Source organism: Notamacropus eugenii, chromosome 3 (genome assembly GCF_028372415.1).
Source record: "Notamacropus eugenii isolate mMacEug1 chromosome 3, mMacEug1.pri_v2, whole genome shotgun sequence".
In the NCBI taxonomy this organism is placed as follows: Eukaryota; Metazoa; Chordata; class Mammalia; order Diprotodontia; family Macropodidae; genus Notamacropus; species Notamacropus eugenii.
The window spans coordinates 6,683,778-6,755,866 of record NC_092874.1 but is presented as its reverse complement, the minus strand read 5'-3'; the positions used below and the strand labels follow the sequence as shown (position 1 = coordinate 6,755,866).

General features: G+C 39.0%; 1 long non-coding RNA gene across 1 annotated transcript; it reads right to left on the bottom strand.

Annotated features, from left to right (window-relative positions):
* Positions 1 to 54,671: 54,671 nt before the first annotated feature.
* On the bottom strand, positions 54,672 to 58,531 carry LOC140532387 (uncharacterized). Its single transcript, XR_011976491.1, has 2 exons — positions 58,335 to 58,531; positions 54,672 to 55,398 (listed from the first exon to the last, which is right to left on the bottom strand). It is a non-coding gene; the product is annotated as an uncharacterized lncRNA (long non-coding RNA).
* Between the last annotated feature and the right edge of the window lie 13,558 nt (positions 58,532 to 72,089).

Genomic DNA, 72,089 nt, shown 5'->3' with positions numbered 1-72,089 from the left:
TTATGGAGTATAAGCAAAGAACTGCACTCAAGGTCTGAACCTCCTGCTACGTGACAAAATGGCGCCCCCAGGGAGGCTGTCAGTGTTTTTCTCTGTTTCATTGCTGCACCTGGAGAATAAGGTGCAGATCACAGCTGACCTCTCACATATAATTGGATTGTTCAGTTATATATAGAGTCAAGACGGGGCTAAAGAACATCAGGATGGCTGGACAGAACGCTGAAACTGAACTTCATGTGAATGAGAAGGATATGGTACAGGGTGGATAGGGAGAAGGGAGAGGGAATATGAGTCCTAATGACCAGGAAAGGGAAATGTTAGTACTTAAGATATCCAGAAGCAACGTTAATGGGATCAAGTGACAAAATACTAACAGTGAACTATAACAATGCATATGCTTAGCAAAGGTACAAACCAAACAAGCCTTATATTAATAAACACACATAAATGGCAAATATGCAAACTCGTGCTTGACAAATCAATGTATTTGAGATTTGGAAGATATAAAAATACGGAAAGACAGAAACTAGTGCATTGTTTTCTACAAAATGAGTTCAATTCAATTCAGCAGAAAAAAAAAATGTTAAATGCCTACTATGCACCAAGCATTGTTGACTTAGTTGAATAAACTTCTCTGTTCATCATCTTTTTGTATTTTTGTTTTTTGGCTGCTTTGTACGTAGAAAGGTCAATTTGCATTGAACTAACCTTTTAGTTTTGTACTATCCTTAGCGAACCTCAGATTTTGGGGTTTAATATTCATCACTTATGATTCTCTTGCTGTAATCATGATGTCTATCAAAGAGGAGAAAGGAAAAGCAAAGCCAGTGTCTTTTGGCTTCTGAATCTAACGTTCATTCAGCCCTTGTCATCTTCTTTGTACTATGATCTAGCCTAACTCAACACTTGCTTATATTGAAGGTTTCATGATTTTTTATAAAACATAACAAAATCACATTTAGATGGTGAACCTTTGTGACCCCTTAGCATTTACCTGGCATCACTGGCCCTATCCTTGAACACATTGAAGTTAGGCACTTGCTATATGACCTCAATTCAATTTAATTCAATAAACATTTACTAAACACCTTCTATGTGGCAGAGACTGTGCTAAGTGTGGGGGATACAGAAAAAGAATAATAACAAAAATAAATATTCAAAAGAGGGAAGACACTAGAAGGAAGAAGGACTGGGGAAAGTTTCCTGTAGAAGGTGGGATTTTAGTTGGATGTTAAAGGAAGCCAGAGAGGTAATAGTCAAAGCAGATGAAGGGGAGCATTACAGGCATGGAAGACAGAAAATGCCCAGAACCAAGGTAGAGGGTCATGTTCATGGTACCACCAAGAGGCCAGTGACATTGGATTGAAGAGTACATGGAGGACAGTAAGATGTAAGAATATTGGAAAGGTAGTAGGAGGCCAGGTTTTGTATTTGGTCCTACAGGCAGTAGGGAGCCACTGAAATTTATTAAATAGGAGGAGTGACCAGATTTTAGAAAGGAAAAGCGAGTCAGGTGTCTTTCGTCTTCTGAATCTATTGTTCATCCAACCCTTGTAGTCTTCCAAAGATCTTTCTTCCAACTATGACATAGCCTAACTCAACACCTTCTACTTATATTGAAGGCTTCATGAATTGTTAGATCAGATGTGAATTTTAGGGGAGAATGCTTTAGTGGTTGAAAGGGGAAAGATTGGAGGGGAGAGGGATTGGAGGCAGACAGAATCGTCACCAACTGGCTATTGCAACAATCAAGACATGAGATGATGAGGGCCTGTACCAGGGTGGGAGAAGTGTCAAAGGAAAAAGGGGGTGTATTCAGGAGATATGGCAAAGGTGAAATCTATGGGCCTTGACAAAAGCTTGGAATTGGGGGAAGAGAGATAGTGAGGAATCCAGAATGACTCAGAGCCTGAGGGATGAGAGGATGGTGTTGCCCTCTACAGTAATATAGAAAGCAGGAGAGGTGATGGTTTAGGGGGACATAAAATGAGTTCTGTTTTGAGTTTAAGATGTCTACTGGACATCCAGTTTGAGATGCCTGCAAGACACCTGGAGATGCAAGTTTGAAGATGTGAAGGAGAGATTGGGACAAAAAAGGTAGATTTGAGAATCATCAGTGTAGAGGTAGTAATCTAATCCACACGAGCTGATGAGATAGCCCAGTGACGTAGCACAGAGGGAGAAGAGAATGGAAAGTTAGAGAATCCTTTCTCTTTCCTAGACCTCAGTTTCCTGTTTTGTAAAATAAGGGGTTAAAGTAGATGATGTCTAACATGCCCAATATTTCTGTGATGTTCAAAGTAATTCATGTCATGGAAGGAGCATGTCTCTGATCTCTGAGCATCCCAGAGATGCTACTTACTACCCATGGGATCTTGGGACATTCTCTTCTCCCTTGTGGACCACATTTTCCTCATTTATAAAGCTAAGGGGCCAAGAATATAGAGTCTCCATGAATCCTTCCAACTCTAAATCCTGTGGTCCTAAAGTTCATTAAAGGTCAGAAAGCAAGTTCAGTTTGTTATTCAGTCCTGGGGAGCAGATAGGTTCGTACTACTGTAAACTAGCATGCTCCCTCTGGCCTGGAATATTGAATTTGATTTCTCTAACCTCTTTAGCCCCTGGATGGTGGCAGAGACCCCAGACAGAACAAGTTTGCAAATATCATTAGCGGTCAGGCTGTTGGCATTGTGTCCAACCCTGAGGTTAATAAAACATGTGCATTTAGAGAAGTGTAGATTAAGTGGATGGGAACCAACCTTTATTCCCAGTAGAAGGGCCAGCAGGGACATGACGGCCCAAAGATTGGCTGGTTGAACTTGAATGCTCCCTGTGAAAATATTGACTAATATGTGGACTGACTGCTTCAGTCTACCAGTGGCTAAAAGCCCAAAGCTCTTCTTAGATGGCTCTGGTTTTATTGAATGTCTTCTTTGTGTTATTTCCATTGTTAACAGATTCTTAATGTGTCTATTAAAATCAGAATACTGTTTTTAGGGCAAGCTCTCATCTAATTCCATCCAGTAGCACATAGTAAGTGCTTGCTGTATGCCCAGCCTCACTCCAGAGCTTTTTAAGGTTTAGAGAGTGCTTCCTGAAGGACAGAGAATTTCCTGAGAACATCTGTAGAGCAGGGAGGGAGTTCATTGGTGACTGGGAGACAGAACAAGGAAATCCATCGGGAAAGAAAGGTTGGCAAGACAACTTTCTCTGCTCCTCGCTGCTCCCATTGTGGAATGGAAGGAGTGTGATAGCTTTTCCTGCCTTCACCCATGATGTGCAGATCTAGCTGAAATGCACTAAGATAAGCCCAGAGGATCATTGATCTCCAGTGCCATGTTAGCAAGGGCAGCTTAAAGGGAAGTTATGAGGAAGTCAGAAAGTGAAGTGAAGGAAGCACCAGGCCTGGGGTCATGAAGATCCATCTTCATGAGTTCAAATCTGACCTCAGATACTTACTATACCTGTATGGCCCTGGAGAGTCACTTACCCCTATTTGTCTCAGTTTTCTCATCTGTAAATTGAACTAGAAAAGGGAATGCCAAAGCACTCCAGAACCTTTGTCAAGAAAATCTCAAATGGGGTCAAGAAGAGTCAGAAGTGACTGAAATGACTGAATGTTAACAAGCCTCCAGGCGTGATTCTTTTTGACACTAGAGAGTGACTATGGGCTGCTGAAGAGTGGGTTCAGGAGGAAGTCTGAACAGCCAGACTCTTGCCCCTCCCAGAGTTCCATTTTTGTTGATTCGATTAATCAAAATCCTTCTGGCCTTCAAGGCCCTCCACAATGTGACTATAATCAGATAATCAACAAGCATTTATTCAATGTCTATTATAAAGAATAAAAGTAATCCCTACTGCCTAGTAGCTCACAACATTTCAGGGTCCTTCCCCAATAGTCCCCATGGCACATGCTAACTTTTATTATTTCAATTTCAGCAATACTTATTAAGTTCTTGGATACTTAGAGAGCTAAGGATGCCCATTTTAAGAAACCACAGTCCTTGGAATGCCAAGGAGTGAAAAATGAACATTTTTGTTAAACAATAGGGAGCCATTACAGAATTCTGTACATAGGAGAAGCTCCAGTAGACCCATGAATGAGGGATGATTAATCAGTCTGATAACTACTGAGAAACTAAAAGCAAAGAAGAACATTCAAAAGAAAAGGTCTTTTCAAGTACCATTGAAATGGATAGTTTCTTGGCTTAAAATGAGGGCCATCCAGGAGGCTGCAGTCCTTACTCAGTGAATTCAGTTTGACACACAAATCAATTCCTCCAATTACTCAAGCCCTGAGCTCAGCTCTTAGGGAAAGACAGCAGTGATCAAGAAACACCAATTTGTTTCAAGAGTTTGCTTTCCAAGTGGCAATTACAGGTTTTCACAAGTCAATTCTGTCACTTCTCTTTCCCATGTTGCTACTGAACTTGATGTGAGTTTTTAATGTTCTTTTTCCCCCAAATGACCAAAGCTTCAGGGCTGGACCTCAAGGGTCAGGGGGTCAGTCCTTTAGGTGAAGTCTCATTGTATTAGAGATGAATTCCTTTGGCTTAAGGTTTTGTCTCCTGGCAAAACCAAAGCAATCCTGGAAAAAGTAACAAATATGGATGGCAGGAGAGGAAAGCAGAGAAAAAGGAAGAAGGAAAGGGAGAAGGAGAGGGAGAGTTTTACTTAGGGTCCTTACTCCTAACATGCAATACCTTTCACATAATTAGTGCTTAATAAATACTTCCTAATTTTAATGCCAATCTAACATTCCCCCTACTTCCTATGATATTCATTTTTCCCATTTAAATATGTATCATGTCTCATCATACCTCATATCTTCCTAATATCGAAGGAATGATGAATGACAACTTTTTGTTACATTAGACATCCATGAGTAATTTATTTGTTTGGAAGCTGGAGGTTGAGAAGTGACTGGTAGCTTGATATTTGAAGCTCAGAGAAATAAAATTCCCCTTGGGTTCGAGAGTGATTTGAGACCTTTTAGATGAGACATGGACTTGAGTCACCCTCAGGAGGTTTTTAAATGAGAACACACTTCTTTTACCTAAAAATTTCCTGTATCTTGATTTTGCCTCAAAAAGAAAGGGGTCAAGGATTAGCTAGAAATATCCAAAACTTTGTCAGGACAAAAAAATCTCACTTCTAGACATTAATAATTTTCCTATCTAGGGGGCTCTGAGACATTATGAATGTACCATTAATGCTATTTAAATACTAGCTATTATTATTTCTAATTAATTTTCTGAATGCTATAAATGCCATAAAGCAGTAGCAAAAGGCCACATGGACTTGAAGGCCACTAGACTATAATATATTCTGCTCATTTATTTCACCCAAGTATGTCTGGCATGCTGATTTTGTCTCAAAAAGAAAGAGGCCAGGCATCAGAAATATGCAAAACTTTAAGGTAGAACAAAGAGACTAACTTCTATCTAGACATCAACCATTTTTCTATCTGGGGGCTCTGAGCTATTGTGAATGTCACACTAAAATATTCGCTGTTATTACTTTAAAATTAATTTTCAGAATATTATAAATGACATAAAATAGTAGCAGAAGAACTCATACGGGGCCATGGGCCATTAGATTTTCCATAGGCTGAGAGTGAGTTAGCTGTTGTAACAGGTTGTCAGACAAATTAAAATCTCTGGCTTCTGATGTGAGAAAGGAAGGCTCAGTGGAAACTGCTATGATGGAGGTTAGGTCTCACATTGTGTGAGGTCCATTCTTGTCCCTTCTAAAAGGCACTTGGGAAGAGAAGAGATTGAAAATCTTTCACAGTCACAACATTACTCCCCAATGTTTCATTCATATCATAGGAGCCATAAATTTAGAGCTGAGCCAGGACTTTACAAATCCAATTCATTCATTCTCTAGGTGAGATTCTTAGCACATTATGTCACTTTCCCTGCTACTTTGTCAGTGACCACATAGTTCTGAGAGTGATTTAAATGATTCTTTTACCTGTAGGATTAACCAGAAAAATGTCATTGCTAGATGTCCAGCCCACTGATGGTGACCCTCTCTGTGATTTGCTGGGTCAGTTAGACCTCAAAGACTTGGCCTGCTTCTAGGGCCTACTTGAAGTCTTTCCAGCATGGGTAGAACTGGCCAGAACTATTCTCCACTGGCATAGCTTTTGAGAACCTAGCATCATCTGCATGTCATGATGAGACCAGTTTCTACACAGTGTCTTTGAGGATCTCTGAAGAAAAACATGGATAAAGGATGTCATCAAAGAATCTGATGAGAGAAAGGGAAGGTGTGCTGGTCATGTAAGAGAACCAAGGATAGCAGATCAACAGTCAGAATGTTCTCTTGATTCTCTCAAGATGTTAGGAAAAATTGAGGAAGCACTCTGGGTGGACCCTCTGGGGTCATGTGTTGAAGGACACAGATACTGCTCACTATATGGGTAGGGAGTTGTGGTCGTTCTTATTGGGTAGAACTACTAAATGGACAAGAACGAAGAATGTTTGAATAAGTGTGGACATTTACATATACCTTTTTATAAAATTTTAAACTGCTCCTGTGATTTCATGGATATAGAGGTTCTCAGTGAGGAAACCTTAGAAATAATTCCCTCAGGCATAGAGAGGTTAAACCAGTTTCCCAGGGTCATATATCCAATATGAATCAGTGGCAGGACTGGACCTCAGATACTCACGATTCCCAAGACCAGTCCTCTAACCACTAAACCACACTCCCTCTCCCTTAAGGGACTTCAAGGTTGATAAAGAACTGTGTATACATCATCTTTTTTGATCCCCAGGGGAATTATGGGGATCATTCCCTCCATTTCACAAGCAAGGAACATGTACCCCAAGATATGAAAAAAACTGACCTGTGCTCACCCACATGGCAAATAGTGGAGGCTGTATTAAAAAAAAAAGCTCTAGATATGGAGTTGGAGTACTTTTAGGGCTAACCCTAATACTAAATGCTGAGAATTGTTATTGCATATAACTGGGAAATAAGAAATACAGGTAATGGGGTACAGATATTTATCTTGCCCTACAAGAAAAGAGAGAAGATGGGGGTAAGGGAAGGGTGGGCTATGATAGAAGGGAGGGGACATTGAGGGAAGGGGTAATCAGAATGCAAAGTGTTATAGGGTTGGGGGAGGTGAGAGATGGGGAGAAAAGTTGGAACTCAAAATTTTGTGGAAATGAATGCTGAAATCTAAAAATAAACAAATAAAACTATTAAAAATAAAAAAAATAAATAATTCATTATATGGGATCATAATCTAAAAGTTTATATCCTGAAGAGAAGGTGACACTTTTGTCCAATAAAAAATTAGTGAATAAAAAAGATCTTGATAATTTCTGTGAAAATGTTTCAATGCCACATTCTGATATTATCCTGAGTCAGAAAATCTCTATGATTGCCCTGGAGTTATACATTGTGGGCATGCACAACATAAAGAATCCCTCCCCCTCAACATATAGAGCATGAGAGCTTGACAACCACAAATTCAGTTACAGTCTGGTACAAGTAGATTCATATAAGACAGAGGAGTCCTTAAGGTTTTACATCACATGAAATGTACAAGAATATTAGAAGGTGAGTTCTTTGAAGAATAAGATTACCCTGGCATTTGCAAACTTTGCCCAGTGTCTGGAGCATAGTGAGTACCTCATAAATGATTGACATATAGTCAATATATAGTCAATGTAGTCAACAGATTACATATTGTTTCCATTGCAAGGTCAGCTATTCATCTGACAAAGCTACTTTGAAATATTTCATTTGCATAATTAATCATAAATATTATGAAAAAGAGAAACTAGAACTCCAAATTTTAGTGCTATCTATGGCTTCTAGTATACTCATCGTATCTCCCACTGCTCTCAGAGAGTCCATGTTAACATTGCAATTGATGAACACATTGACTGCCCATTACAGTTTGGAAATCACACATCTTACAGTGTCATCAGGCAAAATTTGTTTTTAGTAGTCAATTAAAAAAAAGATGACTCAGAAATCACAGTATTAGAGCTGGAAGGGAATAGGAGATCATTTAGGCCAACTCCCTCATTTTATGAATGAGAAAATCCCTACATGACTTGGCCAGTATTCCTTGGACTGAGTAAGTAGCAGGGCTACATCTTGCTCAGGGAATCTCCCTGCAGACCAGCACATGATCCACTGGATCATCAAAATGGCTACTTTGACCCAATCAGAGAATGACATCTAAACATTTTCTCATAAATCATGATGCTTTCCTCTATTAATTAATGTAACATTAGAGAACGTATAAGCTCCTCCCTAGTCACCAACAATCAGGAGATGTTGTTCCTCAGCAAACACAATCACACTGCCTTTTCCCTCTTGTTTTGCTGACCTAAATAAACCTCCTCTCCACTTCTTTAAGGGCCTCAGAGCATGAGAAGAGGATTTACTAACTACAAAGAGCTAAGAACTTCCTAACGAGATCTTGGAAACAGAGCTTCACTCCCAACGGTGACAATTAACTCACCACTATCTCATTATAGCCTCCCTCTGTCAATTAATTTACCAAATTAATTTATTTTGTAAAGCTCTTCCTATGTATATTTTATTGAATGCCATTATATCACATTTGGCATCATTATTATGGGATAAGAAAGCATGTGAAACTCAGGGGACAATTCCTCCCCCTGGCCTTTTTGACAGGCAGGAGTCTCATTCTACAGGCTCTTCCCAATAACAAGAAATAAATAGGGTGATAATTGAATGATTGGAATATTTACTCATAGTGCTCCAAAGCAGTCCTTTGCTCCCCAGGCTAGGGGCATGGGACAATGCATAGACTGCAGCCTATAAGACTGCACAAGTGTGAAAAGGGGGAACTATTGATAATGGTGTTTAGATTTTGTCAGGTTGTTAAATATTACACTACTCTATACTATACCAGACATTCCTCGATATTTGATCTTTAGTTATATCTTATCTAGTGGCCCTCTTTATCAATGCTGTCCAGTTCCAGGATGGAGTTACTACCAAACCTATGACTGACATTCCATCTTTATTAGTATTCAACGTTTTATCTGTCCACTTGACTCCCAGGTATAGCAACCATGGGATGGCCTCTCCCTATAAGCTTTCATTCTGAGCTTTAGCATAGCACTATTTGGAATGATTTGCATCAGATATGACTGTTTTTAAATGATTTTTAATTTTTTAGTTTTAAATCATTTTAGATTTTTAAAATCACTTTAATTACACAAATGTGAATGGTTACTGCATCATTTGAATTTTGCCAAACTAAACGCTAGACATTAAAGAAAGATGTAAAAATGTTTTATTGATGCTTGAGTGTTCGTGTATTTAACCATAGTTACTTTCCAATATTACTCCTGTAGAATCCTGACATAAAAATGAGAAACAATTTAGCAAAACTGACAAAGTGATCATCTCTGACAGTGTATGTAACATTCAGTACCCATAGTCCTCCACTATTATACTGAGAAGAATTAACTGTGCTTTAGCATTTTCCCATTAGAAACAAGTTTGGCCATTGCATCCAGTGGGAATTAAAAATCAAGGATACCTTCATAAAGGCATACCTGGGGATCTAATTAGTGTTCTACTTTTCTTGTTATGTCTATATAATTTTCCATTTAGAATAAAGTCTAAAATCTTCAGTCTTTTGATTTATTGTTTCTACAGCATTTATGTATCTTACAATGTGCTGTATTCCCTGGATCACAAGCCTTTGCTTATTATTCCTTATGGCTGAGTGGTGACCTCAGTACTCACAGAAGAGGGAAAGGGGGACCGTATGCTTTGACAGAGATGAAAAGGCATGAAACATATTTCTAGTGGTAGGATATGAGTTTGTCATCTGAGGACCAGGCCAGCTAAATTCAGATCACTTCCACATTAGGCTGGGCACCCATGAATTGCTGATTCATCCACTGCTACTCTCAAAGACCTTCCAAATTAAGGAAGGGTCTATGCTCTGCCTCAGTGGAAGGAACACCCATAAAAGTCATGGTGCAGATTCTTAAAATGTTAAAGCTTTCTATGTTATAGGATGAGAAACATGGTAGAATAGTGGGTCGAAAGATGGTCTCGGAGGAAGAGCTGCGTTCAAGGTCTGCCTCTAATAGATGTTGCATGATCCTGGGCAAATCATTCACATAGACAGGGTTCTGAACTACCCTCTTAAACAAAACCTTATGGAGAAGGCAGCCACCTGCATTGGCAGAGCAAGTTTCCTAATACTGGAATTCTTTACACCAATGGAACCATAGGTCAAAGTCAAGTCAAGTCAACAACATTTGTTGAGCATTGTCTATGTTTCAGTCCCTGTGCTGAGCACTGAAAATACAAAGAGAAATGGAGAGAAAATCAGTTGCTTCCCTTGGAGAGCTTATATTCTGATGGGGGAAACACAACCCATCAAAGGGAGGTGAGAGTGGGATAGAAAACCACACGAAGTCTCAGAAGCATTGTCAAAAAAGTCTGGGAAAACCAGAACAGCCTGTAAAGGAATGAGTCCATGACTAGCCATATGGTCCTCTTTAAAATGGTTGGAACAAGACAAAAGGAGGAAAAATCACAGGAGCAGAAGGTTTAAATCCTCCTATATCATGCTACAGGACATAGGCCATTGATATACGGCACAGATAATTTCTATTAGCGATCAGATCCAGAATGCATGAAGCCACTGCTACCAATTATAATTTCAACGAGGACTTCTGTTTTTAATTGTGGCAGATAGTTCTGTTGCCAGTTATTCAATCAATCAGTCAACAAAGATTTATTTAACACCTGCCAAATGCTTAGGTCTTGTTAGGTGTTGAAAATGAAAAGACAAATAAGTAAATAGTCCTCGTCCTCTGTAAGCTTGCATTCTATCGTGGAGAAAACATGTACAAATACAAATTTATATAGACAATAAATGCAAAAAAAAAATAGCCCAAGGCACCTTTCTCTTCATAAATCCTAAATCATCTGTGAAGATAAGACTAAGCAGTGAATAGTTTAATTATTCTAAGTAAATAAGTATTAGCTTGCTAGGATAGCATAGCTTAAGAGAAGGCAGAAGTTAGCAATTCAATGTCCCATTTGGTTGAGGAAAAAATAGAACGAGGCATCCATTTGTTGATCATTGGTGGATACTTTGAATTATTTGAACGATTTTGAACCTTGGTTGTATCACACACACCATGCATTCATGTACATATGCATGATACTAAGATAGGTGAAAATGCATATAAATATTTTAAATCTACCACACAAGTTTACAAAGCACTTACTATCTGGTAGATATTAGGGAAACAAATAAAATGAATGAAAGCCATTAAACTCAAAGAGCTTATATTCAAATAAAGACACTTGAAGGGGAAAGAAGAAAGAATATATCTCCTTTTATGATTCTGTTTTATTAATTCATTTTGCCTTTTATACCACAATCATTTTATGATATATTACCACCCCCAACGACTCCTGCAAAATCCAACAAAACCAACTGGCAAAACGACCATGTTGGATAATATTAGTCAGTCAGTCAACTGTCATTTATTAGGCACTTACTATGTGAGACACTGTGCTAAGGTCTAGAGATAGAGAGAAAGGCAAAAAATATATTCAAGATTGTGTACCTTTTATCTCAAACCCCTAATCCCAAGAGGAGAGAGGTATGGTGTAATATTTATAATTTGAAACTGAGATTGAGAACTGTTATTAATATCATATTAGATGCCTTTCAGTGTCATTTTATCTGTATTACTAGAGTTAACAAATTTGGGGCTTCTACTCATTTCACTCTGCATCAATAGATACAAGTTTTCCAATGCTTCTCTGTAGTCTTCAAATTTGCCTTTTCTGAGAAAATAGCAACAATATTCTCATACATTCGTTTGTCACATATTGTTCAACAATTCCAAAGGCAAAGGGCACCAACATTGGTACCACAATGTGTCATGCTATGAATTCTTTGACATATATACGACCTTCTTTTCTGTTCTTAATCGTATTGGGCTACATGTCCCTTATCAAAATGATTCAGTGATGTTTTAACCATAATTCCCAATTGTCTTCCAGAATGATTGGATCAAGTCTCAGCTCCACCAACAGTCAAGTGGTTTGCAAATTTTTTACTTAAAGGACAGATATGAGTGTAGGTATATGCATTTATGTATATGTGCATGCAAAAAATACATACATATATGCATATTGGGTAAGAGGCATACATGTGTATATATGCACACACACACACACACACACACACACACACACACACACACATATATATATATATATATATATACATATATATATATATATATATATATATATCCCATGCTTCCATAAATTGACTGAACTGCCACATATTCTGGATGACAGCTGAAAATGAAGTCATATTTTCCTAACAAGAGATCCCACTTAAGTAAGTCAAATCACTGCCACCATTTATTAAATATTTGGAAAGTCAAATTGTGTTGGACACGTGTGCAAAGTGTGACTAGAATGCAGTCTGAGAAGGAAACATTTCCTAATTGCAAGTCACCAGCATCTCCAGGGCACATGTTCATGCAAGAACTGAGGCCCTAGTATGTGGACACAATGATTTCTTGTTGCAGAGAATTATGGCAGAGCTTTCATCTTTATGCTTAGTTATCATTCCCACCTAATTACATTTTTAGCAGAAGTGGATTTTAAGCATAAAGAAAAATTGCTTAGAAGAAACTGAAGTGGCTGTCTTTTCTTTTCAGGTAGACAGCACTTTATGACAGGAAACAAAGATAGGATATTGTAAACAACTTGTTTTGCCGACCTCTGAGTTTCAATAGTTCGATAAAACCACATTTCTCAAAAGAGTCATATTCTGTTATTGAAAGGTAATGGTGGGAACCAACTGAAGAACATGTAAAATGCAAGATTTTTTAATCAATGAGAAGCTATTAATTTAACCAACCCTTCCTGCAATAATATTGAGACAGACTGTCTGCCTGTTTCTACATTATAGCTAACTTTGCAATCCACATGGAACTTAATGAGGTGTGTAATTTTGGTGAACTCAGTGAGAATTAAATACTATTCCACTTTAGCATTTTAATCTTTTTTTTTTAATTTCAGGCATTTTTGTTGAATTCATCTTATATGTAGTAGGTATTTACTACTTGCAAGGAACAGTATGGTGTAGTAGAGAAAATCTCGGATATAGAGTGGAAGACCCTGGGGTTGACTCTCACTACTGACCCATATGGCTTTGTGACCCTGAGAAAGTCAGTTCATTTTTGTGAGCCTTGGCTTCATCTGTAAAATAGGCTCTCTCACAGGATTGGTAAGCGAAATGGGGCAATCTTGGCTTAAACTTGATGCTTCATGGGTATAAATTTGGAGGGAAGAAAATGACTTAAGTTATGATGAATAAGTGATAACTTAAAACCAGTTTTCATGTTCCCTGGTCATTATTTTCACACCCTATTCTATATTGATAGAATATGTATTGGTAGTTTTCTAATATTACTTTTCTGTACAGTCAAGTTCATTTTTATATATCTTAAGTCACCATTCGTTCTGTACCTAATGATAAACTTGGATATCTACAGACAGTCCTAGAAGCAGTTTCTGAAGGTGATTCTTTGGCAGGAATCAGAAAATTAACTGTAGGTCAAATATCATAAATATATCTACATATAAAATATATGAATACATAAATATTATTTAACCACATATTCTTTAAGTATATATCTCTACATATAATACAAGAATACAAATAACTTAAGAATACATTATATACTGTTGTATATATGATGTATATACAAGAATATGTTTTTATATATTACATACCTATAAAAGAATGTATGTGCGTATATCTCTCTATATATATGGATATACACACGAGTTAATAAATATTGATGATTGATGATGTTAGCATATTTTTTCCTGAAGGCTAACAGATCTAATCAAATAGATTCTCAATGGAAAATTCCCAGGAATAGCCTAACCAAAAGAAAAAGAAAAAAAAGGCAAGGAGCCAGAAAGAAAGTACTAGTACCAAGGAGCCATACATGACCTGACAGCTACCACTTTAAAGGAGAATGGAGCTTAGAATATTTCATTTCAAAAAGCAGGAGAAAATGGTCAACATCCAAGAATAACTCACTTGGCACAACTGAATATAATCTTATGGGAGTAGGAAGACAAATAGACCATTAATGAAATAGAAGAGTTTCAAGCAGTCCTCATAAAAAGACAAGAACTGAATAGGAACTTTAACATGCAAACATGGGTTTGTCTAAACCCAGTAGACAAAAGGAACATGTAATGGCAAATATATTGGAGCAATTTGATGAGACTGTGCATGTGTGAAATATGCATTTTTGAGAATGATGGAAGAAAAAAAAGTGTTCCCTTAAACATTAATGTCTCTAAGGGTCAATCAAGGGAATAAATGAGAGAGGTTGGGAACAGTTTTTCTTATATACTATCTCTCTTAAATGAAGTGTGCAAGTAGAAAATACAAACATAAAGGGAGGGATAGAGGGACCAGGCTACATATGAAGATGAGGAAATAACCAAGAAGAGAAATAATGCAGCTGGCAGCCTCAAAAATGTATAGAGTATGGATCATAGCAAAGATAAACTAGGAATCTTAAGAAAAGGAGGCAAATTCACCTTCACAAGGAGCTCTAGATGCTCCTTCTCAATAGAATAAGAATGTGACACGATATAACTAATTCAAGAGGAGCAGATCCAGGGGTGAGGAACCTGTGGCCTCGAGGCCACATGTAGCCCTCTAGGTCTGTAAGTGCAGTCTTTTGACTGAATTGAACCTTCACAGACCAAATCCTTTTGTGATAAGACAAAAGGAGTGGTGGGGTATAGTATAGTGGTATGTCCACATGTGAAAACCTAAAAGTGACATGCAGGAAATAAACTAGAAAATATTCGATTCAGAATCAAAGAGTGTAGAAACAGAAGTGGTGTTTCAGGATTTTATTACATAAAATTGGGATAGAAATGTTAAAAAAATGATGATTGCACAAACAGGTCATAAACCTAGCACAATCCCTGAGATGTTTGGATTCCCCTGACACTACCATCTGACATCTGCTAAGCCTACATCCCTGCTTAAATGAAAGAGCTTGAAAAAGTCACTTTCTTGTTCATTTCCTTCTTCAAAAGGCAGAGGAAAAACCAAAGGCCATTTGAATGAATGTGGAGCTGCTTCTGAGTACAAATCAGGTGCTGAAGCATTGATGATCTAGGGGGAAAGAAAGCACTCTATCTTCATTGTAGATAAGTCTGACTTATGTCAAGTGTCATTTAACACATGTCATAGACAGGAAAAAAGTGCTTTTGAAGTATTTGAAAAAAAAGAAAGAGAAGATTTCATTTTAAGCCTAAAATTATCTAGAAGAAACTGGTTGAAGAGCAATGGGAGATTCTCAAGAAGAAAATTCTTATGGCACAAAGCCAGTGACTCCAATGAAGTTCTGGCTAAAGACACTGAGGTAGCTGCAGAAAGGTGTGAATGCATAGAGCACTTTCACAAGATGATAAAAGACTTACAGGTTTAAGCAGCAAAGGTAGATAATTTTAGATCTTTCCGAAAGAAATAGAGCCTTTCTTTGAGAAGCATCTCAAGAGGCCTGAGGGGCAGAGTCACCCCTAGAGGAGGACGAAAGTCAATGACAAAATGGGTCTTAAACATTCAGAGAAAGAGGAAGATGCCAAAAAGGGGAGTACTGATACATAGGGAACGTGGCTGAAAAAATCTAGAACTGCTCAGTTTTTATTTTGTTCCTATTTTCTCTACCCAAAAGATAATCGAGTCCTTATAGTTGAGCAGAAAGCAGCAGAACTCCTAGCTTTCCTTAATACACATCAGTGATTATAGACAGCCTGTATTTCACACATGTGATGGAAAATGCAAGGATGATTCCTGAACACCTATGAGCGATCAGGGAGGACTTCCAAGAACAGGACAGATGCCAATAGCATGATGTGTCTTTTGGACAAGTATCACTATTCTGGGCTTCATGAAGTTGTGTGCCACCCATGATGAATCTAGCTGGACTCCAGTCTATACATGGACTGTATGGGGGCAATGTCAGGTCCGACATTCCAAGAAGTGCATGAATGAAATGGAGTCTAAGGAAAGGAAGGCAAATAGTAGGCTAAGGTCTCTTGGAGTCAAGCCACAGGAAGAGGAGTTGAAGGTACTTGGGTTAGTGACAAAAGGGAAGTGAAAACTTGGTGTTGTGGAGGTGGGGTGGGAAGAAGAATTGTGTTCAAGCAATGTGATGGCTGTCATGTGGAAGAGGGATTCAACTTGTTCTGCTTGGAAAAGCAAGGACAAATGGATAGAATTTACAAAGAACCAAGTTGAGATCAAATAGCAGGAAAATTCCCCAATAATCAGAGCCATCCAAAAAGTAGAATGGATGGTTTGAACTGGTTTTTTTTTTCATTGTGAAGGTGGTAATGACTGGCTGGCCACTTCGGGAGTTTGTTTTAGTGAAGATCATTGGAAGGGAGGTGATGGATTGGATGAGATATTTGCTGATATCATTACAGCCCTGAAATTCTGTGATTCTATGAAGTGGTCCCCAAGACATACTGCATTGCCAGGAATGCCAGGAAGAGGGTGACTCAATCCTTTCTTCAATAAAGCCTGCTCATTTTGTAGTAAATAATATGTAATGTTTCTGGAAACTTTTTCTGGTGGACCAAGAATGAACATTTCTGACACATCTGTGATGGCTTTCTGTTATTGTTAGGCTTAAACCCAACAACGACATGTGTCCTAGCATATAAATACGTACCCATAGAAGAGGGGACTAGTTCAGAGCACAGATAATCTATGACACTTTATGTTTGATTCCGTGTTATTTCATTTAGTCAAATACGTGTGTTCTTATCTCAGTATCCATTGGGCAAACGGAGGGAGACTGTCCTGCATCAGTTTCTGTAGAGAATCCAAAATCCGTATTACAATAGATCTATGGTGTTGATTATGTAGCCAGTGAATGAATGTATACATGAAGGATTTATAAAGTACTTACTACGTTTAAAGCACTGATAATATTGGGGATACAAACAGAAAAGTCAGCTCACATTCTGATTGGGAGTTAATGCATAAGGGAAGCTTTCAGTTCCAAGTCAGGTGGAAAAGTCCCATGGTCCTTAGGGTACAGAGACAAGGTAGATGGTTGTTATTGTTCAATCATTCAGTCATGTCCAACACTTTGTGACCCTGTGCTATATTCACTGAGATATATAACTGCCTCCAAAGTAGATGATAATTTCCATTGTTGTAATCCTATCAGTTTCTTGCATAGAACAATTTGATAGTTCCCAGGACTTTGATGACAATAACTTTCTTTTCTAGGTTTCAGCAACTGTGGCTGCAGACCCAGAGGGAGCCATCAATACCCAGGCTGCATCCCCACAAGGGCTGCTTCCCAGGATGATGGATAAGGGCACTGGACTGGAAGCATTGCTATTCCTGAGGCTCTAGGATTCTAAGACTTTGGTCTTAGAATGTCCCTATTAGGGTCAGAGAAGAGATAGCAGTCAAGGTACTAGCAGTAGTTTTATTTGATTGGCTCCCTCAGGGTGCCATACTGCTTCACGAAGGGTGCCTTGCTTGCCCTGTGGGTAGCCATTGGTTGCCAGTTATTGGGGATGGTCGGTTCCTTCTCTACAGTAGTTGATTCCTTAGTTGATGGCTATGAGGGCTAGGCTCCAAGCAGGATCAGTGTTTTGAGGAGTATTACCACTCCAAGAGTTCCTAGAGTTATCTGCCTACTAGTTGGTCAGCAGTTTTGTTGGTGTGATGAGGAAGAAGGGCCCCTTCTCCACGATGATTTTTCTCTCAATTATGGCAGTGGGCTACTATACTGGAAACCTATCTGGTGATTTGGGAGACACTTCTGTTTCTCAGGCTTTCTTGGGTTTAGGACCCTGAAGTGTCTCCAGCCAGGTCTGAGGGGAGATGGTGATGAGGGTTTGGTTTACCTGGCATATGTTGCTTCCTGTCTTTCCCCTCAGGATGCCCCTGAATGAGCCCCTGGTGTAAACCACAACCTAACCACAAAGTCACCATAATAATTGGTCAAGATTTCTGAGAGGTGAAGAATAAAGTGACATTTAATGGTGGCTGGTAGTTTGGGAAGATACTAAGTGAGATAAAGTAGATATATTGATAATTTTTTTTCATTTTCAAATGAAAATTTTGTTTTCCTCCCAGGTACAGGATACTCTACTAGATACTGTGGGAAATACAAGAATGAGTGAGATAAATTCTCATCTTTGATGAGATCACAATGTGCCTTCTGTTGAAACACTCTTAAAATATTCCCCAAACTACAGATGAGTGAAAAGAGTTTTTGTTATTTTCTTTCTCTTTACTAGAACAATTAGGACTTCTGGTATCCAGAGCTATGGTTGTGGTGGAGCACAAAGCGTGGATGAGGAAGTCAATGCCTCATTGGCAGAGGGCACTGGCTTGGAGTCAGAGAACCTGGGTTCAAATGTTGCCTTAGACACCTAGCAGCAATATGACTTTGGGAAATTAATTTTACTCTCTGTCCCACAGTTTTTGACAGTCTGTAAGTCAGCCAACAAGCCCTTATTACGTGCTTACTATATGTCATGCAATGTTTTAAATGCAGGGGATACAAAGAAAGGGAACTTAATGACCTCTGAGGTTCTTTCCAAAAATCTATAATCAATCTATGACTCTAAGAGCCTTGGTCTTGTCCAGTTCTGTAAAGTTCCCAGAATCTTAAGACTCTTCCTTTGCATCTGTTGCAGATTATATCCTCCAGAATATTTCCCAGATGGGTCTGGATTCTTCAGATGTAAGGATACAAGACATTCTGACTTAAAAGTAGTGGGGGAAAAGGAATGGAGCATGATTCCCTACCATTCTGAAGTCCACATGTTACTTTCTTGTTTTCCAGGCTCCTAGATATTGCCAAGGATGACTTGGGCATGAGGAATGCCACAGGACAATATTAAAGACACATGGAACTTGGAGGAGGGAGGGAAGCTGACTGGTCATGGAGTGAGAGACAACAGATGGATTGCCTGAGGGCTATGTTGGCATCTTCAAGATGTTAGAAGAAACAGAGGGAAGCCTCAGTGCATTGTAGGAACCCCCCCAACCCGAAGTAATAATGGAAGATTAGAGATGAGAAGGTGATTAAGGCTAGAGATCTCTGCCCACCTGGATGAGATCTTGGTTACTTCCAAATACTACCTTATTATCAGAAAAAAGATTTGAGCTAATAATTGATTCCAATGAGAAGTCGATCAGAAAGGACATTCTGGAATTTCTGACTTGATCATAAATTATTTTCTCCCTGCTGTTCAGTTTTCCTGGTAGTGATTTGGCTCATAATCAGGAGAAATGGCTCACACTCTGCTGCATTTGGGAACTTCTTGCAAATAGTATTTCATTAGAATCTGGCAACAACCTAGTGAGTGTAGTTATTTCCCATTTTATCGATGAGGAAACTGAGGTTCAGAGGGTTTCAGTGAATTGTTTAGGGTAGCCCCCCAATATGTCTCTGTCTGCATTTATGTTCAATGGGTATGCTTGTGACCCTCCTTTCCTCCCACATGATACATGCAACATTCAAATCTGTCACATGGAATGAGAGGTTTTACTGCAAGAAACACAATTATCTTAATATTCACTGACAGAATTCAGTGAGGTATTTGTTTAATTTCAGGACATGCTCAGAGCCTTTGGGACCATGTCTTTCTATGACAGTCATGGCATGGTAGACTGGGCATTTCTACCTCCTGGGATAGACTTACTACTACCATGACCACCACCTCTACTACTATAGCTAGCTAGCCAACACAAATAGTACCTACTATGTGTCTGACACTAAGCTAAATGCTTTACAATTATTGACTCATTTGGTTCTCAAGTAACCCTGGGAGGTGGGGGCTATTAGTATCCCTGTTTTAGAGATAAGAAAACTGAGGTGAATAAAGGTTAAGTGGCTTGCCCAGGGTCACACAGACAGTAAACACCTGAAGTTGGATTTGAATTTAGTTCTTCCTGATTCCAGACCCAATACTCTATCCCCTAAGTAACCTAGCTGTCCCATGGTGCCAGAACGTGACTGCTTCTTAAGTTCAGGTCTTAAATTCGGGTATAGTAGAAAATCATGGTTTTCACAAAGGAAAATATACTCACAGACACACACACACACATGTCCACAAACATACGTCCAAACCCTTATGCACACCTTTTCACTCCAAGATATGTTAATAATTTCTATGAACATTCCATTTAAATTCATCTCTTTAATAGAGTGCTTCAGAGATTTCCAAAAAAGCGATGGCTAAGAAATCAGCTTTTCTTTGGTTATGGCATTTTAGTTACAAGGTTTCCCAAAGTTACATTTGGTTTCAGGCATTCATTGTGCATGAAGTCTTGGACTTTGGAATTGGAAGAAATCAGAGTAAGATAAGATGTAGGCTCTGTTTTCAAGAATAAGAGATGGCAACTTTATAACTCATTGGAAGAGAGGAAGGGAGGGAAGAAGGGTAGGTCGAAGGGAGGGAAGGAGGTAAGGAATAAACAAAAAGGGATCATGGACTTAGAGCTGGAAAGGGACTTGGTGGTCATTTGTCAGAGGGTTCAACCTCCTCACTGTATTGATGAAACCGAGGTATATGTGTATGTAGGAAGAGAGATATTAGCTGGATGTCAAATCAAAAGGAAATGTCAGACTCAGGATTGGAATCCAGACCTTCCTCTAATTCTGAATGGCATATATCTTCTTCAGTGCACTTTTCGATTTGAATCCTCTCTCAGTGTGGATCTTCATCCAAGTTTCAAAGTCCCAGGTACTCTGCAGAGAAGATACCCAAGCTGTCTGCAATCTTCCTGCATGTGACCAGACATCAGAATTGCTGCAGAGCATTTGGGCCTCAGTGCCACTGATGTTCCCAAACACGAGAACGCTTCTCATTTTCTCTCTTTTGTGACAACTTAGCAAGGCTTGAACTCACCCTGTTCAGAACTTTCCCCAGCCACCTACAGATGCATTTTTTCGAATATTTTTTTTTCAGTGAGGAGTTTGATTTATTTTCACCATGAGTTAGAAAGTTGCTCCTACCAGTGTGCAGCATCCCCTGGGCCAGATTTCTTGATACTTTAAGAGCTTGGATTCTCCGGAATATAGTAGTTCTGACATTCTCCCCCTGCCAATATATCTTCACTCTGCCTATGAACATTGGAACTGAAGTCATCCCAGGACTGCTGTTTTGTAGGTTGTTGTTTGTTTTATATACCCTTTGTGTTGGGAACAAGAGAGAAGATGTAGAGTCAGATGTTTGCCTCTTAGGACTTTCAGTGTGAGTGTCCGGAGGTGTGAAGATCACTGCAATTTCATTCATGTATAGGATCTACTAAGTAGAGATTGGGGAGCATAGAGAGACCACCTATGAATGAAATTTCAGTTAATTGCTCTCCCTATCCTCTGAAGAGTCTGTGGAAACAAGCCAGGGACAAGGTCAATAGGTCTTTTGATCCAGAATCTTTCTAATCAGAGATTTGTCATCCAAAGGGTTATCATATTGTCATCTCATTGCCCCATTCCAAGAACTCCCATGCCCACTGTGCCGGGATTGCATGGTGCCAATCTAAGCTGAAGACAATCCATACTTCCCCAGCTGGGCCCAGTTGTTGGAAGCCACCATCTGATGACTCTGAAGTAGGAGAAGAACAGGAAAGTCTTGGTGCTTTTCACATTCTACACTTTTTTGAACTAAGAGAAATAGACCCAGTGAGCAACATATGACAAATGAAACATATTTAACAATCCTAATTTTCCTGCTGATTTAATAGGGTCCAATAAATGGAAACTGTACAGTCGGAATAATGAAAAGATCCCGTGATTTATCTCATTTTGGTACTGTCCTCTCCGTGTTCTTTTGTCCTTTGATTGCACTGGTGGCTAATATTATTTTGTTCCCAAGGAAATATGTCCCTTTGATTAGGTTGCAGCTCTCTTCTCATTTGTCACTGTTCTATCAAGCCCTGCCATGTAACAGCAGGGACCCTTGATTATTTAATTGCTTGTAAGAACTCATTAAATCTTCCTATCAATCATAGGACATATGGTAAACATCAGCCAATGGAGAGAGGGACTGTAGCCAGGATCTGTCACTGGGGCAGGCTCTTTGTTTCGTGGCCTGATCACAATTATTTTTAATTAATATTGATTTCGAAGTGGGGGCTTGTCAAGTGGCTTTAATCCACACATATGAGGTAATAATGGCAGTCTTTATATTATTTAAAAACACACCGGAATAATTTGACCTGACTATGTAGCTGCTTTTCTTCTATAATAACCCAATTTATTCCTTTAACAACAATAGTGAACCAATTCTGAGAGCTCCATTCTATTCTTCGTGGGATTTAGGGGGTGCTGATTAATGAACAGGGACTCCAACATCACCATCAACACCTGCATTGTAATAGTTAAGAAATGGCTCTATGGCTTGGGAGGGGAATTCACCATAAACTGAGGAGGTCTGGGCCACACTTTGGAATCAGAATCTGACCTCCAGTGGCAATTGGAGGCACTATTAAACAATTGTGGGTGGGGAGCAAGTATGGAGGATTGTAATTGAGTATCCCCTAGCTTCATAAATATTAGAATGGAAAGAGACCTCTAATCAAACACCTTTATTTTACAGATGAGGAAAGTGAGACCCAGCATTGGGATTAGACAGATCCCAAGAGGTGGAAAGAGTTAAATGCTACACTGTGTTCTGGTACCCAGATCATCACAGCATGTCTCTTCCCTAGTGCTCGGGATTCCAGTCAGATGATTGGGAAGGACTGTAAGGCTCATTTAGTCCTATAAATCTGGTTTTCAGAGATCCTATGAAAAACTGGATTTAAAGAGCTTCCACTGTGTGTAAGATATTGTGATCAGGGCATAGGAAGACCAAGAAACTCCAAATTACCCAATAAGTGGGCATTTGTGGGGGAATATGCCCCAGACTTTTGGGAGATTATTCCATGTCCTAACTTCTCATACTATACCACCTTAATAAATACCTATTTCTAAAAGCTCACTAACTCAGGGTGGCTTCTTGACAATCAATGAAGAGCTTACCAGATGTAAGATTCATGAGTGACAGTATTAGAAAAATCCCAACCTATCAGTGCTTCTCTTAGAACACTGAGAAGGCGTAGTTAGCTGCCTTCTGGGGATACAATCTGCCAGTGGTAGAGGGTTTGGAGAATTGAGCTGAGAGGAGCTGCTCCATGCAATGGCATGTTAAGAATGGAAATCTGAGTCAAACACATAATCATGAACGTTAATGAATTGTACCACAAAGATCCAATGGTCTCTTCAACAATGAATACAAAGTTTCATGTCTGACCATCTTCACTCTCTATGATCATGAGAAAATATAGACAGTTAACTGCTCTCAACATTCACTGAAGCTTGTACTTCATGAACATAGCACTAAGCACGTAGTAGGTTCTTAAATACTTATTGATTCATTGATGACTGGATGGATGATGAAGTGACCAGTCAGAGAAATTAAGAAGTTGAAATGTTAGCACCAAAATATGGTCCTAAGGCCATTATCCCCTGTTAATCTCGTCAAAAAAAATCTGTCAAGTTCCCTGGCCTCAGACCAACTCCCAAGATATGGCATGACTCGGATCATGAGTGACAGCATATGGAACAGGTAAGATTCATGGAAAGGGGGCGATGATGGCCTTGTCTCCACAATGCTTTCAGTCCCGGCTACACACATCTTCTTATGATTAATTTAGACATTTTCATTAATAGATTCAAAGATAATTGCCAGATAAACATCTGTGCTGTCCCTAGAACAGGAGAGGAAATGAATAAGGGATATTAAATAAGGGAAGAATGTTACTCAGGTGCATTAATCTGGAAAATGGAGAAAATTGTTAGAGGCTCTGCATCTCTTGGTATTTGCATTTTAAAATTAGATGAAGCATCAAAGCACGTGGAGACACCAGGCTGCCCTGAGAGGAAATTGCTTCCCCCAGGACGAGTGACTGGATCATTTGGAGAATGGTGGGCAGAGAAACGCTCCCTATGTTCTCATCAAGTCTTTGCTTTTTTGTTAATGTGAGGAAAGGGCTACCAATGGGAAAAATGAGGATTCTTGTTACATATATAGATATAGAAATCCACATAGGGATAGAGAGGTGTGTGTGTGTGTGTGTGTGTGTGTGTGTGTGTGTGTGTGTGTGTGTAGATTTATGGAGATATGTATACATGGAGTTTGCTAGGGGGCAGCAGGATAGAACATTGGACTCAAAGTCAGGAAGGCCTGAACTCAAATCTGACCTCAGACACATTAGTTGTGTAACACTGGGTAAGTTACTTAACTGCCACTTAGCTCAGTTTCCTTATTTGTAAAAAGGCTAGTAATAATGCTTACCTCCAAGGGTTTTTATGAGGATGAAATGCAATGGCATTTGTAAAACACTTGGCAAATTGAAGTACTATGTAGGTGGTTTGAAAAGTCTTAGCTTACAATTGCACAGAAGTTTTAGAACATCGTCTAATCTTACTGTTGTAGCTATTGGTAGTATTTTCCCCATCTTACAGTTATGGAAACTGAGTTTCATAGAGATCACATGACTTGCTCAGTTGTTACATAGACAGCAGGTATTAGAGGCAGGATTTGAACTTAAGTATAACTAACTCCCAGACTGATCTTCTGTCACCTATATTACTCTCAGATACATTACTATCCCCATTTTATAGAAGGGGAAATAGGCCCAGATGGTAAGGTACGATGGTCAAGGTCACAGAGTTAGGGAGTGATTGTGAAGATGAGAAGAATCTTTTGGATGTTACCTGGGGAAGAGTGATCATGCTGGGCTTAAGATCATAGGACCAAAGTTCTAGAGTTGGGGCAAGAGCTCCAAATCCGACCTTTGTGGCACTATCGAAACAGATACATAGAGAATCTCAGAGCATGTAGTGTTTCTCCAGTATTTTTTAGTTGGAGCCTCGTAACACCCTTGTGAAGGAGGTATCACAGGCCTTTTATTCCCCATTTTTCAGATGAGGAAAATGAGGTTCAGATCTTTGGTCCTGAAGCCACTAGTCATCAGAAGCAGTCCTTGAACCCCGGTGTTCCTAATCTCAAGTCTAGCACACGCCCTATTTAACTTGTCACACCACCTCTCAAGAAGGTGACAATGACAAAAAAGTGAGAACATAAGCGCTCACCACACCCTCTGCTTCCTGTTCCTTCTCTTTCAAAAGTAGGAGGATGAAACCAAGACCTTTTTAGACGTGGTCTCCAGGGGCCCCTTGCTCTTGGTAAAAAGTCACCCCAAAGGCTACGAGATTATGCCACAAAGTAAAGCATCTGTTCCCGGAAGCCCGTGCATCAAGGTGGCTATAGCAGATCACAAACAAGCCCATTACACCCCATTAAAGGAGCCCGTGCTGTCGACTGGAGGCCCAAAAGGATTGATCAGCTAGAGCCATGCAGGCCCAAGATTGCCCATTTATTAATTAAAAGTGCATTTTATGTATTGGATGTGATGAATAGTTTGCCTGTTTAGGTTAATTCCCTCCGACCTGCTCTGAGGGCTCTTAGCCCTGATAAATTATGTACTAGCTCACTCCTTTTAGAACTTCTACAAGCTGGGTCTAAGTGGGCAGCCACCTGTGGGGGTTCAATGGAGGCCGTTTGCAGTTAACCCAAAGACAAGCCTGTTACAGATTTGACTGAACCTCATGGGAGGTGAGGAAAAGACTTAGGAAGAACGTGAAGGCAGGGCTACAAAGTAGAAAGGGCCCTCGCTCTGGTCTTGGAGGCTCTGGGTTCAAATCCTATTGCTCTCGTTTACTGCCTGTTGGCCCATGGCTAAGTTCTTTAACCCTGTGCCTCTCAGGTTCTTCCAGTTCTGAGGATGTGTTCCTAATCCACTAGGATTAGGATCTTTTCAGTGACCTCCGACAAGCCACATCCATTTCCTAGGCCCTCTTTTTCTTGTCTGGCAGCACAGAGTTATCATCTTCTCACTTCTTTCCTCATATGGAACCCAGTGTGTTGTTACTTACTTGGGCTATCACTGTGGTTTCTCTCTTCAGCTTGGAGGCAGTGTTGAAAGAAGGAGGCTCACACTGATTATCAAAGATAGGTTTCTTTCATAAAGAATGGAGCATAGCCCTCTTTGTGGTGGCCAAAAACTGGAAATCAAACGGATGGCCATCAATTGGGGAATGGCTGAATAAATTATGGTGTATGAATGTAATGTAGTACTATTGTGCTACGTGTGTACGTTTGTCCTTCGTTGCCGAAGAAGACTATGCCATCAGAGAAATAATGACATGACCTGCACTTGACTTTGTTTTGAGTGAGGCAGGGCTGTGAAGGTCACCAGCCTCACTTCTCCTCCAGAACCATCTGAATTCAGTGACCAGATATTCATCAGGATGATTGGAGATGAGCCAGGATGAGGCAATTGGGGTTAAGTGACTTGCCCAAGGTCACACAGCTAGTGAGTGTCAAGTGTCTGAGGTGAGATTTGAACTCAGGTCCTCCTGACTCCTGCACTGATGCTCTGTCCGCTGAACCACCTAGCTGCTCCTATTGTGCTATAAGAAATGATGAACAGGAAGACTTCAGAGGGACTGGAAAGACTGCTGAGTCAAAGGAGCAGAACCAGGAGCAACGACCACAGTGTGTGAGAGCTTTTTTCTGGTAGATCTGGTACTTCATTGCAATGCAAGGACTTAAAAAAAAAATTCCTAATGTCTTTTAAGACAAAATGCCTTTCACACTCAGAGAAAGAACTTTGGAATTCAATCGCAGAGTGTAGCAGATCGTTTTCTTTTGTTTTACATTTTGGTTTGCTATATGATTTCTCCCATTCATTTTAATTCTTCTACACAACATGACTATAATGAAAATGTATTTAATAAGAATGTATGTATAGAATCTATATAAAATTGTACGCTGTCTCGGGGAAGAAGGAAGAAGTTAAGGGGGAGGGAGGGGAAAATAATCTATGCTATATGGTAGTGATTGTAGAATTCTGAAAATAAATGAAATTAATAATAATAAAACAAAAGAAATTAGCCCTTCTTGCTTTCCTTGTTATTGTCTCAGTTAGGAAGAGCAGTCTACAGCTGGTAAGGACTTTTCCCTTTGAAAACCTTAATGGGATTTGTGTGGAGGAAAATCTCTCTAGATGAGCAAGAGGGGAGAATAAGAATGTCTAAAGAAGGGGAAAAAGTAGGTGGTATGGCATAATGGATAGAGTTATGACTTAGGAATCAAAAGGTACTGGGTTCAAATTCTGATCTTGACATTATCACAGATGATCTCACCCTAGGAAAATTGCCTCTCAATGCCTCAGTTTCTCATGTGTAAAAGGAAGTTAGTTTCTATGACCACTAAGGTCTCTTCCACCATAAATTCATAATCACGTGAAAGAAGAGGATTTATTCTGAAAGAAAGAACTGTCATTCAATTCAGAGTTGGTGTGGGCACTATATGTCGTCTCAGCCAAAAGTTTGAAGGTCCAAAAATGTAGTTTTAATGAAGCTAAAGTGAGCATTGTAAAACACCAACATACCCCAAACTTCATGACTTCTAATGTTCGCAAATTCTCTCTCATTGGCTTTTGGTATCAGCTTAACTCAAACCCAGGCCAAATATTTACAAAGAAAATCAAGAGCCTCATGGGGCTGTGTAGCCTAGTTAGCCTACCCCTCTGTGGGCCAGCAAACACCATCACCATGTAGGTGATGAGGGTTGGGAAGGGCTTCGTTGAACAAAACTTGACATTGTCCCCAAAATTATATAACAGTGATTCACATATTATCATCCAGATATCAGTGCTATTGTTAATAAACAAGTTCTCGGAGCTCAATTTTCAAGCTGTCAGGAAAGAGAACTCTAAAGTCTCACTTATGAATAAACAAACAAACAGAAAACAAACTGTTCTTTTCCTGTGTAACCCTGGGCATATCACTTTATATGTTGGGGGTTCATTTTCTTCATTTGTAAAATGAAGGAGTTGGATTGGATGAGCTCTAAGGTTTCTTCCAAAACTAAATTTATGACCCTCTTCTTTCTAAAAATTCTTGATGCCTTTCTCAAAAATAAGTAATTTGGTTGGGTTGAATACAATTTGGAGTGGAAATGCACTCTTGGATGTTTTCTGTACTGATGCTACTTTGGGCAAGTCACCTAACTCCCCAAGGTTTAGTGTTCTTATCATAAAATGAGGGGTAGGAATAGATGGCCTTAGAGCTTCATTCTAACCTTACAGTCATATGATGGCACCTTATAGCCCTATGATAATTCTTAAATTCTGGAGTAAACTCTTTCTGTTAAACTCTTGATAAAGAGATAGTACTTCTCCTACTATATCCTGTTAAGCTTGTCAAACTAAAGTCGTGGTCACATCACAGATGCTGATGAGACATCGACATGTTATGTGACAATGTTCTCTACTTTAAAAAATGGCACTTGCATTATTTATAGGCCCACAAATATATATATATATATATATACATATATATATATTTGTGTGTATACATATATGTGTGTGTGTGTGTGTGTGTGTGTGTGTGTGTGTGTGTGTGTGTGTATATAAACTGAATCAAAAACTTAGATTATTATGACCACCCAGTCTAAGGAAAGTTTGAGGTTTGTAAAGGTAGGGAGGTTGTATCTGTATACTAATTAATGTTAACACAAAAGTCGTAACTTAGGGCCAATAAAAGACATAAAGAGGGACTAGGAAGTTATTAATCAATTTGAAAGGAGCGATGGCAAATTTGTGTTATAGGATAAAAGTGCAAAAGATGCCATATAGAAAATAGTGTGTGATTGGATGAATTTGTTTCACCTTTGGTCCTATATAGAATAGTCAATCAATTTGGAGGTACCTGGTCCAGTCAGGAAACAATCAAACTTTTGGTCTTAGAAACTCTTTAAAGATACAGACCCTTGTGACTTTACCTAAGGACAGTGAAGACTGAAGGGACATTTTGAGTTCGCCTCAAAGAAAGAGGATTGCTCACCTCTGTCTCCTCATTGACTATGACATCAGAGAGACTAAACCCGAGGAGGTAATGTGCCTTGCCTTTCTGGTATAAATCCAACCTGGCCATAGAGCATAATCCTTGTGATATGTTACTATAGCCTCTTTGCTAATATTTTATGCTACATAATTGCATCAATGTGAATTAGGGATCCTGGTTTATAGCTTTCCTTCTCTGTCTTTCCTATAGAGACAAGGGGGATGGATTAGGAGAGCAGTGGCCTTGGACATCTTACACATATATTTACAAACTTGCACTTCCACAATCTCACATTCTCTTTTTTGTTGACGAGACAGAAGGCCATAGGGCAATTTTCGCAGTAGTCACATCTTCTCTCAAATGCCAAGGCTTTGAAAATGTTGTCTCCATTGGTAACCGGTTGAGTTCTATTTGAAAATTCTTTGGGTCTCTGAACTTTTCTAATTAAACATCCCAATCTAATGGACAGCTCATTTCTTGTGCAATTGAATTGTGGTTCTGTTTTGGTTTCATAATGAAACTTTTGTGACAATCACTTTGCCTTCCTCCCTTCAAATTCCAGGCTGACCACAAGAATGCTCTAAGAAGTGTGTGTTTGATTTTTGGATCAAAATGTTGGTGACAAACCAAAGACGTCATACATTAACAGTCTTCTGTGAAGGGAAATGCCTGCACAGGTTCTTTTAGGCTTTGACTTTGGCAGTGGGTATGTGAAGTAAAAGAATTAAGCATTGTCATTTATAGTCATAGATTACAATACTTGGACACAAAATAACGCTCTAAACAGGAACAAATTTTATTGCTGGTTCTCTTGGAGCTGGATGAGGATTTAAAATGAGAACAATGAAAGAAAGTGCAACCTTGTGCTTTTTAACTTCTTGATGTAAGGAAATCTTTTTCTGACAATGACAACAGCTCCCAAGGGTTGCCTTGGGAGTCAGAGGGAAAAGATGACCACTCATCATGGATGATCCTTGTGGAGTTATGGGTTGGACTAGGTGAATTGTGAAATTGGTTCAAACTCTGGAATTCTGACAAACAATTAAGCCCAAAAGATCGACTGAAAGACCAACTCTGATGCATAGGCTACATTCTGCACGCCTGGCCCCCGATCTTTCTAAGGTAAGATCAACAAGCTAGAGCTAGAAAGAACCTGAGGAATCTCCTTACCCATCAATACACAGAGAGGAAGTCAAGTGACTTGGAAGGTCCCACAAATAGTAAGTAATAAATCTGAGACTGGAACACATTTATTCGTTTGTTTATTTTTAAGCATTTTGTATGTGTGTGTATGTATGTGTGGGGAAGATATGGGCGTATGTGTATTCTATTGATAATGATGTTGAACCTGATCACCCATCCCTTTGCTCTGGGCTCACTCACTCCAAACCACCCTAACACTGGCAGATTTGGAGGATGGGAGTTAAGAGAGGGGGGCTAGCTACTACGTACAGATTATTCTGCTGACTCCTTCTTAATGTCCTTGAGGTTACCTACAAGTTCAGGGAGGCATACAGTCTCCCATTAATAATTGTTACTACTGACCCACCACCTTTAAACACCTTTAACCAAATCCATCAGTATGAAACCATTGACTAAATCCTGAAATAATATCTAACAAAAAGCAAAGTAAAAAGAATTATAACACAACCTTACAGCTCATTCATAAAGCTAGTTCACACTGCCCCACCAAAGCACACTGCATCCGTTGGGGAGAGAGGACATAAACATGAAGAAACCTAACTGAGATTCATAAGCAGAGAAACCCATGTACCTGGGGAAAGTCACAATTCTGGATCGAAGGTGTTGATACCTTTGGCATCCAGAGGGAAGAAGGTACATCCAACATTATATTTTGGGTGGGAATGTTATCCTGTTGGACTCTCAGTTCTCCCATTGGATGAATCACTTTTGCTGCTGCTCCTGCTCTGAACAAACAGTGCCCAGTTCTTTTGGCAAACATGAATATTACACTATTTTACTGAAATGTGAATGCTGAAAAAATGTTCATCAATTTCAATGAAAAGGAATTCTCTTAACCCTTCCTTCAAATGTTATAAATGACATGGAAGAATTTTCTAAATGGATTTTAAAAAATACTACTGATTCTCCAAATGTTTATGTTATTATTATATGTATTATTATAATAAATATATACTATTAGTATTATATGTTTATTATTATTCTATACCAGACATTTTTCCAGACATTTTTAAATAGAGATTCCTGACCCTTGTCAGCAAATCTTTCCTTTTAATAAAGAGAAATAGGGAAGCAAAAAAAAAAGATCTAGAATGTCACAGAACATATAGCTTTCCGTGTTCATTGACCCCCTTCCCTGAGCCCCCATTTTTCTACCTAAGAGGGTATCACAGACCCCAAGAGTGCCTTCCAATTCTTGTTTGACCATTGTCTTGTGCTTGGTTAAATATACTTAGAAGCAGCCATTCCCACTGCTCTCACCTGAACCCACTCCCCAACCACTTCCCATGTGTAGCCACTGAAGAAAAGCCCATAGGCAAGTAGCTGCAGATCACAGCCACATGTGTTTGGTTTGGTTTTTAAAAGTTTGTTTAGGGGCAAGACTTGGGTAGTTTTCACTATAGTTTGAATCAGTTCTTTGAAAACAACAAAGCCTTCTGGGTGGCTTCTGTTTTGGTCCAACACTTGTCCTACTTGGAGGTCCCTCAGGTGTATGAACCCCACCCTGTAAATAACACTTTTCCAACAGAGTAATCCCCTTCTTTTGAATTTCAAGGAATTTCCTTGGAAATGTTTGCAGCCTGCTCTTAGTTTTTGCCATAAAGAAGAAGAGGCAGAATTTAAGTGTATGACTGAGCCAGGAGTTGTTAGAATATACACACACATTGTGTATATAGTTGATTATCCTCTTCAAGTTTCAGTTAAATTAAAACTAAAATTAGGATATTTGATTTAGAACTGGAAGGATCTGATTCATATCTACTCCAAAACTCTTCTTTAGAAAGGAGGAAATTGAGATCCTGGGACTTGCCCAAAGCTACCTGAGTAATGAGGAAGAGAACCTGGATTCCAACCTAGAGCCCTGAGCTACAGTTGCAGCACTTTTTCCTCTGCATCTCTTTGTCTTCTCAGACTTGGTAGGTTGAAATGAGCAGGAGGGGACTTCTGGAAGGATGGGGAGATGCCTGTTTATGATGGCAAGCATAGCTGGTTTGGATACTTAATGGAAATGAAATGTCTCATGCATGTCAGCGATTGTCCTTTGTGTTTGAAAAGGAACAAAATGGCATCACTATGTGGGGATCACTGTACAATGTGTCTGTGACTGATCAGACCAATGCGAGCTTGGAAAACTCTACCACAGGTGGGGCACAAATAACCTGTATGAATGTTTGGAGTGGAGATGTCTTTGAATTTGCACATCTCACAGTTCTTTTGCGCTACTGCAATTCTGCTTTGCTCGTAGAGCACAGGACCTTCTTTGATTTGGGCACATCATGCTGGGCAGTCCTGTGCCAGTGTCTCCCATGTCTCACAATTGATTCCTCAGGTCTTCAGAGTGATCTTGAGTGTCCTTGTATCTCTTCTTCTCACCTGTGTCCCTTGTGTAAGTTCTACATAAAATAGTCTTTTACACAAATGTATCTTGACAGGATCTTGACCTCTGAGTCAATGTCTGAAGAGCATGGGAGCCACAACCCATCCTCCTGGATCTGAGATAAAAAGCTTTCTATAACTCTTGATCTTTCCATATGTTACTAGGAACTTTGTAGTTTCAATACCTCAGTATCACTGCGGGAGGACAGGATGGGGAGGGGGTATATCCAATCTGTCCAGTTGTAGAAAAGGGGGGAACAGAAGCTGGAAATGTTGCTTTTAGTATAAAGAGAAATTCAAAAGTGCTTGATTCCTTCTCCTGTGCCTAACCCTGCTTCATCTCTCCTCCCTCAAGCACAAAAGGTAGTTCAGAAATGGTGGTTTTTTTCCATGCTTCTCCTAACCAAAGCCATGTCATTTGATCCATCATTTCCCTGATCTCTACCACAATCCAGCCATTTCTATGTCGTCAGACACTAGGACGGAAGAGATTTCTGTTTGGAAGTCTAATTCTTCCTTTTGTGATGAAAAGGGATTTGAAGAGTTATTTTCAGATTCCTGTCTGCCACAGGGAGCCTTTTCAATTGAATCCAGCAGAGATTTCTCTTTATCTTTGAGATATATTGATCCCCTGAGAGGGAAATTATGTCCATGGTATAACTTTGTGTGCTGGGACAAATCAGATCCTTATAGGAAAGTCAATTAAGAATACAGTTTCTGGAAAGAGACTAGAAGGCAAATGCAGGCCATCAGTTCATATTTGGGGCAGTAGAATTGCAAATCATGTTGCCAGGCCAGAAGTCCCTTGAAAGGGACTTTGACAGCACAGTAGGCACTTGATAACAGCTTGTGGATTGGTCTGTAGGCAGAATCAAAGAACCAACATTAAAAGCACAAAACCAGAGAGTTACTTGAGTTTCTATGGACCTGGATTTCACCTAAAAATAATTATCTGGCTAAAGTCTTCTCTGCCCCCTAATAACTTGTCATACCACAATCTCTGAAAAATTGAAATTGTGGGAGACCCAAAGGTCACTGGAGAGTCACGGGGAAGTGCCCGGCTCCGTCTCTGTAAATGTAGCTGCAGCTTGAGCCTGGTCACTTGTTGGATCTGGCAGAGTAGGAACTCTTTCTTCAGGTGTGACTTGGGCTAGGATTCCTCCGACGTCTCTTTCATTATTGAGATTCTATGATTCTATGTCATACGTGCAAGAAATCCTGTTGGGAATCATCCAAATGTTAGATGTTTTGTTGCTTGTGTTTCTTTTAGAAAAGGAGGGAAATAATTTACATTGTGAGATGAGGGAGGCAAAGACTGAGAATTATTCTGATGCCCATATTTTTAAAGTAGCAAGAAGAGGCTTCCATTATGTTGGGTACAATCTCTCTGCAGGATGTATAGAGAGGATATGGCAAAGAATATGTAGACATGGATGGGAGTTGGTCTCTGCCTATGGAAGGAGTACTCACATTGATGAAACTCTGATACATGGAAAATGCCAGTGAAAAATTCCACAGGTCATGGAGAGGCTAAGAGCATCTTTGATCACAGTCCTGTCACTGGGATGGATGACCTCAGTTGTATCATCAGAAAATTCTTTCTGTTGTCCACATGTGTTTTGAAAGATGCAAGTTCCCAGGTCCAAAATGTCAGCCTCCTCTGACATTCTACTGTTTTAATTCCATCCTGTTGGACCTTAGAAAACCTTCCTATCTGCCCTTTTCCAATTCATATTTTCTCTAGGAAGTAGGGTCACACTCTACTGACAGTCAGAAAGGAGGAGGAGGGCAAGAACCAGAGTTGGGCTGGACACCTGCGAGTAGAGGCTGGGTGCCTAGGAGAGAGGTGTGCTGCTAAAACGGGAAAAAGAACTTCTCAGAGAAAATGTACAGGGGCCTATTTGCTGGAAGAAGGTGGACTCCCCAGCACTTAGGACAGTGCCTGGCAAGCAGTAAGTACTGAATAAATATTTATTGAACTGAATTGTTTTCTATGTGCAGAGTATGTAAAGGTGGGGATCTCTTGTGCAGTGGAACAGTAAAAGACTTCCGAGGTCTCTTTTACCTCTCTAATTCTGTCGTGTTGCTTTTTTGACTAAGTCAAGTCTAAGTCAAGTCTAGAGGTCAGCCATTCTCCAGAATCCAGTCGTCTGCTGTTTCCCAAGGTCTTCTCAACAAAGAAGAGGGAAGGAGGAGAGAGATCTCTAGACTTAGAATAAAAATCACTTTGCTTGAGTCAGGCACCCCACACTTGGTAGCTGTGTGACTGTAGGTAAGTAACTTGAAATCTCTGAATTTCTTCATTTGCTCTGCGGGAAAAATCATGCCTTCCCCACAGGGCTGGTATGAGAAGAGAATGTTCACTGAAAAAAATGCGGGCTATTTATTTTGTTCAGCATTTGTCAATGGGGTCCAAGAAGGCTCTTAAGAGTTTGACTCAGACAGGCCCAAAAAGAATCAAATATTGATCCCTGAGGTCCAGAAATAGGAAGATAGAGAAAAAAAGAAATGGCATTTTAAAAATCCTCTTGAATTGTACTGTAAATGCTATCTGAGCTCTTTCAGGATGAAGTCCAGGTTGACAGAGTGCCTTGGACATGTAAGCCCTGGCTCCTGCCTTTACCCAACAGGCATTCAAACAGAGAAGGGTGAAAGGATTGGATGGGGAGGGGGGATGAGAACAGAGCCCTGAAGAAGAGGACAGAGGGCAGGTGGCTTTTTTTTTCTTCACATGCATTACAAGCAGTTGAAATAAATATTGGAGTTATATCTGGCACATTTTTGGCATCATTTTTCAATAGACTCTCTCTAATGGGTAGAGGGCATGAACCTATTAGAATACCACAAGATGTGTTCATAGCCCCAGGATGGAAAGTAAGCAGGTTCTGAGAGGCGGTGAGAAAGGCATTGGCAGCTAAGAAACCAACCTAAGGTTGTATTTTCTGTTAATTCTCCAAAGGGTTATAAATGGATTGGTATCTATCTTTTATTAAAATATTTATTAACTTATATTTTTGCCCAATGCATTCCCTCAGTTATTAGCATTCTCTCCTTCAGAAATGACTTGGTATTTATTTGAACTTATTTTATATTTTATTTTGCATTGCTTTCCAAATACATACAAAGCATCACACAGAATCAGCAAGTGAGGATGGGTCACTATACCACTGGAGACTCTACTGTATCTATCACCTCCAGTGGTATACTGACCTATATGTGTGTGTGTAAACACACACACACAGCGTGTATATATATATATATATATATATAGTGTGTGTGTATATGTCTCTGTGTGTATATATATACACATATATGTGTGTATTTATGTATGTATATATAAGTATATACACATGTATACACACATACATGTATATGTATACCTGTATATATGTATATACATATATGTGTGCATGTGTATATGTGTATATATGTGTATGTATACACAATACATATATACACACATATGTGCACAAATACACGTACACATATGTGTATGCATATATGTGTGTACATATATCTATGCATATTTTTATATATACATATTTATATCCATATATAATAATAAAATATGCAATATATATGTGTGTATATATATGTATATGTAGACACAACTGTGTGTATTTCCTCCATCCCATCCACACCAGTAAGACAGAAACTCCTTAAGTAGAGGGATAGTTTTGTTTCTGTCTTTGTACATTTATATATCACTTTAAAATTTGCAAAGTGCAAAAATTATCTCTTTTGATCACCACAGTCCCGTCAGTTAGGTACTGTTATTATTCTAATTTTACAGATAAGGAAACTAAATCAGGACAAATTTAAGTGATTTCTCCACCAAGGTTATCTCTCTAGTAAGTGTCTGAGGATGTATTTGAACTGAGGTCTTCCTGATGGCAGACAGTATTCTAACCACTGCATCACCTAGCTGCCTTTAGTATTAGTTGAATTGAGTTAATTTGATTTCATGTTTTCTAATTTCATATTAATCAGTATTAAGAAACTTCTCTACAACAGAAGCAAGGGGGAGAAGAATCTAGATTTGCCAAAAAAAAGATCTGAATTCAAATCCTCTCTCTGACTACCCCCAGCATTATGGCTGGGGATTATTGCCTTACTTCTCTCAGCCTCAGACTTAGGAGATTCTAGGACTCTCAGCCATTCATGTATCGTTATCAGATCTTCCCACACCAAAGAAATCACAGATTCTTATCCTGCAAAAAAGAAAACCCACTTTGTCAATGAATACAGAAAACATGAAACACAATGTAATGATTGATAACTGCATCTAATGTATTTTATGCAATAGGTTATTATTTTTTAATTGTTAACGGGCTCTTTTTGATTCTATTGAAACCTACCAAGGTTGGGTCTTTCCACGGAGTCTTAGTTGATACAATAAGCTCCATACCATCGAACGTCTGGGACCCTACTGAATTCTCCAATCTCTAAGCCCCTCCCCACTTCTATGAAGGAGTTCACGCTCTCAATGAGAAAATATGCAGAAAGTGTCTGGCACGTGACACTGTGGCTCTTCTTCCTACTAGGTTGTAACTCAGCCAACGTCAGTTGCAACGTCAGTTACAATACACATTGTATTTATACATAAATAAATAATTGAATTAAGGTTTCCTCAATTTTAATGAAATGTAGGACCCCTTGGTATTTGGTATTGGTAATCATTTAAAAGGTAGCATGGTATCATAGAAAAATTGCTTGTCTAGGAGTCAGGAAAACCTGAAATCAAATCCTGCTTTCCTTTTGTACTCACCAACAATGTAGTGCAAGGCAATCACTTATCTTTAATTGTCTCACCTGCAGAATGGGTATAATAATACTTATTTGTACCCCCTTCCTAAGTTTTGTGAGGCTCTAATGTTATTAAATGTAAAGTATTTGGCAAAATATGAAATGCCATGAGAGTGTTTAGGTGGTAACAGAATAACTTTGATGGTGAATCAGATAGGACAGAACACTGGATTTAGAGTCAGAGAATTAAAGTGAGAATCCTGCCTCTTCTACTTAAGGGCTATGTGTCCCTGGGTAAGGCATAAATTCTCTGGGTCTCAATTTCTCACTTGTAAAATGACAGAGCTGGACAGGTATAGGAGCTGGACAGCTCCTGGTATATGATCCTTTGATCTCTGTGAACTGGACTCTCCCAAGGCTACTATGGCTCATAGCTCATTTGGTTTTTCTCAGCCTCCTTGCTCATTGCTACTTCTCTGCCACAAATCTGTTCCCAAAGTCTTGGTGCCTGTAGCTGTCCTAACATCCCTTCAGAACTAGAGTGCACACGCTGTGCCTTGGAAGGGTTGGACTCCTGGAAATTTAAGAAAAGAAAAACTTCTAACGACTAGCAGGGTTTTGTCTCTCAGGCATTAAGCGGGAATCAAAGGGACTGGAATGAAGACCTTGTTACTGGCCGTAGCTCTATCTGGACGTGAAGAGGTTAAATTCTAACTGAACTAGACTTTGGTTTATTCAGAATTATACAAATTTAGACAGTGGCAGATTGTGACTGCAAAAGATACTCAGTGGGTAAAAGCTCCATTCCACGCTCCTCTCCAGAGGGAAATTGAGCGTCATGGGGAATTCTTTTCTTAGATGTAGAGAGTGATATGTACAAAGATCATTATGGAATCAGAGAACTTCAAACTGAGAAGGGCCTCATGTGCACAATATGTCTAACTCTTAGTCATGACAACCTGCCTGACCAGTGGTCAGCCCACTTTTCCCTAATCACCTTCAAGTAAAGAGAATGCAACATTTCCAGGGGAGTCTTGCCACTTTGGAAGGGCTCAAGTTCTTAGGAAGATATTTTGTTGTGTTTTTCTTGATATCGAGATTTAATTGGACTCCTCTCCTTGCCTTTTTTTAAATTAAGTGTAAGCTCAAAGTTAAAAGAAATGACTCAATTTTTTCTTTGACTATACTGTTATTTAATAGCAACCCAATGGTTCCAGCATTAAGGGCTTTTCAAAATCTAGTTGCAACCCACTTTTGTGTCTTAATTTCATAATACTCACTTTCATGTGCTCAAAGTTTCAGCTAAGCTAACATACTCAGTGTTCAACCCTGCTCAGCACCATTCCTGTCCTGTACTTAAGTATACCCCTTGCAAATGTATCCCCCCCATCTGCCTAGTCATTACTGTCACTTAGTACCTGTTTTATTTAACCTCTCTTAGCTTCCCTCCCCATGTATAAAGTGCAGGGCTCAGACTAAATTACTTCTGAGGTTCTTCTAGCTGTATGGTCCTCTGATTCCTTCCAGTTATATTCCCTTCCTTTCTACATGTCAAGATCAGGGTCTGATTTCTCTTTTATCATTATTATTATTAATTTATTTTAATAATTTATTTTATATGCGTTCTACACTTACATTCTTATTAAACACATTTGGACACTAGTCATGTTGCATAGAAAAATTAAAATGAATGGGAGAAACCATGAGAAAAATCCAAACAAAACAAAACACAACACAAGAGAAAAGAGTTTACTTCATTCTGCATTTCAGTTCCTTAGTTCTTTCTCTGAATGTGGAAGACAATTTACCTCAAAAGTTCTTTGGGAATGCTTTAGGTCCTTTCATTGCTGTGAAGGGCTAAGTGTACCAGAAAAATTCATCACACACTGCAGTTGTTGCTGTGTACAAAGTTCTCCTGGTTCTGCTCTTTCACTCGGCATCAGTTCCTATAAGTCTTTCCAGGCCTCTCTGAAGTCTTCCTGTTCATCATTTCTTATAGCACAGTAGTATTCCATTATATTCATATACCACAACTTGTTCAGCCATTCCCCAATGGATGGGCATTCCCTCGATTTCCAGTTCTTGGCTACCACAGAGAGAGCTGCTATTAATATATTTGTACATATGGGACCCTTTCTCATTTTCAGGGCCTGATTTCTTCTGCCATGAAGTCTTCCTTAAGTCACCGAGCTGAAGAGGATGGTCTTCTCTGAGTTCCTTGCAGTGCCCAGTTTACCTCTCTCCTTTTCACTCATCTACTCCTCCTTGCAATCATTTATTCCTCCCAGGTACTTCCCCCTCTTTCTCTCAGACTGTGAGCTCCTTAAGGCCAAACCCTATCTTCCATGTTCATGCATTTCTCCAGACATGAGCACAGAGCCTAGAATAGTGGAGACATGGCAATTATTTGTTGAATTTTCACCTCTGATACTTACGAGATGTATGGTCTTGAACCTTTATGAGACTCAGGTAAAGGAACCTCATACACTGAGCTATTAATCAATGACCATCTCTTCAGCCAGAAGATCTTCTCATGCTGATGGGATGATGTATTAAAATATGAGCTGTAATCTGGGAAATAGGATTTCTTCACCTACATATTGAGAGAGAAATAGTGACATTGAAAAAAGTCCTTAATGAAATGACTTTGATGTCCCTGTGATTTCACCAGTACTCCTGCTAGCACCAGGACTCAAGGAGTGCACTGCTCTCCATCTCCTGCACAGTTTTTCTGGGCTTTGGTTGATATACCATTTCCACAGTGCTTCAAAGTTTGCAGTTAATTTTAAATATATTTTCTCATTGGAGCCAACCAAGCCTATTAGGCAGGTGCTGCAGGTTTATTATCTTCATTTTATAGATGAGGAAATAGATACTCTGTAAGCTTGATAAGTGTCCTAAAGTCCCAGAGCTGGTAGGTGTCTGGGGTGGGATTCAACATGCATGTCCCTTGACTTAAAATCCAGAGCCTCCTTTATGATACAGCTTTCATCAGTTAACATCAACAAACACCAATATAGGGCCTATTATGGATCAAGTACTATACTAGGCACTGGGGACACAAATGTACAAAAGAAGGGGGACTCTGTCCTCAAGAAGCTCCCATTAACTGTTGAGTAGTCACCCTCCATCAGATATTTTCCATGATGAGCAAGCATACTCCATGGGGCCCATGTTGGTTTCTCGAAATATTTGTAATTTTTATAAACCCCTAGTTGGCCTTGGACATCACGCAAAAACACTTGAGGAACCATTATTTTGTCTCCCCAAAGATCAGGAACTCCCTACGCTGCCCCAGTTCTTTCTGTGGCATTAATCAATGTAAACAGGACGTCGTCAGTAGAGAAAAAGTAAAATGCCCGAAATATGCAAAGCATATCTTTAATGATGTCTAAAAAGGAGCTAAACATCTCCCTGGGAATTCCGCAAACATTTATCTTTTAGGCAGTTCTTCAACTTCACAAGTCTTTGTTGTTTAACAAGCTGGAGAAATAGGTCAGCTAATGTTATATTAATCAGTGAATTAATATTTTAATTTGGTTTTCTTTCTAGTTAGAATGCTTGCAGCCTTTCCAGTTTTTCCCCATGCTCTGCACACTGGGAGTAAGCAGATTCATTACCATATTGTACCTTGGGGTTGTGAGATAACAGGGTCCAGTGACAGCTCTATTCTTGGGGGGGGAGGAGACTTAGGAGTGCACTTACCACTTCAAATGACACTCAGGGCTTTTCAGGCAATGAGATGTTGAACAGCTGAGTCACGGACTTCTCCCATTGTATTTTTGATTCATATTCTGGAAATCATACCTTTCAGAGCAGGAGATAATAAGTTTTGCTTTATAGAAATAATACCTTTGTACTTAGGAGAAAATCTTACTCATTCAAATTATCTGAACAATATAAAAATGGGTTTTAGAGGCTATTTTCTCGTTCCTTGATTCAAAAGGCCTGCTGATGGATGGGCTGATTCAGAGGAGCTGATAGCCTATACTTTGCAGGTGAATAAAAAGGTCCCAAAATCAGTTAGAAGAAATTGACCATGGCCAAGTTGGTCCCCATTTGCATTTGCTAGGGAGATAAACTAAGCTGTCATTTCCAAGGGGTAGGAACTATTTCCATCTAATATGAATTGAGCAACTAGTGTTGATGCATTAGGCTTTGTCTGCTCAGGCATTTGAATGGCCTTGCAGGGGCTTTCATAGGATTCGAGATCTCCAAGTCTCACCCCCTCATTTTGTAAGTGAGGCAATAGAGACACGGAAAGGTTCACTTGTTTGCCTAGGGTCACAAAGTATGTCTCTCAGACTCCAAGTATGTGGCTCTACTCACTATACCATGAAGGCTCTCTTTCTGACAATGTCTGATCAAAATCAATTTTATGTGTCCACGTTTCCTGGTCCTTGGGACCCATAACATATGGAATATTCCACATATTGTCACTCCCCACCATAAAGGAAAGTGAGTGAAGATTATTTTTTTTGCCCCAACTTGATTCTATCATTGGCGTCCCATCCTCAGAAGCATCTTCCTTCTCATCATCATTACTATAAACTTCCTCACTGCCATCATCATCCTCACCAGTGATAGCAAATTAGTCATTTTTATCCTCACTGCCATCATTATCCTTGGCACACTACCATTATCGTGATCATCATTGCCATCAACTTTATCATCTTCATCCTCACCACTATTATCTTCATTGTGCTCATTTTCATCATCATCCTCAGTGATCCATTATCATTAGCATCTCCCACATCATCTTAATCATTTTTCCTTTTAGGAGCAGCAAAGGTGAAAAGATCTGGAGCATAGAATGGTAGCAAAAAGAAGCAAGAGTAGACACATTTGGAATGAAGGCAGAAGGTATTAGATGAGATTGTAAAGAAGGACTGGGTTAGTAGAAACTACTAAAGCCATGTGTAAGTATTGACAGTTTGAATCTGGGGAAAATGAATGAGTCATGATTAAACATACTACCCATCCTATTTCCAGAAAGAAATGTGATGGACTTAGAGTGCAGATCAAAGCATAGATGTGTGTATGTATGTATGTATGTATGTATGTACATATACATATATATGCATGTATGCATTGTGTATGTGTTTGGTTTGTGTATATGGAATTTTTTGAACTTGGTTAACACAGGAATTTATTTACATTTACCATACTTATCTGTAGCAGGCTTGATTTTTTCTTGCTTTCTCAATGGATGATGAAAGGTGAGAGAGTGAGAATTCAGAACTGAAAATAAAATAAAATTGAACTAAAAAAATGAGTCAGTCAGCAAGCATTTCTTCATCCCTTACTATGTTCCAGGGACTGTTCTTGCTACTAAGGATACAGAGACAACAATGAAACAAGCTTTACCCTCAAAGAGCTTAATATTCTATCAGGGGAAATAACATAGGAACATATAAGGGAATTTCAAATATATTCATGCTGTAATGTCATTGGCATGGATGGGTAATGTACCTTCCCAAAATACAAAGCTCAAGTCTTTCCATTACCCTCAATGTGATCATTCTTTCATTTCTATTGAGATTCGGAGATGAGAAGTAAGGCTTATAGCAGAGGATCCTTGCTAAAACAAGCCACAATCCTAAAGACTTCTATACCCCAAATGCAGCACTACTGGTAACTCCATTTAGGAAAACTGGCCTTTCTTCCTCTGAAAACCAAGTGTTATCAATCACCGCCTCTGGTGGGTGGATTGAATTTTGGCTCTTTAATCAAAATACAGAACATCAAACATTAAAATGTAAACATGGACCACAAAAATGCATGTAACCTTGCAAATAGGGATGCAAGAGAGCAGAAAAACTGGCAGAGGGCCAGAGATACACACGAAAACGTATTTCACAAAATGCAAGGTGAAAGGTAACTGTCTGTATAGATTATATTCCAAACACTCTTTTCTATGATGGTAATAAAAAGCATCCTGCCTTCCAAGATGACTGAACTAGAGCATCCTTCAGCCCTGTTACTTTCTCAAGGACATCTGTGGGTCAGGGTGTTAATTTTCATTTGCTTGAATTTTGCTCTTACATTTTTTGGCCAAAAGGGCACATGCACATGTAGAGCTGAATTTTCTACAAAACTACTTTGATCTGCATCAGGCAAAATTCAGTAGCTTCTTTTTCCTCCTGTCCAATTGCCAGAATAAAAAAAAAAAAGGAAAAAAAAAAGAAAGACTTTCATTTTACTCTGTTTGAATCCAAGTGACACTCTAGCAGTGTAGGAAAAATCAAAGAGAATGGCATTTCTAATTCTAACATTATTTGAAGTAGCCAAATTTCAGACAGCTGCCCCACAAAGCTCAGTCTATTTGAGGTGAGAAATATGGAAGTTTGTGCTTTACAAAATCTACTAAACAATATCATCACGATAAGACCAAAAAGAAATTTTGTTCCAGGGCATGGAGTCTAGATCCTTGCCTCTTCCTCACATCCATGGAGGTGGGGAGGGAGGTTTGAAAATTGTTTTGTTTTACCTGAAAAATTCTATCCCTATACAAAAGAGTGTTTTACTGCTATTTTGAGAGGGCATTATTTATCAAAGATTTAATTCCCCTGGTTTGATGACTTTGGGATTGGGACTTAAATTTTAAAAGATTATTGCTGAAGTTTTATTTATAATGATATGGCAAAAGATAATTTACTGTGCCCCAAATCTTTGACTCCTCAAGACTGAAGGTCAGGTCATTTTCCTGAAAGGCACAGTCTTAAACAAAAGATGGCAAGAGAGAGATTTAGATCAACAGAGTGGGTGACCTTAGAGATGTATTTATAAGTTCTGACTACAGCAGCCAAAAATAATAACCATTGAACATAGTGAATAATTTAAGGCCAATGATCTAAAAGGAACTTTGGCCATGGAATATTAGTACGTAAATATTTTAGTCCGGTTTCTCACACCCAGCAGAGAAAAAAATGCCTTCTCTTTTATCAGGAGAATCACTCTAAGTGAAATTTTGAGCAATTCAGTGATTTCACTGAGACCTTTGGATTCACATTCACACGTTAACATTAAACAATTTTACTACCAAAATACATCCAGGGGAGGGAGAGAGATATCTGTCAAAGTTATGCAGTGATAATTCCTGAAGACGTGTTTGATCTTACACACTTGGGACAGTGCTACAGAATCTGTTTGGTTCCATTAGCTAGGACTGATTGATAGGTTAGTGTGATTGAGTGTTTGTATGGTTTTCATGGAAGGGGGAGAATACAAGGAATAATGAATTTCTTAAGTGTTGATTATGTGTATGGCGCTGTGTTAAAACTCTAGGGATGCAAAGAAAGGCAACAAAAATAACCCCTGTCTTCAAGAAGCTTACATGCTAAAGGAAGAAACAACATATGAACAACTAGATAGATCTAATATACTTGAAAAGCTGACAGGAAGCAATCGTTGACCACTATGGTGGTGAAGAGTCTCCTCTTAAAGTAGGTGGGATTTGAAAGAAGTCCAGACCAACTAAGACTCAGAAGTAAGGGGCTCAGGCAGTCAAGCCTGAGGGGATGATTAGTGCAAATGAATGGAGATGGGAAATGGGTTAATGTATCAGAACTGCAAGTTTGCTATAACTGAATCACAGAGTGTGTGGAAGAGATTAAAGTTGAAGAAGGACAGAAAGGGAGAGCGCTAACAAGTTAGCAAAATTGTTAAAGGTCAAACCAAGGTATTTCTATTTTAAACTGGATGTAATGGAGAGTCACTGCAACTCACTAAGGAGGGAGCGAGGACTTAAAATCAGCCTGGTAGCTGAGCGAAGACTGGATTGGAAAAAGGACTGATGAGTCATTGAGGCTGCTTAGAAACCTATCACCATAGACAAGTGAGAGGTGAACAAAACCTGACCTAAGATTATGGGAGTAAAGGGAAATGGAGACACACACACACACACACACACACACACACACATATAAGAGATGTATAGATGTCAAATTTTGACAATAGATTTGACATGTGGGATGTGAGAGTGAGGAGAACAATGACTAGAATGGAAGTAACTAAATATTAAAATAAAGTTGGGAAGAGGATTTGGTGGAAGGGAGATACTGAGTTCTGTTTTGGTCATGTTGAGTATGAAATGACTATGCTTGATATGTCCTATAGGTAGCTGGTGATGAGGGACTGGGACTTAGGTGAGAGGTTAGTTCTGTATATGGAGAGCTGGGAATCAGTACATAGAAAGGAAAATTGAGCCCAAAAGATCTGATGAGATCAACAAATGAGATAATATAGAGGGAGAAGGGAAAAGAATCTCAGACATATCCTTGTGGGTTACCCACACTAAGTTGGTGTAAATTAGATGAAGATACAGCAAAGGAGGTTGAATAGGAACATTCAGAGATGAGAATTACAGTATTTCCTCTAATATAAAATAGAGCATACTCTACTCACTTGATTTTCTTTTGTAATTTATTTTGTTTAGAATTCCAAAGAATGTCATTTTCAAATCAGCTATATGGCACAGTGGTAGGATCAGAGTCTGAAAGAACTGAGTTTGAATTCTGAGTTACACATTGTTGGGTAACTCTTAACAAATACTTAATCTATTTCTTCATCTCTAAAATGAGGATAATAATTGCATCTGTCTCCCAAGGTTGTTATGATGACCAAATGAAATACAATATATAAAATAATACATAAATGCAAGATTTAAAAAAAAAAAAACCTTACAATTGAAACATGTTTTTAGGAGCTCACAGAATTTTCACTTACCCAGCCTCTACTTAAAGCAAAAAGAGCTTCCCTGTCTATCTGCTGACATTGGACGCAATTACCTTTACTGGGTTATGATACATTTTTAATTGAAATTTTAAGTTCCAAGTTCTGATCTGGGCTTTTGGCCCTATGTAATTCATTTTGGATTAATGTGTGTGCCCCCAAAAATACTTTGACAAAATGTGGATATTTCAAGGAGCTGTGACTATATTCATGAATCCCATTCATTCTTTTACTAATATAGAATGTGATCTCAATTAGTAGATGATTTAGGGCTGAAAAATACTTCACTTTAGAAAAGCAGAGTCATCTGTGAAATTATTTAGAATTATAAGACAACTTGTTAAAACTGTTCCCACCATTTGATTCTGAGATTCAACTACTAGATTTATTTATACCCCAAGGAGATGAGTGAAAGAAATTTTCCAGAGACTGCAAAATATTGACAGTGGCATTCTGTAAGCAAATAATCTACCAAATGATTGGGAAAAGGTTAAATACTTTGTAGTATAGGAATGTGATGGAATATCATTGCACCAAAAGACACAGAAAAGTTAAAGAATTCTGTGAAATATGGAAAAACTTATATGAATTCCAACAGTCAAGGAAGAAGGAGTAAGAGTCTACAAAGCGAATACAATAAATGAAAGCAAAACTAAAAAGCAATGAAAGCCAGCTACATGCAAAGTTCAGTGGTGACTCTAGGTGATCAGGGTTAAAATAAACTTTTCCCCCTTTCTGTTTGAGAAATGGTCCACTACAAGCCTGGTGACTTCCCCATTTTGTCAAACATATTCAGTAAGGTTCTAATTATTTTTTTTTAAGTGGGAAAGTATGGTAAAGTACTTGATGTTATTCTTTTGGGAAGTGATTATTTTTTTTTTTGTTTTTAATTTTCTTTTTAATTTATAACATAAAATGAACATTTCCATAACATAGTGTAATAAAAATTACTTTTAAATTAAAAAAACAATTACATTGATTTTTCAAAATAAAATATATCAGTTGAAAAGAAATGCTCATGGCTTTTCAACTAGAGCTTGTGATCAACTGAGAACCTAGGTTCTTTTCAGTGATATGACAAAGGAAACTTACGGTGTGGGATGGAGCCAAGATGGCAGAGTAGAAACAGGGACCTGCCTGAGCTCTCCCCCAAAATCCCTCAAAATACCCTTAAAAAGTTACTCTAAACAAATTCTAGAACAGCAGAAGCCACCGAATAACAGAGTGAAACATATTTCCAGGCCAAGACAATCTGGAAGGCCAATGAGAAGGGTCTACTGCACCAGACTTAGAGCATAGTGCAGCCCAGCATGGGGCACAGCACAGATGGGGATGGAGCAGGCCTCAGGGAGCTGGATCCCTGGCAGTTGTAGTGATTTCCAGACTTCTCAACCAACAAACACCAAAGACAAATTCAAAAGGCAGTGGGAAAATTCTCTCACCTGGCTGACAGAAGATTATAGTCCAGCCTCAGGCTCAGCCCCAGCCCTAGCCCCAGCTCCAGTCCCAACCCTAGGACAGTGGCAGCTGCTGCGCAGTATCAGTTGCTTCTGGAGCTCTTGGCCTGCAGATGGTGGGGGAATTGAGTGGCTGAACTAGGTCACAGTCCTGGGTGGCAGTCTTGTGATGAGAAGGAGTGCAGGCTTGGCACAGTTGGTGGGGCGCTGGAGAGGGAATTCTACTTGCAGTTCCAGGATAGAAAAGAGTGCTCATGGTTGTTCACAGATGAGAGCACAGACCAGGAGAGGAGCAAGCATCTTTCTTTTAACCATATCACTTTGAGGAACTGAGAATTTACAGGTCCCTAGGGATATATCTGAAAACACCTGCACAGAATCTCTGAAACTTGGGGCAAAGAGCTCAAAAGTCAAGTAATTGAATGGGAACATGAGCACAAAGGGGGAATATATTAAGACGACAGAAAGTGAATTTCTTGGTGGAGAAGGATTTTCATATGATGAGGAAGATGAAAGCACACAACCAGAGGAAGACAGCAAGGGCAAGGCTCCTATATCCAAAGCATTCAACAAAAATATGGAATGGCCTCAGGCCATGGAAGAACTCAAAAAGGACTTTGAAAATCAAGTAAGAGGAGAGGAAAAATTGGGAAGAAAAATGAGAGCAATTCAAGAAAAATCATGAAAATGAGTCAACAGTTTGCTAAAGGAGACCCCCCCTCCAAAAAAATTCTGAATAATATCTTTAAAACTAAAATAACTCAAATGACAAAAGGGATTGAAAAAGTCAATGAGAAAAGATGCCTTTAAAAGCAGAATTGGCCAAATAGAAAAGGAAGTCCAAAAGTTCACTGAAGAAAATATTTCCTTCAAATTAGAATGGAGAAAATGGAAGTTAATGACTTTATGAGAAAGAAAGAAATTACAAAAGAGGACCAAAAGAATGAAAAATAGAAGACAATTTGAAAAAGCACATTGGAAAAAAGAAGAACTGACCTGGAAAATAGATCCAGGCAAGATAATTTAAAATTATTGGTTTACCTGAAAACTATGATTAAAAAAAGAGCCTAGACATCATATTTCAAGAAATTATAAAGGGAAACTACCTTGACATTCTAGAAACAGAGGGTAAAATAGAAATGGAAAGAATCTACTAATCATCTCCTGAATGAGATCTCAAAAGGAAAACTCTTAGGAATATTGTAACCAAATTTTAGAGTTCCCAGGTCAAGGAGAAAATATTACAAGCAGCTAGAAAGAAACAATTCGAGTACTGTGAAAAGACATTCAGGATAACACAAGATCTAGCAGCTTCTACATTAAGGGATTGAAAGGCTTGGAATATGATATTCCAGAAGTCAAAGGAACTAGGATTAAAACCAAGAATCACCTACCCAGCAAAACTGAGTATAATACTTCAGGGGAAAAAATAGTCATTTAATGAAATAGAGGACTTTCAAGCATTCTTGATGAGGAGACAAGAGTTGAGTAGAAAGTTTGACTTTCAAACACAAGAATCAAGAGAAGCATGAAAAGGAAAGAGAAATCATAAGGGACTTACTAAAGTTGAACTGTTTACATCCGTACATGGAAAGATAGTATTTGTAACTCTTGAAACTTTTCTCAGTATTTGGGTAGTTAGAGGGATTATACACACACACACACACACGCACACACACACACACACACACACACACACATATATATATATATACAGATAGAGTCTACAGGGTGAGTTGAATAGAAGGGGATGATATCTAAAAATAAAATTAAGGGGTGAGAGAGGAATATATTGAGAGGAGAAAGGGAGAAATGGAATGGGGCAGGTTATCTCTCATAAAAGAGGCAAGAAAAAGCTTCTTCAATGGAGGGGAAAAGGGGGAAGGTGAGAGGGAAAAACTGAAGCTTAGTCTCATCACATTTGGCTTAAGTAGGAAATAACATGCACACTCAATTTGGCATGAAAATCTATCTTACACTACAGGAAAGTAGGGGACAAGGGGATAAGTGGGGTGTGGGGAATGATAGAAGGGAGGGCAAATGGGAGGAAGTAGTAATTAGAAGTAATCACTTTAGAGGAGGGATAAGAACAAAAGAGAGAATAGAATAAATAAAAGGTAGGATAAGAAGGAGGGAAATATAGTTAGTCTTACACAACATGATTATTATGGAAGTCTTTAGCAAAATTACACATATGTAGCCTATATTGAATTGCTTGTCTTCTCAGTGAAGATGGGTGGATAGAAAGGAAGGGAGAGAAGTTAGAACTCAAAGTTTAAGGAATTAATATTGAGAATTGTTTTTGCATGCAACTGGGAAATAAGAAATACAAGTAATGGGGTGTAGAAATCTATCTTGTCCTACAAGAAAAGAGAGAAGATGGGGATAAGGAAAGTGAGGGATATAATAGAAGGGAGGGCTAATTGGTGGAAGGGGTAATCAGAATGCATGGTGTTTTTGGGTGGGGGAGGGGAGAGATGGGAAGGAAATTTGGAATTCAAAATCTTTTGCAAATGAATGTTGAAAACTAAATATAAATAAATTAAAAAAGAAACAATCCAAATATTGTGAAAACAATCTGGATAATGCAGGATTTAGGACCTTCTACACTAAGGGATCAGAGAGCTTGGGATATGATATTCCAAAGGTCAAAGCAGCTAGGATTAAAACCAAGAATCACCTACCCAGCAAAACTGAGCATAATACTCAGGGGAAAATGGAAAATGGAAGATGGAATTTCATTTTGATTTCCAAATAAAAAAATTAGGACAAACAAGAAAAAATAAACAGGAAAGAGAAGTCATAACAGACTCATTAAAGTTGAACTGTTTACATTCCTACATGGAAAGATGATATATGTAACTCATGAGACCTTTCTCAGTATTAAGGTAGTGTGATACATACATATGTATTTGTATATTATAAGTGTGTAGGTATATGTGTAGGTGTGTATATTTGTGTATGTGCATGTATGTGTGTATGCTATATATACATACTGTATATGTGTGTATATATATTTATGTGTATGTGTGTGCTTGTGCATGTATGCATGTATGTATGGATATGTATAGACAGAGGATACAGAGTGAGCTGAATATGAAGGGAGGATACCTAAAATGTAAAATTAAATATTGAGAGAAATGTATTGGGAGAAAGAGAAAGGGAGAGGTAGAATGTAGTAAATTATCTCACATAAAACAGGGAAAAAAGAGCTTTTACAATGGAGGGGAAGAGGGGGGAGGTGAGAGGGAATAAATGAGTCTTACTCTAATTGAACTTGGCTTAAAGAAGGAATAACAAAAATTTCATTGGTTATGGAAATTTATCTTACCCTGCAGGAAGGCAGTGGGAATGGAGAGAGGAGGAGGATAATAGAAAGAATGGTAGATTGGGGGAAGGGGTAATCAAAATCAGACATTATTATGGGTGGACAGGTCAAGGGAGAGAATGGAATAAATGGAGAGCAGGACAGGATAGAGGGAAATGTGGTTAGTCTTTTACAACATGACTGTTATGGAAGTGTTTTACATGATTACACATGTATGACCTATTATTGAAGTGCTTGCTTTCTCAATGAGAGTGGTTTGAGAGGGGGCAAGGGAGAGAATGTAGAACTTAAAGCTTTAAAAATGAATGTTAAAATTGCCTTTGCATATGACTGGAAATAAATTGTACAGGCAAAGGGGTATAGAAATCTATCTTGCCCTATAGGAAAATAGAGGTGAAGATGGGAGAAGGGGAGGTGATAGAAGGAAGGGAAGATTGGGGAAAGGTTTGGTTGGGGTACACACTGTCTTGGGGTGGGGGAAGGGGATAGATGTAAAGGCAATTTGAAATTTAAAATCTTGTGAAAGTGAATGTTGAAAACTGAAAATAAATAAATTATATTAATTATATTCACAAAAAAAGAAACTGAAGGTGAAGATTTTTTCTTAAAATAAGGAATGTCTAACAGAATATGGGCATGGCTTGGTTTGAGTGATACATTTTGAGGAAAACAAATATGAGATTTTTGCAATTACAGTCATAGTTTGTGCATCACTCCCTAATTTGCCTTAGCATAAATGCAAAAGTTCATATCTTCATTTGGCAGAAAGTGAGATATCCTTGCAAGTATTAGTATTTTAATGACTGACCTACCACTGTGTCTGAAGGAAATATTTCAAGGAAGGAGTTCACTCCATTAACCACTTTGTTGAGGATTCTTTAATTTATTGAAGGAATTATCTAACACTCCAACAGATGAGATAGATGATTTCATCAACCTTCATATTCCTTCCTACCATACAGATTGCAGCCCATGTACGTTTGCCCATCCTGGGTTCTTCTTGTTCATGGATGACTACAAATAGAGCACAAGACATAGGATTGATTTCTGAGAGAAAAACCCAAGTGTGCTGAACATCTTCCTCATCATCTCTTCCCATTTTGTGGCCATCAAAGGAGCACAGGGCTATCCATCAATCATACTTCACTTGCCCCTTGTGATTAGTCCAAATTTAGTGACTCCTTTAATGACACCCAATTGTCCATTTTTCCTTCCTAATACCTTGTTTGTGATGTTTCAGCCTGCTGGCATCCACCATGTACTTCTCTATTGAATATTGGATATGCCATTGATTACAGTTAAAGAACATTATAGGATGAATGTTGATCATAAAAATGTAGGCATTTGTTTCAGGGAGAAATTTGGAGGGAAAATAAAAATAGACATTTCCAAAGGAGACTCAATCCTGTCTTCTTTCTATTCAATTCTAGAGTTAAATCACTAAAGAAATAAATGTTAAAATGTAAAATAATAATAATAATAATAATAATAATAATAATAATAATAATAATAATAATGTGGAGAAAAGATCATTACCTAATTCTGGCTCTGTTCTCATCCTTCAAGAAAAAACTGGTTTGCTCTTGTTGTGATTTTCTGAGTCCCTGGGTTGACGCCAGTTAGATCAGACAAGGGGTTGCTAACTAAAAACATATCTATGCACTTCATAAGCATAGAATAAAGGCTACCATTATCTATTAAATACATTTTTGTGAGATGTGAAACATGGCTTTTAAAACATGCTATTAATTTCATATACTTAAGACTATTCACAGATAGAACATAATTTTTACTGGTTTTTCCCTTTTATTGATTATCAATCCACTTAATCTGCAACACTCCTGACTAAGATCAAAATCACTTTGCAAAGATGACTCCAAACCTGATAAAGAACCAGCACCAGTGCCCTACGCTCTCACACAAATATTTTTGGAACCTGAAATTAAATCAATATTAATAAAATAAACCAGGAATTGATTAACTTTTCTTTTCAGAATGTAATGGTAAAGGGAATAAAAATTACAGCTCCAATGATTTTTCTAAAATCCACAATGAACTATTAATTAATGTGAAGTACAATGGTAAATTCAGAGAAATGTGTTAAGGACTGCAATAATTTGGTCAGCCAATTTGTAAGAACCAACTTCAATAGTAAATTGAAAGTGGTTTAGAGATCCAAAGCAGGAGAGATAGGATTAAATGAAGAGTCATCCTCTGGGGAGAAAGCCCCCTGCTGATTTTAATCTCAGTGGTGTTTGTTTTTGTCATTCTCAAGGTGATGGGGATCAGAGTGAGAGGAGGAAAGGATCTGTTTTTCCAAGAGCATTAGTTCCAGGATAGTTGCATGGACTCCTCAGAGCCTGTGAACCTATAAAGGACGTATTAAATAACTGAAGCCATTGGACTAATGTCATCTAACCATCTTGAAAAAAAAATTCTAAGCCATCCATTTCAACCTCCTTACTTTCATTGATTGCAATCAGTTGAATCAGTACTTTATGCGCATTTCCTTTCATTTGCTGTTATTTTCCACAGGGGAATATTTGCATTTGTATTGTAATCTCACCTTAAAGAAAACACAATTCAAAATGCATACCTGCCTTCATGTACTTAGTCAGGTTTTACCCAGTCACTTCCTGTGATAACTGAGAACATTTTCCTAGGAATATCAAATACAAAAATCTTGGCAAAATTAATGGTGTTACAACTGTTTTAAAGAATAAAGAGAAAGTTAATGGAATTAAAAACAATACACAACATTCACCACCTTACCAATTAAAGGAATGAGAACATCCCTTACTTAAATATTCATCTCCAGACAAAAAAAGGAAAAACTATAGATTTAAAAGTACATTAAGATATTCATTAAAAAGCATTTAGTGAAAGAACCAAAATCCCATGCTCCAAACCACTCAATAATTCTAGCCTCACTGGTTGGCCTAATGCAATGCAATGGAGTGCTCTGAGATGATGGGAAGGAAGTGTCCATACCACATGTTGAACTAAAGGAAATCAACGAGCCATCCAGGGTCATTTATCTAGCGGGCTTCCTGAGAACATCAGGTTTGCTCTCTTCCCAGATGAGTGAGCCTTTCTCTTTGTGTATCCTTTCTCGTGTGTCCTGAACCTCACCTATGAAATTATCTCTAATTGATGTAACTGTGCCTGAAACAGCAGCTAGCCTTTGTAGTGGGTTTCTTTTTGTTTTTATTTTCTGCAACTGAAGTTCTTATAGTTCTGGAGTTAATGGAAAGGAAACATGAATGTAAAATTAGCACCCTTCTCATTATACCCTTTTTTCTCTTTCTACAAATTTCAGCCCAAAGTGAAATGGGCTTCTTTGGGATATTGTGGTCTTTACCTTGCCAGTCGTCAAGAAATAATCTAAATGGTCATTTTTCAGGAATGTTGGTGTAGGTATTTCTGCTAATTTGTTAATTTTTTGACCTAAATACATGGAAAGATCACAGGATTATCGGTACAGAGCTGGAAAGGAAATAAAAAATTCAGTGTGCATCTATTCTTCAGATTCAAAAATTATGTGTCCCTCATTCCATGACTAGTCCAAGCTAGTGCTTTATGAGGTTAAATGGACTTGTCAGTGTTTACCATCTATTGACTGAGTCTTCTAGAACCCGTTTCCTCAGCACATCGATTCATCAAAGCAGGGTGTTTCTAGAACATTTCTTGTTTGTTTTTCCTTTGTGGTAGTGGTGGTAATTACCATGATCATAGAAATAATTTTGAAAACGAGCATCACACAGAGGACAATAGAGAGGAGCATGGAGAGCAAAAGAAGGCTATAATATATTCCAAAAAGAAAATTATGAAGAAGTTGAAGAAAAGATTTCATCAAGCCTCTTTACAAAATAAAGGAATATAGGTTCAACATAGGGTAAGCACAAAGAATAACAGGTGAATAACCTGGATGACCAATAATTGTCTTAAAATATCAACAGAACATAGCAAAGGCTCCTAGTACATTGAGTCTACCTCTTGTGATGAACTTATTTGAAGACATAGACAAGAACTGCACAGGATATACAGACATGCATGAGTCAGTGCCTGTATCTTTAAAGGGAATCCTCACTTTAATCAGATCACAGGTACACTGGAATATTTCCAAATGTTTGTGGTGTGGTTGTTCTCTATTTCAATTGTTGATTTAGGCAAATCAAAAACCTTATATAATGGTACTTCATACATTGTTGCTTCCAGAATTAGAGGAATAAGAGTTCAGAGCCGGGTCAAACCTTCTGACACCTCTTGGATCAGAGGATTCTGGGATGAGCATCACCAAATATAACCATTCTGGTTGTCATATACTGGACAATCAGTGAGACCTGGGGCGATGTAAAAAGCCTTACTGAATTACAGGGCTTGTCAATCTTCCACCCCCTTCCACTTTCACCTCCAAGAATTGTTGGGAAACTTGGTGCTCCCGTGAGGTGCAGAGCTGGCACCCTACATATCTTGTATATCTCAGTCTTTTCTCCTTTAAATTGTTGACCTGGCAAACATAAAAAATATAGAATCAATGGTCATATCAGTGGAGATCAAAAACCATGCAAAGCAAAACAATCAACTTACCTTCAATATCTTCTGTAACTTAGTGATTGCAAGGACAGAGCCTGATTTCTTGAGAACGATTGAACACTACTACTCCTACCATAAATCTGGTCAAGGTACCACAGATTCTTCTATTGCACAAGTGCTTTTCCAGCTAGAGCACCAGAATAATGATCTAACCACAAGAATCTAAGCTCCTTGAGGGCAAAAGTAGTTTCTTTTTTCCTTGTTTCTCTCTTATTTGGTACCTTTCCTAGGGCCAAGCACAATATCTGGCACATAGTAGGTGTTTAATAAATGCTCATTCAGGTTTATTGAATTGAATAATTTCTAATTCTTTGTGGAAGTAATAGATGACTTAAAATATAGGTTGTTAAGACATTTTGATCATTTTAGGATTTAACCTTATTAGAATATCTGTAACCTAGTAACCAATGATTTTAGTACAATTCAGTTAAACAAATATTTATCCAGCATCCTACACACATACATCCCTGGACTAGAAGCTGAGAAGAGGAAAATGAAGCAGTGGAGTAATGGGCATGAATATAGGAACAATAACTGAGATCTCTAAAGCACGTTGAAGTTTATAAGACATTTCACGCACATGTCATTGGAGGCCCACAGCAACACAGCAAGATGGACACCAGAGCTATAATTATCCCCATTCAACAAATTCTGAAATAAGACAGGCTAAGGGACCAGCCCACATTCACACAGCTAATTTGTATCAGAGGTTAGATTTGAAAGCAGACATCTCCTGACTCCCAGCCCATTGCTGTCTTTTGTACCATGCTGCATTTCCCACAGAGAACTTTGACTCTGGCACCACCTACCCCCAACACAGAGGCAGAGCAACATCTGTGTGTTTATATCTACATTAAGAAATAAAGGTAATGTGAAGTTGACAAAGTGAATAAGAACAATAAGTGAGGAGGCAAAGAAAGTCATTCAGGCCATCCTCTTCTGAAAATAAACTTACTTTATTGGTTCCAGTTGCAGTTTGTGAGGTTCTCAGAACTGAAAACTTTATAAATTGTCACTGTAAGTAAGGTACTTATTGGCACCAAGTATAAAAGACTTTTGAAAAAAAATTTAATTAATAAGCATGTATCTTTTCTCTCTCCAATCTCTTCTCTCTTTGAAAGAGGAGGAAGGAAGGAACGAAGAAGGAAGGAAGGAAGGCAACCCTTGTAAACAAAATTCATAGTCAAGTCGAACAAGTTCCCACGTTGGCCATGTCTAAAACTGTATGTCATGTTGCATTTTGAATCCATCACCTCTGTCAGGGTTTGGGCAGCAGTGTCAGTTCTCTGGAATTCTGACCCATCATTATGTTGTTCAGGATTCTTAAGTCTTTCAAAGTTATTTGCTTTTTATAAACATATAGTATAAACAATATATTTTCCTTGTTCTACTCTCCTCATTGAACTTCATCTAATATAAGGCTTCCTAGGTTATTTTTTTCTGAAATAGGTCATTTAAAAATTTCTTGCTGAACAAATTCATATTCCATATTTTTCTCTACCCATTCTCCAATTGAACAGTTCCACCTTAATTCCCAGTCCTTTGTTCCTATAAAAAGAGATGCTATATTTTTGTACATTTAAGATCTTCTCTTTTTTTCCCTTTAATTCTTTGGATTATGGATTTAGCAGTGGTAAGGCTGGGTGAAAGGATATGCCAAGTGTAGTAACTTTGGGAGTACATTTCCAAATTCTGTTTCAGAATGTCTGCATCAATTCCCAGAACCACATTGTGCCTGTTTCCCCACAGCAGCTCCGTCAACAATTGCAATTTTCCAGTTTTTGTCAACTTTGGAATTTCTAGAAAGTAGAATTTTCTAAAACTTGAATTGTTTCTTTAAGCATTCATAGATCCAATTTGTCTAGCTAGCTATAGACAGGTAAGTCAATACTGTTAGCTCCTACAAATGCAGAAGGTGAATTTCCTCTCCAGTTGTATGCACTAAAGAGCTAGAGCTAAACTGAATTCTTCCTTTTGGTGTGAATATTTATTATAAACTTTAGCCTGACTGTTCACTTATCCTCTATGAAAATTAAAGAAAACAAGATTCCCTTTTGAGGCAATAATGGAAAAATATAAAACTAAATTGGAGTTTTGATCCAACCTCTCTATTTTTCTTTTGTTTTCACTCTATACAGGGCAGTGCTTTCCAGCATGGAAAATATAAGGACAAACAGGCAACTACTCTTGACTACAAGGAAATTATCTTCTATGGGGGCCTCTCTTACAATATTTCAACTGCTCATTTAAAGAAAAATCAATCTTCCAGAACAACTTGGAGTTTATACAACAAATTGTCCCTCTTCCAATAGAATATGAACTGCCTTAGTCTTACAATGAAACTCCAAATAGCACCTATTGTCAGGATAAATTTTGACATTAGAAGGCCTCAGACTGCTTTCATTTTAGAGGATTTAGGTGTCTATATAGCTGAGTTTTCTTTGCATTAAAGGAGCATGAAAATTCATGAACTGGACCTGAAGAATCTAAACATCTAAGCATCTAATGTGGAATTAAGTGCATTTCCTACCACATTAAGCAGAAATGAATTTGTTACATATAAGTGGTCTGAAATGAATAGATTCATTGTGATGTCAAAGAGTTTCTTTTTGGGGTATATGGGTATACAAGGAGAATTAGTACCTCTGGTGGGAGGACTTGCTGAACCCTGAAAAGGGCTGCTCATCCACCTCTGCTCTCCACCTGGCTCTCAACTCTTACCTGTGTCTCCAAGAGCCTGAAGCATGCACAGAAGCTACACCCCAGTAAACTGCCTCAGCAGATGAGCAAAACCATGCTGGGGGTAAGTAAGAGGCCTCAAACCTGTTGGTGAGTTAGGGGGATGCCCACCTCAAACATGTGAAGATTTCCCATGGCAGAACAGACAGACAAGAATCATCTGTTCCAATGTCCATGGAGGAGGCTGAAGCAGGTACTGTGGAGCTATGAGAGCTTGGTCAGGTATTGAAGATGACAAGGTCATCCATTTCAGCCTGAGCCATCATCAGATGTCTTGTCTTTTGTCTTGTTACTGGACTCCAATGACTCTGGAAGAGATATAGAAGCCAATGATTTTGTACAACTCTGCCTCACAGATCCAGTTCATCCATCAGTCAAGATATTGTGATATCATTGGTCCTCTTCAAAAATGGACAGGCAATGACAATAGTTTCCTTTTGTATTTATAATGTTATATTTAAAGGATGATGCTCCTTTTGGAGCCCATACCCCTTTCAGATTATCATAACGCTAAATTCCATGAAGCACATTTTTATTTAATAGGAAGAACTTCCTTTCCTAGGATCCCTTTCCTCATTTGTGTTGTGTGTATGTGTGTGTGTGGTGTGGTATGCTCAGCTCTTCAATTCTACAATGTTTTCAAATACATGTAGTCCCTATGACATCAGGTCATGTGAGTTACACCATCCACCAAAAAGTTTTCCCAGGTTACTGTGTGGGTCCAATCAAAGCCATAGTGTATGAGCCCCCACTGATGTATTCACTTTTACTAATCACCCAGAAGACTAAATAGGTTCAAAGCAAAAACACTTAACGAAATATCATAGCAAAAAAAAAAAAATTGTGAAAGGCTTTTTTTCTCATTAACCTGAGGCATACTATCTATGTCACAAATGCACAAATATCAGTATGAAGACTAGATATAAGTAGATCTCACAGTTGGCAGTATAAATGTGAGAAACATATATGGCCAGGACAGTGACTTCCTGTATTGTAGGGCAACAGACATCTAGTGACATCATAAGGAATTCCCAACTGGGTGTCTTGTTTCTGTGTCCTATCTTTGATGCTCCCTATACTTCCTCCTTCTCTTCTGGGCTGCTTTTGCTGCTACCACTGTGTAGTCTTTAACTTGAGTCTTCAGCTAAGGCTTTACTTGTTTCTTTATGGGAGAAAGAGTTACCACTGCATTTTCCTTTTTTCTTACAACCCAGTTTCTATGCTTTGTCTTTTTCAGTATGAAAGACTGGCTGTCACATGAGTAGTTGTTGGATCACAGGAAATACTATCACTTGTGTTGTAGAATTCCTTTCATTTTATATGTTGCAGCATTCTTCTTTAAAAACTCTAGAGTTAGTCAAAAGCAGATGAAGAGGAGGAGCCAAGATGGCGGAGTAGAAAGATGCATGTATGTTAACTCTGAAACCCATAGCCCAAAAAATAACTGTAAAGAAGAACTCCGAACAAATTCTGGAGCAGCGGAAGTCAAAGAACAACAGAGGGGAGGAGATTTCTGTTCCAGAGAGGCTTCAAAAACCAACACAAAAGATGTCGCGCACTGGACCTGGAGCAGAGCGCAGCCCTGCCTTGGCCGCACAGCACTGAGAAGAGCAGATCCAAGCACGCTTCAGGGACAGAATCTCCAGCAGCCACGAAGGTCCCTGCAGCCACGGGTGCTAAAGGTCAGTGAGAGTCTTTTTGGCTCACCAAGAGGCAGTGGGGTGTCCCCATAACTCAGGCCCCCTCAGGAGGCAGCAGCAGAGGTGGCAGCAGACAGGGGCTCCCAACGCAGGCAGGAGCCCAGATCCATTGTTAAAGGTCTCTGCATAAACCCCCTGAGGGAACTGAGCTCGTGAGGTGGCCCTGCCCCCACCTGAGCACCTGAAGTTAATCTCACACTGAATAGCAGCCTCGCCCCAGCCAAAAGCCCTGAGGCTGGGAAGCAGCATTTGAATATCAGACCCCAAGGAGTGGCTGGGTGGATCTGCAGGCAAGGTGGGTGTGGAGAAGGCACTCAGAAGTCAAGTCACTGGCTGGGAAAATGCCCAGAAAAGAGAAAAAAAATAAGACTATAGAAAGTTACATTCTTGGTGCACAGATATCTCCTCCCATCCTTTCAGATGAGGAAGAACAAGGCTTACCATCAGGGAAAGACACAGAAGTCAAGGCTTCTGTATCCCAAACATCCAGAATAAACATTCCATGGGCTCGGGCCATGGAAGAACTCAAAAAGGATTTTGAAAATCAAGTTAGAGAGGTGGAGGAAAAACTGGGAAGAGAAATGAGAGACATGCAGCTAAAGCATGAACAGCAGGTCAACACCTTGCTCAAGGAGACCCAAAAAATGCTGAAGAAAATAACACCTTGAAAAATAGGCCAACTCAATTGGCAAAAGAGGTTCAAAAAGCCAATGAGGAGAAGAATGCTTTCAAAAGCAGAATTAGCCAAATGGAAAAGGAGATTCAAAAGCTCACTGAAGAAAATACATCTTTCAAAATTAGAATGGAACAGATGGAGGCCAATGACTTTATGAGAAACCAAGAAATCACAAAACAAAACCAAAAGAATGAAAAAATGGAAGATCATGTGAAATATCTCATGGGAAAAACAACTGACCTGGAGAATAGATCCAGGAGAGACAATTTAAAAAATATGGGCCTACCTGAAAGCCATGATCAAAAAAAGAGCCTAGACATCATCTTTCATGAAATTATCAAGGAAAACTGCCCTGAGATTCTAGAACCAGAGGGCAAAATAAGTATTCAAGGAATCCACCAATCACCGCATGAAAGAGATCCAAAAAGAGAAACTCCTAGGAACATTGTGACCAAATTCCAGATTTTCCAGGTCAAGGAGAAAATATTGCAAGCAGCTAGAAAGAAACACTTCAAGTATTGTGGAAATACAATCAGGATAACACAAGATCTAGCAGCTTCTCCATTAAGGGATCAAAGGGCATGGAATAGGATATTCCAGAAGTCAAAGGAACTAGGACTAAAACCAAGAATCACCTACCCAGCAAAACTGAGTATAATACTTCAGGGGAAAAACTGGTCTTTCAACGAAATCGAGGACTTTCCAAGCATTCTTTTTTTTTTTTTTAAATTTTATTTATTTATTTATTCATTCATTTATTTATTTATTTATTTAACTTTTAACATTCATTTTCACAAAGTTTTGGGTTCCAAATTTTCTCCCGTTTTCTCCCCTCCCCCCCACAAAACACCGAGCATTCTAATTGCCTCTATCACCAACCTGCTCTCTCTTCTATCATCCCTCTCTGCCCTTGTTTCCATCTTCTCTTTTGTCCTATAAGGCCAAATAACTTTCTATACCCCTTTACCTGTATTTCTTATTTCCTGGTGGCAAGAACAGTACTCAATAGTTGTTCCTAACACTTTGAGTTCCAACTTCTTTACCTCCCTCCCTCCCCATCCATTCCCTTTGGAAGGCAGGCAATTCAATATAGGCCAAATCTGTGTAGTTTTGCAAATGACTTCCATAATAGTTGTGTTGTATAAGAACTAATTATATTTCCCTCCATCCTATCCTTTCCCCAATACTTCTATTCTCTCTTTTGATCCTGTCCCTCCCCATGAGTGTTGACCTCAAATTGCTCCCTCCTCCCCATGCCCTCCCTTCCATCCTCCCCCCCACCCTGCTTATCCCCTTATCCCCCTCTTTCCTGTATTGTAAGATAGATTTTCATACCAAAATGAGTGTGCATTTTATTCCTTCCTTTAGTGGCATGTGATGAGAGTAAACTTCATGTTTTTCTCTCACCTCCCCTCTTTTTCCCTCCGCTAAAAATACTTTTACTTGCCTCTTTTATGTGACATAATTTACCCCATTCCATTTCTCCCTTTCTCCTCCCAATATATTTCTCTCTCACTGCTTGATTGCATTTTTTTAAGATATGATCCCATCCTATTCAATTCACTCTGTGCCCTCTGTCTCTATGTGTGTGTGCATGTGCCTGTGCATGTGTGTGTCTGTAATCCCACCCAGTACCTAGATACTGAATAGTTTCAAGAGTTACAAGTATTATCTTTCCATGTAGGAATGTAAACAGTTCAACTTCAGCAAGTCCCATAAGACTTCTCTTTGCTGTTTACCTTTTCATGCTTCTCTTCATTCTTGTGTTTGAAAGTCAAATTTTCTCTTCAGCTCTGATCTTTTCATCAAGAATGCTTGAAAGTCCTCTATTTCATTGAAAGACCAGTTTTTCCCCTGAAGTATTATACTCAGTTTTGCTGGGTAGGTGATTCTTAGTTTTAGTCCTAGTTCCTTTGACTTCTGGAATATGATATTCCATGCCCTTCAATGCCTTAATGTAGAAGCTGCTAGATCTTGTGTTATCCTGATTGTATTTCCACAGTACTTGAAGTGTTTCTTTCTAGCTGCTTGCAATGTTTTTTCCTTGACCTGGGAACTCTGGAATTTGGCTAAAATGTTCCTAGGAGTTTCTCTTTTTGGATTTCTTTCAGGTGGTGATTGGTGGATTCCTTGAATACTTATTTTGCCCTCTGGTTCTAGAATCTCAGGGCAGTTTTCCTTGATAATTTCATGAAAGATGATGTCTAGGCTCTTTTTTTGGTCATGGCTTTCAGGTAGGCCCATAATTTTTAAATTGTCTCTCCTGGATCTATTTTCCAGGTCAGTTGTTTTTCCTATGAGATATTTCACATGATCTTCCATTTTTTCATTCTTTTGGTTTTGTTTTGTGATTTCTTGGTTTCTCATAAAGTCACTGGCCTCCATCTGTTCCATTCTAATTTTGAAAGAACTATTTTCTTCAGTGAGCTTTTGAATCTCCTTTTCCATTTGGCTAATTCTGCTTTTGAAAGCATTCTTCTCCTCATTGGCTTTTTGAACCTCTTTTGCCAATTGAGTTAGCCTATTTTTCAAGGTGTTATTTTCTTCAGCATTTTTTTGGGTCTCCTTTAGCAGGGTGCTGACCTGCTGTTCATGCTTTAGCTGCATGTCTCTCATTTCTCTTCCCAGTTTTTCCTCCACCTCTCTAACTTGATTTTCAACATCCTTTTTGAGCTCTTCCATGGCCTGAGCCCATTGGGTGGGCTGGGATACAGAAGCCTTGACTTCTGTGTCTTTCCCTGATGGTAAGCATATTTCTTCCTCATCAGAAAGGAAGGGAGGAAATGCCTGTTCACCAAGAAAGTAACCTTCTATAGTCTTATTTTTTTCCCTTTTCTGAGCATTTTTCCAGCCAGTGACTTGACTTCTGAATATTCTCTTCACACCCACTTCGCCTCCAGATCCTCCCAGCCAGTGCCTGGGGTCTGAGATTCAAATGCTGCTTCCCAGCCTCAGGGCTTTGGGTCGGGGCAGGGCTGCTATTCAGTGTGAGATTAACTTCAGGTGCTCAGGTGGGGGCAGGGCCACCTCAAGAGCTCAGTTCCCTGAGGGGGTTTATGCAGAGACCTTCAACAATGGATCTGGGCTCCTGCCTGCTTGGGGAGCCCTGGTCTGCTGCCACCTCCGCTGCTGCCTCCTGAGGGGGCCTGAGTTATGGGGGCACCCCACTCCCCTCTCAGCAAGCCTAGACGACCCTCTTACCAACCTTTGCCGCCCGTGGCTGGAGGGACCTGCGTGGCTGCTGGAGATTCTGTCCCTGAAGCATACTTGGATCCGCTCTTCTCAGTGCTGTGTGGCCAAGGCAGGGCTGGGCTCGGCTCCTGGTCTGGGGCATGATGGACCTTTCACGTCAGGTCTCTCTGGAACAGAAATCTCATCCGCTCTGTTGTTCTGTGGCTTCTGCTGCTCCAGAATTTGTTGCTCCAGAATCTTTTTTAGAGATATTTTATGGGTTGTGGGTTCAGAGATAGCATATGTGTGTCTTTCTACTCTGCCATCTTGGCTCTGCCCTTTCAAGCATTCTTGATGAAAAGACCAGAGCTGAAAAGAAAATTTGACTTTCAAACAGAAGAATGAAGAGAAGCATGAAAAGGTAAACACCAAAGACAAGTCATAAGGAACTTACTAAAGTTGAACTGTTTACATTCCTACATGGAAAGACAATATTTGTAACTCTTGAAACTTTTCAGTATCTGGGTAGTTGGTGGGATTACACATACACACACACACACACACACACACACAGAGCAAAGAGTGAATGGAATAGGATGGGATCATATTTTTAAAAAATGAAATTAAGCAGTGAGAGAGAAATATATTGGGAGGAGAAAGGGAGAAATGGAATGGGGCAAATTATGTCTCATAAAAGAGGCAAGCAAAAAGAATTTTTAGTGGAGAGAAAAAGAAGGGAGGTGAGAGAAAAACATGAAGTTTACTCTCATCACATGCCACTAAAGGAAGGAATAAAATGCACACTCACTTTGGTATGAAAATCTATCTTACAATACAAGAAAGTGGGGGAGAAGGGGATAAGCAGGGTGGGGGGGAGGATGGAAGGGAGGGCATGGGGAGGAGGGAGCAATTTGAAGTCAACACTCTTGGGGAGGGACAGCATCAAAAGAGAGAACAGAAGCAATGGGGGGCAGGATAGGATGGAGGGAATTATAGTAAGTCTTACACAACATGACTATTATGGAAGTCATTTGCAAAAGTACACAGATATGGCCTATATTGAATTGATTGCCTTCCCAAAGGGAATGGGTGGGGAGGGAGGGATGAAGAGAAGTTGGAACTCAAAGTTTTAGGAACAACTGTTAAGTACTGTTCTTGCTACTAGGAAATAAGAAATACAGGTAATGGGGTATAGAAAGTTATCTGACCCTACAGGACAAAAGAGAAGATGGAGACAAGGGAAGGAGGGGTGATAGAAGAGAGGGCAGATTGGTGATAGGTTCAATCAGAATGCTTTGTGGTTTGGGGTGGGGGGAGGGGACAAATCGGGAGAAAATTTGGAACCCAAAAATTTGTGAAAATGAATATTAACAGTTAAATAAACAAATTAAAAATAAAAAAACAACACCAAAAAAAGAAAGAAAGAAAGAAAGAAAGAAAGAAAGAAAGAACACCCTCTCTGTCTCAATCCTCTCTCTGACTTAGAATTAGAAAGCCCCTTTAATTATAGACAATTCCCAATAGGCTTTGAAGGGAAATTGATACTCCTCCTTAATGATTGCTTTCTCTCCTCTATGGTGTTTTATGACATGGTTTTTACATACCAGGGTCTTAGCTTCATTGACAGACAGGACCCATACAAGTAAATTAACAACAACAACAACAACAAAAAGTAATTCCCCCTTTCTTTAAATAAACTCACCTCAAAATATTAGGGCTTCTTTTCCCATGAAACTACATTTTCGTGTTTACAATGGAAATCAATGGAAAGATAAAATCTTCCTTGGATTTTGCTTTATGGTACTTTACGATGAATTAAAGGGAGGCGTGTGCTCCGTAAAAAGCATCTTTATTTAAATCTAAAATTGCGTATCCAAATGGAAACAAGACGTTATCACAAAGGCCCCAATTTCACAGGACATTAAAAGCGTGAGAATAGAAGTTGGTTTTAGTATGCTCTAGCTATGAACATAATACAGACATCACAATAAGTAGTTTTCTCTCTGCTTAAAGCTTTGAATTGCTTGATTCTTCATTTTCCTCTGATTTTACCCTTAAACACATTCCATATTTTTGAGAAGGATGCCAGTCAGATGACCACAAATATTTACCTTTGTAGATGTGTGGAAAAAAGGTTTAATAATTTCAGTGTATGCATTTAATATAAAAAGGAGTGATTGATGACTCTCAAAAACATAGTTCTTTATAACTTACAAAGACCTCAGAACACATTATCCCTATTATATTCTCATAAAGTCCCTGGAGTTATTGGTGCAAGAATGATTATTATGACCACTTGACAAATGAGGGAAGTGACTCAGAGATTTTCAGTGACTTGTCTGAAGTCACACAGCTAGCAAGAAGAGGAAAGGGAAATTCAGTCCAACCCTTCTGACTCCAAATCGAATCCATTTTCCACTAACATCACTGCCATCTCATATGTGTGTGTGGAGGGGGTGGGAAGTCTTTTGTGAAACCCTCAGGCATTGGGCTGGGCCTTCTCCCCCCACCCCTCCACTGTTTGTTCTAAAAACTTTCTCATCTTTAATGTCCAACTAAGGCTACATCCCTTCTATTGTCCTAAACAGATGAGTGCAAACTCTAAGGCCATTTTATGCTTTGGTTGAGTAATAAAGTACAGCATTACATGCTGAATGTGAATCTGAATGAACTCTTCCTGCCTGGAATTACAAAATCCATTTTCTCCTGCCTACTTTTAACTCTCTTCTTAGAGTTCAAGCACCAAAAGAAAAAATAAGGATTAGTCCAGTGGTCAAAATCCATGAAGGGCAGGGATGTGAACTAAGACTTTAAAGGGAACAAGCATTAATGTAGCACCAACTGTGTGCCAGGCACTGTCCTGAGAGCTTTGTATAAATATTATCTCATTGGATCCTCACATCAACTCTGTGAGGTAAGTGCTATTATTACGCTCATTTTATACATTTGAGGAAACTAACACAAAGGATTAAGTGCCTTGCCCAGGGTAACACAGCTCTAAGTATCTGAGGCCAAATTTAAACTTAGGTCTTTCTGACTCAGGCCCAGTGCTCTATCCACTGCAGCACCCAGCTGCCTCTGTCAAAAAGCAGAAAGACCTAGTTGGTTGAAGCATTACTAGTTGAAGACTTTTGTATTTTATCTAAGAAGCATTCAAGAGCCATTGAACATTTCCAAGTGAAGGAATGAGAGAGGGACATTTCTGACTTTGGCAGATGTGTGTGGGCAGGGAGTCTGGGAGAAGGGAGAGGCTAGAAGGAGGAAGGCCAATCAAAAGACTAATACAGCGGTGGTGATGAGTGGAAATGAGGCCTGAACATGTATACAGCTGAGTGGAAAGGCCTGGACACACACAACGGATGGAATTGATGGGACATATCAAATGATGGGACACAAGGAGTAGGAAAGACTATGAAGGCAACAACTCTGGATGACTAGAAGGATGGAAGAATCTTCAACAGAAAAAGGAAATTTGGAAGGGAATGAAGATTTGGATGGAAAGATGGTGTGCCCCTTTCTGGGTATTTTTAATTCGAGATGCTTAACGCATACCCATGGAAATATATTCACCAGACATGGAAATGAGATGAATGAATGAATGAAACATTTATTAAATACTACTATGGGCAAATCACTTTACTAAGTGCTTGGAATCCAATTGAAAAGTAGGACAGACCTGGATAATGCGTAAGAATATCTATTTATATAAATGTATATGTGTGTGTATGCATGTAGATGACATATGGGGAGACTTACCTTTCTAGAGATTATAGTTAAACCTATCCATTAACCAAAAACGACAGAATTCTTCATTCAGCACAACTCACCAAATATTGATTGACTGTGCTCTCATGACTAGAGAGGATAAAACTGTAGGTAGATCATGATTCTCCCCTTAAGTAATTTATAGTTTGTTAGGTTAATCCAAGCTGTTTTCACTTTACTGTGAATTAAGTTACTCCTGTTCTATCCTCTATAGACACAGAGTGGGAGCAGGGGTGTGGGTGGGGAGTCATCATCATTTGTATAATGTGACCTGGTTAGTCAAGCAACCCTTATGTCCTTATGCGTCAGACTGTCATCATTACCTCTGACGGTGTAACAAGATCCTCAGCTTTAGGAGACCACAGGATACAGAACTGGTCGAGATCCCAGAATTTGTCTACTCTGACCCTTTTTTTTTTCTCCAGATGAGGAATCTGAGGTTTCAAAAGGTTAAAGTGAAAAGGCTACCCCAGGTTGTGTCACAGGGAAACACAAATCTAGAATGTGATTCCATACCACTGACCCTGAAACCATGGTCCCACACTGCCTTATTCCTTTGGACTCAGGAGTTTCAAGGTGGACATCACTTCTGCAGAAGCAATACAATTACCTGGAGATAAGAAAACCCAGGAAACAGAGGTTCCCTTATTTTCTTTGGGCCTCTACTTCAAATTGCAACCTCAAGGATTGTTTGAATAACGAAGTTAAACTGGACAGTATTTTCCTTGAATTAAGCTAAATTCCATTCAATGATCATTTTTTATTTATCTTTTACGTGCAAAGCATTATTCATGCATTAGGGCTAAAAAATATTTTAAAACCCCACAAAAAGAAAAAACAGAACCAACAGATAGTTCCTGCCCCTGAAAAGCTTATATTTTAAAAGAGGAATCGATATTTTACTTTGTAGAACAGAGTGACAGCAAGACAAACTTGAGTGATTCTCTTGTGTACACCACCTTTTCTTCACTTCCATGAGCTGGCACCACACTGAATCACACCTAAATCAGAGCAACACACCTGCTAATTTGACATTTGAGACTCCCTGTATTTCAGACACAAATGGCCATGAAATTCCATCCCTCCTTTCATAGATCCACTGTACTGAGCTATTCCCATCATGACCACGGACTTTCTTGAGCCTCCCATTCATCAGAATTGAAAGATGGGCCTCAGCCTTAGAAATGTTCCCTTCTCTCTGATGCCCAACCCAGAACCTATGTTGTACAAAGAGGACGTGCTGGCCAGAACTTCTGGCTATTGATTGAGTCTGAGAAGGGCTGTCGCCTTGGAGATCTCTTCTCCTTTCTCACCAAAAGTCACCTGGCAACTTTGAGTGATTCAGAGTCAAATCTGCTTCAGGATAATGGGACTGACTGTTTACAATCCTTTTTCATTACTCTTTATTGGAGATGAGCCAATAATAACAACTGAATTTTGCCAGTACTTTTAAAGTGATTTCTTGGATCTGGATATTTCTTCAAATAAGGCAGATGGAAGCCTTTCCTGCTCTCCTTCCCAGGGGACTCTGGAACATGTTCTCCCATAAATTGGGTGCATCTCATAAACTAGAGCTATATTTCCTTTCTCTTGATATCAAGAAGATGCCAATGAAAAAGAAAGCCCAAGAATTACCTCCTCTCTTTCCATGCAACCAGAGCATCCTCCTTTGTAGCTGCATAGGTTATTCAGATCCTTCCTTGACACAGTTTTTCCTCCCTAGTTCCTTATTACATGATAGAGAGGAAAAAGGATCAGCTATAAAATCATAAGACCTGAGCCTCTGTTGTTTACTACCTGTGTAACCTGGGAATATTCGCCTAACCTCTCTGGACCTGGGTTTCCTTATTTATAAAATGAAGGACTTGGACCAGATGGCATCTGAGGGGCCTCTGGCCCTAAGTCTAGCATCCAATGATGTCTTCTGTGACCTGCTCCCACCCACCATGTGCCTCTTCATTACCTTTCAGGTGGGCTTCAGTTTTGACCATTTAGGGACAATACCATTTCATAATGCAGAGATATACAGCAACAATGGTGGGACATTGGTATTAAAAAGATGGACCCTTGCTTGCAGTGAGATGTCTTAGTTTTTTAAATAGAACTTAATTATTTTCTTTCCTTTTTTCTTTCCTCCCTCTGCCTTCTCTCTCTCTCTCTCTCTCTCTCTCTCTCTCTCTCTCTCTCTCTCTCTCTCTCTTTCTCTCTCTCTCTCTCTCTCTTTCTCTGTCTCATACAGATCAAGATTTTAAGTATGCTTTTATAAAAGCAGGATTTCATAAAAGTCTGACCTGAACTTTCTGATGATGAAATCTCCTCCATTCAAACTTATAACTTGTACCTTTTTAAATGTCTTCCGTTACTGAGACCATTTTTGTGAGCAGGTCAGATTCAGATGACATATGATAATCACCAGCAGCTTCAGGAGTCACAGACTGAGTAAAAATAAGTTATTTGACCAGAACAAAACTGAAAATCTTCTGCCACCTGATCTCTCCAGCAGCTGTGCAAATCTATTGAAACAGTCCTACTTCTAATGCATGTCAGAATGCTAATTGGAAAAATGACTTCATTGGATGAGTCATGCAGTCACCTCTGTGGACCTCATTAGACTTCCATGAGCAGGCTGAAGTACAGGGCAGTGATTCTGAGCACGGCCATATGTTGGTAAAGAAGATATCTTCATCTGTAATAGGGCCCCTGCCAATTGTGAGCTTTTTCAACTGATAAAGGAAAAAGAAAAACAAGAGAGACCAGAGCTGGTATGGAAGACAGGGTGATGCGTATGTGTGTCTGAGAACCCCAGAAAATGGGTAAAGATGACTATTTAAAATGTATTTCATTACTTCAAAGGAAAAACCATGTGTTACAACAAGACATTTAAGTCTGGGGAACAGTGAGCAAAGCTTGGATCTCCATCCAGCTAATGTATTACATTGGCAAATTCCCATTGGTTCTGAAGGCTGAGACAATACATTGAGTGTGTCTATATATGTCTATATATGTGTTCATAGATGGAGCCATGATAGGAAAATGTCAACACTGGAAATTATGGTTCTTCCTCTTTCTGGTTAATCTTCCTCATCTAAAAAGAGTGAATTTGGACTGATCATTTGTGTGCACTAGTAATTTGAGGTTATACCCTGAACACTTTTCAGGATACAGCTGATATAGTGGACCAGACAGAAGTGTTAATAGCAGGTTAGATCCAATCTCTCCATTTTCCATTGGTAGAGCCTGAGTATTTAGTACACTATTACAGGGTTTCTGCCTTGGTCCTTGTGGAGACTTTCTCCACCAACACAGATTACAACTCTACTACAACTACTAGGTGTTTTTCATGAGTTTTTTTTACAGCAGAAAAAGCCCTTCCCCTGCAGTCTAGCTGGTGAGAAACCTCTGTAGCACCACCTGGGTTACTCATTGGTGAAGAATTTATAATCCATCACTGTGATTTTACATTAGTAGCTATATGTCTGTTGACAAACGTTTGGAGAATGCAGGGTTACTTACATACTGCAAAGAGGAACCAGGGCAAGACTTCATTGGTAGAACCAAACACAAGCATGAGGAAGGACCTGGAATGAAAACACCTGGGGATGGGTAGTGAGAAGAAATTAAACATGGAACCTTATAGAAAAGGAAGGGAATGCAACATGATGATATACTTAAAGAATCAAGTAAAAAACTACTTGAAATAATAAACAACTTTGGCAAAATTGCAGGTTATAAAATAAACCCATATAAATCATCTGCATTTCTGTATATTACTAACAAAGTCGAACAGCAAGAGATAGAAAGAGAAATCCCACTTAAAGTTACTGTAAACATTATAAAATATTTGGGAGTCTACCTACAAGGAACTATATGAACACAATTACAAAACACTTTTTCTCACAAATGAAATCAGATCTAAATAATTGGGAAAACATCAGTTGCTCGTGGATAGGCTGAGCCAATATAATAAAAATGACACTTCTACCTAAATTAATTTACTTCTTCAGTACCATACCAATCCAACTACCAAAAATTATTTTCTAGAGCTAGAAGAAATAATATCAAAACTCATGTAGAAGAAAAAAAGGTCCAGAATAATAAGGGAATTAATGAAAAGAAATGCTAGGGAAGGTGACCCAGCCCTACCAGATCTCAAATTGTATTATAAAGCAGCAATAGTCATAACCACTTGGTAGTGGCTAAGAAATAGAGGGGAACATCAGCAGAGAAGCTCAGGTACACAAGACACTGTAATTAATGATTGCTGCATCTACTGTTGGATAAATCCAAGGACCCCAGCTACTGGGATAAGAACTCAATGTTTGACAAAAATTGCTGGGAAAACTGGATAACAGTGTAGCAGAAACTGGGCGTAGACCAATGCCTAACACTGGATACCAGAATAAAGTCCAAATGGATGCGTGATCTAGGTATAATCTAGGTACCAAGACTGATACTATAGACAAATTAGGGGAGCAAGGAATAGTTTATTTGTCAGATTTATAAAGAATGGAGAAATTATGACCAAATAAGAGATTGAGAACATTATGAAGTGCT